The sequence below is a fragment of the Crinia signifera genome, chromosome 1 (assembly GCF_055691185.1).
Source record: "Crinia signifera chromosome 1, ASM5569118v1, whole genome shotgun sequence".
In the NCBI taxonomy this organism is placed as follows: domain Eukaryota; kingdom Metazoa; phylum Chordata; class Amphibia; order Anura; family Myobatrachidae; genus Crinia; species Crinia signifera.
In genome coordinates, this window is record NC_139217.1 from 44,952,514 (window position 1) to 45,024,602 (window position 72,089).

General features: G+C 48.3%; 1 protein-coding gene across 1 annotated transcript; it reads right to left on the minus strand.

Moving 5' to 3' along the window:
• Positions 1 to 23,481: 23,481 nt before the first annotated feature.
• On the minus strand, positions 23,482 to 59,973 carry THNSL2 (threonine synthase like 2). Its single transcript, XM_083155884.1, has 9 exons — positions 59,790 to 59,973; positions 54,826 to 55,056; positions 52,433 to 52,627; positions 51,474 to 51,626; positions 48,398 to 48,628; positions 45,063 to 45,208; positions 31,045 to 31,170; positions 26,505 to 26,656; positions 23,482 to 24,387 (listed from the first exon to the last, which is right to left on the minus strand). The coding sequence occupies exons 2-9, from the start codon at positions 55,046 to 55,048 to the stop codon at positions 24,171 to 24,173; spliced, it is 1,443 nt and encodes a 480-aa protein (XP_083012010.1). The 5' UTR covers positions 55,049 to 55,056; positions 59,790 to 59,973; the 3' UTR covers positions 23,482 to 24,170.
• Between the last annotated feature and the right edge of the window lie 12,116 nt (positions 59,974 to 72,089).

The following is a 72,089-nucleotide window of genomic DNA, read 5'->3' on the forward strand; positions in this document are numbered from 1 at the left end:
CAGACAATAGGGCCCTGCAAGTGTTTGTCATGATCCATCACTATTTTGTAGACTAGCTACACTATCGCTTCCTACAACATGGCCGTACCACAACAGCCGGGCATATTAGCCTGTGTCTGTCACTGTCTGCAGGCCGTTTAAGTGATCCATCAGGTCGGACACCCTGAAATTAGGCTGAAGATCATGGCCCATATTACACCAAATATATATAGTAGTCCATACTCAGAGAGCTTATATATCCAACTTACCAGGTCAGGGTACGTTTACCTAAAGAGGTGACGTTTCCCATAGTAACCAATCAGATTCTGTCTATAATGTTCTAGGATACAGTAAAGAAATGATAGACAGACAGAATCTGATTGGTTGCTAAGGACAACATCACCTCTTTTCATTTTTAGACGCTATAGTAAATTTACCCCTTAGAGGCTTAGACTCTTTGGGTGAAATTTATCAAATCTTGGAGAGCGATAAAAGCGGACCGAGGTAAAATACCAACCAATCAGCTTCTGTCATTCTTTAACACAGCCTGTAAAAGACCAATTAAAAGTTAATTGGTTAGTACTTATTTCTCTCCAAGCTGGACATGTGGAACATTCTAAACCAGGGGTAGCCAACTCCAGTCCTCGAGAGCTACCAACAGTTCCCGTTTTCCAGCTCACCTCACAGGCGCACAGGTGCACTCATTACTGACTGACACATTTTAAAAGATCCACGGGTGGAGCTAATTACTTCACTTGTAATTCTGCGAGGAGACGTGGAAAACATTAACTGTTGGTAGTTCTCGAGGACTGGAGTTGGCTACCCCTGTTCTAAACTAACACACGATGGGCCAGATGCACTAAGCTTCAAAAGTGATTGTTCCCAGTGGCGCAGGCAGGGGGGGGGGGGGGGGGGTTGAGTACCCAGAACACCCCCCCCCCCAGGAGTCTAAGGGACCTAGGCTGAAAGCTGAGGGTCCCCTATTTCCATGGCTACAAGAATTTTAAAAATCGTCCCTTGGGAACCGGAGATATCTGACTTCAAATCAGTGGTCCCCATCCAAGCCTGTTAATTGCTCTTCCCAGTCAGATATTTCAGTTTCTGTCTGACTTAGAGTTTTTCTGAGGGTATATTCCAGAAGCTGAGACTCTCCCCCTTTGAGGAACACTAGTAACTTGTCTCTACTGTTCCCAGAACCAGAGATATCAGCTTTCCAGCGGCTGGTTACTCTGGCGTAACTATAGCACCGCAGCCCCCACCACCGCGGGGGGTGGGGGGGAGGGCGCTGTGCATATGGGGGCGCCAGGGGGCTGCAGTGCTATAGTTACACCTCCCCCCAATCCCCCGCAGGCTTACCTATTTCGCTGGTCCCGGCGGCTCCGTTCTTCTGCTGAGGACCACCACAAAATGGCCGCCCCCATATAGCACATTGTTCTCTGAAACTGTCTGCTGTATGGGGGCGGCCATTTTGTGGTGGTCCTCAGCAGAAGAACGGAGCCGCCGGGACCAACGCGAAAGGTAAGGCTGCGGGGGATTGGGGGGGTTTGAATGGGCGGCGGGGGGGCACCCAAAACGTAGCTACGTCGCTGTGGTTACTGCTCCAGCTCCACACACCTGGTATGTACTTTTATATACTCGTTGGCAGATTGCTCTGCCTCCTGAACTCTGATCCCCTAGTCCCCAATACCATTTGGTAGGTGGGATTCTCTAGTTTTTAATTCCATTAAAATCTAAGAAATCTATTTCTGGGAACTAGAGATATCTGCAGTCAAGCAAGCTGTCCTCCCAACAGAAAATTATGAATAATAAGCCCACTCCACTATGCACCCCTCCTCTGCGTATTAAACATCCTCTACCACCCTGGAAGTTATGTATCAGGGCCCCTTCATTCAGCCCAATGCCCCCTTCTCCCACCCTATCTCCCACCATCTGTGCAGTAAAGTGGTAATTAGTGGAAATTACTGATCCAGGCCCTACATGCTGAGTGGTTGATATAATACCCCTACCACCCGTGGGACATCAAAGCTTCCCCCACCCCTACCGCTGGAGGATCGGAAGGGGCCCCAATACATTGCTACGCCCAGGGGTCTACACTGCTGTTGACGCCCCTGTATGTATGTATGTATATATATATATATATGTGTGTGTGTGTGTACATATATTTGTGTATATATATATATATATATATATATCTCCTATATATTTGGCTACATCTGTCACTCAAAGTGGGTGTCTGTGTCTATAACGCTCTGTTCCTGGACTTTCCTCTTAATGTGTGATTGCCTTCATCTGTGCTGAACACCTTTCTGAGAAATTAACCTGTTTAAAACAGGTGATGGCAATCATACATTAAGGGGAAGTCTAGAAACAGAGCATTGTGTCCCTCCTGGAGAGGGTCATGTTGGGAGGTATGTGACAGAGAACCAGCCCAGTGAGCCCACAGACAGTGCCAGACACCCACTGCCTTCCCATGTTGCCCAGCACTGCTACTCCACAGCCACCAGGTGAGCGCCCCCCTCCCGCGATTTGCGGCAAAACCTCCCCCCCCCGCGCGCCCCCACCCTCCCGCGATTCGCGGCAAAAACACCCGCTCCCCCGCGACCCCCCCTACCGCGATTCGCAGCAAAAACACCCCCCCTCCCGCGATTCGCTGCAAAAAGACCCCCCCCACGACCCCTCCCGCAATTCGCGGCATAACCACCACCCCGCGACCCCCCCCTCCCGCGAATCGCGGCAAACCCTCCCCCGTGACCCCCCCCGATTCGCGGAAAAAACACCCCCCCCGCGATCTCCCTCCCGCGATTCGCGGCAAAAAGAACCCCCCCCCCCCCGCGACCCCCCCTTGCACTATTGTCGGCACCCCCCCTGCGACCCCCCTCCCGCGATTCGCGGCACCCCCCCCAATTCGCAGCAGCCCCAGGATTAAATGGCACATGCAAAACACTGACATGGCTATGGTCGACAATGAAAAAGGTTGACATGAGTTTTTGAAGATTTATTTTAAATTTTTTTAATTTTTTCATATTCATTGTCATGTGTCAACATGGACACCAATGAAGTGGCACACTTATGTCAACATTTACATGTGTTGACCTTTCTGTGTTGATTTTTTCTTGTGGCGATTCGCGTCACACCCCCCGCAACCCCCCCTCCCGCGATTCGCGGCACCCCCCGTGACCCCCCACCTCCCGCAATTCGCGGCAACCCCCCACCGGAACCCCTGTGAACCCGCCCTCCCGCGATTCGCGGCACCCACCCCCGCGACCCCCCCTCCCGCAATTCGCGGCACCCCCCCGTGATTCGCGGCAGCTCCAGAATTAAATTGCACATGGAAAACACTGACATGGCTATGGTCGACAATGAAAAAGGTTGACATGAGTTTTTGAAGTTTTTTTGTCATTTTTTAAATATTTTCATATTCATTCTCATGTGTCGACATGGACACAAATGAAGTGCCACACTTATGTCAACATTTACATGTGTTGACCTTTCTGTGTTGATTTTTTTCTTGTGGCGATTCGCGTCACACCCCCCGCAACCCCCCCTCCGGCGATTCGCGGCACCCCCCCCCCGCGACCCCCCCCCCCTCCCGCAATTCGCGGCAACCCCCCACCGGAACCCCCATGAACCCCGCTCTCCCGCGATTCGCGGCACCCACCCCCCGCAAACCCCCCCTCCCGCAAATCGCGGCAACCCCCGCGATTCGCGGCAGCCCCAGGATTAAATGGCACATGCAAAACACTGGCACGGCTATGGTCGACAATGAAAAAGGTTGACATGAGTTTTTGAAGATTTATTTCATTTTTTTAATGTTTTCATATTCATTGTCATGTGTCAACATGGACACCAATGAAGTGGCACACTTATGTCAACATTTACATGTGTTGACCTTTCTGTGTTGATTTTTTCTTGTGGCGATTCGCGTCACACCCCCCCGCAACCCCCCCTCCCACGATTCGCGGCACCCCCCGTGACCCCCCACCTCAACCCCTGTGAACCCCACCCTCCCGCGATTCGCGGCACCCAACCCCGCGACCCCCCCCTCCCGCAATTCGCGGCACCCCCCGTGATTTGCGGCAGCTCCAGAATTAAATTGCACATGGAAAACACTGACATGGCTATGGTCGACAATGAAAAAGGTTGACATGAGTTTTTGAAGTTTTTTTTTTCATTTTTTGAATACTTTCATATTCATTCTCATGTGTCGACATGGACACCAATGAAGTGCCACACTTATGTCAACATTTACATGTGTTGACCTTTCTGTGTTGATTTTTTCTTTTAGCGATTTGCGTCACCCCCCCCCACCCCCACAACCCCCACTCCCGCGATTCACGGCACACACACCTCGCGATGCTCAGCACCCCACCCCGTGACCCCCCCTCCCGTGATTCACGGCACACCCCCGCGAACCCCCCTCCCATGATTCGCCGCAACCCCCGCCCCGTAACTCCCCTTCCCTCGATTCGCGGCACCCACCCACGCGACCCCCCCTCCCGCAATTCGCGGCACCCCCCCCCCCCCCCCGCGATTCGCGGCAGCTCCAGAATTAAATTGCACATGGAAAACACTGACATGGCTATGGTCGACAATGAAAAAGGTTGACATGAGTTTTTGAAGTTTTTTTTTCATTTTTTGAATGTTTTCATATTCATTCTCATGTGTCGACATGGACACCAATGAAGTGCCACACTTATGTCAACATTTACATGTGTTGACCTTTCTGTGTTGATTTTTTCTTGTGGCGATTCGCGTCCCACCCCCCCATCCCCCCGCAACCCCCACTCCCGCGATTCACGGCACACACACACCCCCCCGCGATTCTCGGCACCCCACCCGCGACCCCCCCTACCATGATTCGCCGCAACACCCGCCCCTGTAACTTCCCTCCCGCGATTTGCGGCAACCCACCCCGCGACCCCCCTCCCGCGATTCTCTGCAATCCCTCCCCTCAAGTGATTCGCAGCATCCACCCCCCCACAACCCCACCCTCCTGCAATTCGCGGCACCCCCCGCGACCCCCCCTCCTGCAATTCGCGGCACCCTCCACGACCCCCCCTCCTGCGATTCGCGGACACCTAAGTTGCAATACAGGGCATCTTTCATACAATTCTAACCATATTTCTCATATACAAACGTTCACAAATTAAGGGGGCGCAGCCCCTTACGACGGTGTGAAGAGCGCCCGTAGGGCGCGATGAATCACCTAGTATATATATATATACAGTCCCAGTAAACCGGCATTCACGGGGTAAACCAATAATCTTTGTCTGTTACCTTGCTCAGGTGCCTTCTCAAAGCAATACTCGGTCCAAGCCCAGCAGCATATACATACAGTGGTGGGGAGCGGCACTCGGAGACTTGTAATGAGCGTGAAAAAACTGTGGTTTATTTAAGCGACGTTTCGGGGCTAGCACCCCTTTCTCAAGCCACACACAAGTGATACAAGTGAAAACAGTGCATACATATATACTTACAAGACGCGGCAAACAACCATCAACTCCTCCCTCCCGGCGTTTCCTCCGGCCTCCGTCTCCATCCACGCCTTCGTAAGTAAGGTTTTATGGTATGTAATAATGTTTTAGTGTGTATATGAATGTTGGTTTGTTATTTGATGTTTTTTTGTACAGCCGCGTTCCCATGGCATCAGGATGCTGTCCTGATCGGGCGAACCACGGCCGGAGACTCCCGATACGTCACATCCGGGTGATGCACTTCCTGGAAACGGAATGAGCGTCCCCGGAAGGCGTGGATGGAGACGGAGGCCGGAGGAGACGCCGGGAGGGAGGAGTTGATGGTTGTTTGCTGCGTCTTGTAAGTATATATGTATGCACTGTTTTCACTTGTATCACTTGTGTGTGGCTTGAGAAAGGGGTGCTAGCCCCGAAACGTCGCTTAAATAAACCACAGTTTTTTCACACTCATTACAAGTCTCCGAGAGAATAGATATATTTTTATTATTATTATTATTATTATATATATACATTTGGTCTATCTATAATACTTTAACTGACCCGGCATATACTGGGTCACCTAAGTGTCCATCTCCGAGCTTTGCTCCGCCCCTCTGGAAACCCCCTTCTGAAAATCTTGCGTTTTCCCCTGGATCCTGATGGTGGAAGAGCCGCCCAAGTGATAGGCCGGGGGTGTAGGGACCACTGGAACAAACTGAAGAGTTTGTACTATGCTGTGACACCTGTATTCTGCAATACTGTAACCATCTTTGCCTATTGCCTTACCTGGAATGCTGTATAACATGCCACAAAATAAAGACCAAAGACTTTGGGGGAGATTCTCTAAACAAGGAATGCGGTAAAAACCCCGTTATCGGGGTTTTTACCGCATTTTGGGATGCTGTAAGCATCCCCCGCCGGGTTAACGCGGCGGGGGGCATTGCCAGAAAAATCTGGCGATGCCCCATAGAAGCCAATGGGCTTCTACCGCATCCCTCCGCCACCCCGCGCCGACCCCCCGCCGCCCCGCATCGCCCCCTCACCTGCGCTGTGCTGCCCGGACTTGTGACCTCCTCCCTGCACTGATCCTCTTCCGGGTGCAGGGAGGAGGAGAGCCCGGTGCAGCAGCAGCAGCGCCGGGTGTGTGAGGGAGGGGGGAGCCGCCGGGACCTGCTGGGACCCGGCGACTCCCACCGCAAAGGACAGCTCTTAACGCAAGAGCTGTCCTTTGCCTTAATTATCGCATATGTTACAACATATGCGATAATTAAGTATGCGATGGGTGGCGAAGGGGGGCGGAGATTCTTAGAGAATCTCCCCCTTTATCTTATCCAGTGTATGTGATGTGATTCCTTGTCTCTATGTAGACATTCTGGGACCGCAAGTGATAACATGCACCTGGTTATATAAGGCCCCTCTATTTTATCATATAAAGTCCATTACAATGAATGGATAGTGGTAATTCCTTTTATTATGCAAAATGAATACTAAGGGACGAATCGTTACAGTGTTCCTCCTCCTCTGCACATTATGGACAGCTGGCAGCTAAATACAGTACTCTTCCCACAACTAAAATGATCAGCTCAGCTGCGGCACATGGCCGCCAGGGACACCCACAATGCAACAGTGATATGTAGCACAATGATTAATGTGTAACAGGACAGCAGGGGACTCTGAGAGTGGCTGACTCACTCCATCATTGTGGAGTCAGTGCTGGATCTGCAGCCTTATGTACGACCACTTAGACAACTTATCATGACAATGGCTCTCAGTACAAATACTGTACGGCGTAACAACACTCAGGTGTCAATTACGTTCACTGCACTGTCTGGGACTAGTTACTGGCAATGGGAGCACCGCAGTCGGTGATTGACAGTACATTACTTTTTTGAAAGGTACATTGTTGAGATCGTAGGCACCTCATTTGAACCTGTGCAGAATATCCTACATGAATAGTTGGGCATGACAAAGCTATCGGCATGATGGGCTCACTGTGGACAACAAGCTCAATCTGTTTAAGCGAAATCCGAAGGAGTTTGCGCCATTACGTGACTGTTTATGAAACATGGATCCATCACTACATGCCAGAAATAAAGGAACAGTCAGAACAGTGGACTTTACTGGCAAACGTGCACCAAAGAAGGCGAAGATAGTTCCATCGGCTGGAAAGCTCATGGCGACCGTTTTTTCCGGGATTCGAAAGGCATAATCTTCATTGACTATTTGGAAAAGGGAAGAACGATGACAGGGCAGTATTATGCTGAAGTATTGGACAGATTTGACGATGTATTGAAGAGAATACGGTCCTACTTGGCAATGAAAAAAGTGCGGTTCCACCACAACATTGCGCCGGCACAATCATCCCACGTCGCCACAGCGAAATTGGTGGAATTGGGCTATGAATTGCTGCCGCATCCACCGTATTCTCCAGATTTGGCCGCCCGCGACGCCTTCCTGTTTCTAAACATGAAAAAAATGGCTCAGCGTAAAGAGATTTGCATCAAACAAGGAGGTCACCGCAAAAACTGAAGCCTATTTCAACAAATCCTGTTATTTGGAAGGCTTGAAAAGGTTGGAATATTAATGGGCCAAGTGTATCGAGCTAAAAGGGGACTAAGTTGAAAAATAAATCAACATTCCCCCCCACACACACACACACATTTTTTTTTTTCTAACACAGGTACTTATCAACTACCCCTCGTATTATCCTGGTAAGGTGATAAAGCACCAGCCAATCAGCTGTGTCTAAAAAAAGGACAGGAATTGATTGGCTGCTATGTTATCACCTTCCACTTTATCACCGCTTTACCAGGCTTAATACATCTGCCCCATTGTTTGCCAGGATAAAGGCCCAGTTTGCCTACATGGTAAATAGAGTAATATCTCTTCATACATTTCACCACAAGATGATGTTCCCTTTAGCCCAGGCGACCGATCCCACACAGGCACACACACACTGTCTATCACTTGCAATTAGGTGTCTTATTGTGTTATTTGTTGTCTAGTTAACAGTTCTGATTGTTTGTTAGTGAGGGAGGAAAGGTGATCCGTCACAGGCTGGCTGCTCCCTATCCTCCCGTCCCCTCCAGTGAAGATCCATTTGAGTAAATTCCTGTCCCACAGGCAGAGGTGGGCCTACGACATTGAGACAGTAGTTCGGGATCATCTTGGCCACTCTGCGAGTCCGTCACGGTGATAAATCAAAGACCAGTAGGAACTTTCCTTGACAAAATGTTGTTGAGAAAGACATTTGTGCAGTCATTCATAAACATCAGTAGCAAATTAGAAGACAGATGAGGTCATCAATCACGGCAACCACCCAACCAACACGGGGAAGTGGACAGCTATTTGGAAAGGTACAGCTGCAAGGTGATGACAGACGTGAGGCACTTCATCAGGCCAGTCTATCCAGCTAGAGGAGCGGGGGGGGGGGGGGGGGGGGGGGATGCAGCAGTGACATCACAGTAATCTACGGCTTTACTTGTGACTCTTCATTGTTACTTTTTGACCAGTCTTCAGGTTTCTTCTCTGCTTCTATAAATGTCCTCACAGGTTTTGTCCCTTTGTAATTTTGTACAACTTCCTCTGCGTTTATTTACCTAATTTGTAGGGCACTGTTGAGGGTATTTATTAAAACTCGGAGAGAGATACAATTGTGAGAGATAAAGTACTAGCCATGGTTGATGACTTCATGGCTGGGAGGAAGCAACCATGGTAAAACAGCTGGGAGTGGGTTGGGGGTGTGGTAAAGGAGGTTGTGGTGGGGGCGTGATGTGACAAAGGAGGTGGAGGTGGGGAATGGTTGCGCAATTGGGTAATTGTGGCCACGCCCCCTGCTATGCAATGCTGAGATTACCAGCATTGTACAGCAGGGGGCATGCTACGATAAAGCGATTCAGCATGAATGATATCATCTTCGGTACTTGTTTCCTAGCACGGCGCCCATTGCATACCGCATTTAGTGGTATGCGATGCGATGCGATATTCCTGTTAAATTAACAGAAGAGCTTGTACAATGAAATATCGCATGCCAGCAAATGGCATGCGATTTTTAATTGTACAAGCACCCTCATGGGTGCTTACAATGTTAAATGCACCCCCATTGTCAACGACACCCACACTATCAATGCCAACCTGAAGCGTGGCGACCGCAGCGGCTGTACACAAGCTCCGACCTTTTCATACCTCCACTATCCACGTCGGCGTGGAGTTGATTTAAGATAGTGTGGCGAGCGCAGTGAGCCACCGAGCCCTCACGTGGTGAGTGCAGCGAGCCCCGCGAGGGGCCGCAGAATACATGTAAAGTAATCCGTGTCCCCTCGCGGGGCTCGCTGCGCTCGCCACACTTCGACACTCCATGCCGACGTGGATAGTGGGGGTATGAAAAGGTCCGAGGGCTGCGCTCGCCATGCTTCCGGTTGGCGTTGATAGTGGGGGTGGCCTTGACAATGGGGGTGCATTTAACATTGTAAGCACCCATTAGGGTGCTTGTACAATTAAAAATCGAATCGCATGAAGCTATATTGCATGCAATGCGATTGCATAAGATGCACTTCGATCAAAATCGGGGGCGCCGTGCTAGGAAACAAGTACCTCATCTTCCACCCGTTCCGCCCACTACACCAGATAAGGGGGCTGATGGATGAGGATTGCAGTGGAACTTGGGAGGATTATGCACAACTCTGGGTGGTTGTGAACATCATCTGATTTTTAAACCCAGAGAGCAGGCAAGAAAAGTACTAGTCACTCAGCTTCTGTCTTACATTTTACAGCCTGCATTAAAGTGAAAATGCAGTAAAAACCCAGTTTGCTGATGCACTGAACATCACATATCGGGATTTCGCTGCCGAGGGTATTGGCAGCAAAAGCTGGTGTTAACCTATAGAAGCTTTAATCTCTGCGCATGCAGAGGGACTCCCAGGTTGATGAGATGATTAGCTAGTACTTTATTTCTCACAATGTTATCTCTCTCCATGCTTTGATAAATACCCCCCTCTCTGTATTTATTGTTGTGTTTAATGAAGATGAAATTAATATTGATGGGGGAAGCAGAGGCGTAACTCTGGGAGGCAATGGAGTAATCTGCAGCCGGGCTCCTGCTCCCAAAAGGGCACCTCTTCTCCTCAGCAAGTTTGAATCAGTTAATTGAAAGCCGTTAATATCGCTTCTTTGGCTTACTTCCCCTCCAGGCAGGACCACACATATACATACATACATACATACATACATACTCTACATACACACACGCATACTGTACATATATTTATATAAGGGGCTGTGGGGTACCAATATTTATTTTGCCTCCGGGAAACTGGGACGAACTTACGCTACTGGGGGGAAGTATTTAGACGATACACTGATCAAGACCAAAGGGCTGATCTATTAATGGGTGAAAACCTTATTGCATTCAGAAATGGGAATTTTTTGCTGATAGGCTTTTTTTGGGGTGGGTTATTTTATATATTGTGGCGGTAGTAACACCTGTTCAGAACGATATAAGAAGAAAGATGAGATTGAACAAAAAAATAATTATTCATTTGATTTTCCTTTTTTCCCTGGGGATCTGCAATAAATGGGACTATAGTTTTTGGGGTGCTGGGAGACAACTTATTATAATTTGTTACCCCAAGAATATACAGTATCTGCCGGGAGATAGTTGCGACGCGCATCTCACTATTGCCTGCCGCAGTGTACATAGGGTGCGATTTTGGCTAACCTTCTCAGCCAGGGATGGGGAACCTTTGGCCTTCTAGCTGTTGTTGAACTACACATCCCAGCATGCCCTGCTGCAGTTTTCCTATTTGGTCATGCTAAAACTGTTGCAGGGCATGCTGGGATGTTTAGTTCAACAACAGCTTGAGTGCCGAAGGTTCCTCATCCCTGTTCTAGGCGATTTGGATTTTGTAGTACAAATCACCTGGCCAAATTGCTCAGTGTGTACACAGCGTATTGATCACATCTGCTTTTGCTAGTAGACTCAGGGGTAAGGTGAGGGCTACCTGGAGAATGAGTGCAGTAAGCTGAGAATGATCAGCCATCATTAATCTCCTGAGTGCGGGATGTGAAAGCAGATAACTTTCCCCTTAGGCTTTAAATACCAGGAAGGGAACTTTATCCCCCAGGTAACTTCCCCCTAATGTGGATTATTTATTGTAAACTAAATGTCATTGTGCTGCAGTATGCTAGGAGCTCTGAATGGCCACACAAATCGCAGACAGGGATAGAGAGGTAAAGAGCAGCGCAGGACTGCATATAGAATGACAGGTCAGCATGCTATCATACCTCCCAACTGCTTTTCACAGGAACGTCAGTTTTTTGGGACGTTCCCGCATCCTGCCCGGGGCCGGCAGTGCCCCTCGGCAGGGGGCAGTTGGGAGTTCCCCCTGCCACTATCTCCCCTGCCTCCCAGGCTGCAGAAAAGATGCTGTGCGCATGTGCACAGTGTATATTCTCATACCTTCCAACTAAGGTATGCCGAGGAGGGACATCCTCCTAATTCTCTCTGCACAAGTTACATCTGCCCCACCTGCAATGCACTTAGGCCCTTATTCTGATTGAGACGGATGGCTCCGAGTGCGGACGGACGGCCGATGGTTGGTGTTTGCGCATGTGCAGAGGCGTATCTGCGCATGTGCGAACGCCGCACACATCCGAACACGGCGTAAGTTCCAGGCAGAAAACGTTTGTACGGAAAGGGGTGTGAAGGGCTGTTTGGGCTCATTACCATATGCGAATGCCCCGCGTTTCATGTACATATGGTAATGCGGCCATGACGCACGTGTTGGGGGCGGACAGCTGACATAGCCGGATGCCAGCTGCCCGCCCATATCCCTGCTTTCATAAGGAGAAATGTCTGAGTGGTCTGGAGCACTCGGTGCTGCCTGACCACTCGGTCCATCATTTGATGTTCAGCGACCATCGGAGGATATGGGAGGTTCCCACAGATGGGGGAGGTGTTCGCATGAAACATCCACTCGCAGTCCATTCGCTCGGCGTCTTACCGCATTCGGACGGTGTGAGCGATCCATACGGTAGGCAGGGCTAAGAACACTAGGGTGCCCATTCGAAATACGCATCCGTCCGATTCAATTAGAAATTCAAAGAGAAGGATTTGCCTTTGCGATTGAACCAGAATAAGGGCCTGTGTCTCCTTTGCTTTGAAGGGCTGTATCTCAGAGGTTCTCAAACGTTGTCCTCAAGACACCCCCAACCGCCCTGCCTTGCTTGGCTACAGGTGATTTAACTAGAACCTCAGCCAATTAGATTTAGCCATCTGAACTGAGCCATGTACTGTCGGGGTGCCTTGAGGACAGCGTTTGAGAACCGCTGCTGTATCTATATCAGAGCAGCCAGAGAACTATTGGAGGCCTCCTTAATAAGTGGACTAGTTTTATGTTCAGCTTGGAAGACAGCGTGTTCCCGGGAGTTGCGCCTTATTGTCTACATTTCTTAATGATGGAATTAGGAGCGCTCCAGGGATATTAGGAGTCTTTGAAGTCTTATAAATCTTCTTCTGACCTTATTTATTTCTATAGGACCAGCCTACTCCAAACTGCTTTACAGTTGGGAACCAACATTGGGGGTGATTCAGCTTCACTTGGCCCGCAGCGATTTGCAGAGGGGAGCGATGTTGCGGCTCTGCGCATGCATATCGGCGAATATACACAGATTGGGGCGGGCAGTGGGCAGCCTGGTGCATGGGGATGCTCAGCGTTTCCTAGGAGTGCCCAAAAAAATGGTGGGTGCACCAAAAAGAAAAACGCTGAGTGTCCCCATGCAAATGCAGGTGGGAGGAAGTCTGCAGGGGGCAGGTGCCTGATGTCACATGACGTCAGCGCTCGCTCTGTTCTCGGACATTTATGAGTCAAATAAAAGACAGTCTAAACTGACTTTTATTTGCAAACACCTAAAAAAATATTAGTTGTTCGGCGATCGAAAGATTTTTCAGCCGTACCCTCACATACGAATGGATATGTGAGCATACACATCAATTTGTATGCCGCCAAGTATATTCGTGGGGGGGCCTACCTAAATTAGGCCCATAGTAATAATGGTGCCCGTACAGGGTGTGATGGTCGCATGCATTTTGTACTTTTTAGTTCAAAATGCATCGCATGTAGTTCAAATCGCACCGTGTTTCTGTATGGCTTGCCAGTGGCATAACTAGATATATGTGGGCACCATAGCAAAAGTTTGTAAGGGCCCCTATTTATCACATACTGCTGAAAAATATACAGCACATGATACTGCATGACAGACAAAGTGAGCCCCTCTCAGCTCTGGGCCCCATAGCAGCTGCACCCACTGCACCTATGGTATCTACCCCAGTATATAACACATGTAACTGTGACAGGGAAGGTGGCCCCTCTCAGCTCTGGGCCCCATAGCAGCTGCACTCCCTGCACCTATGGTAATTACACCCCTGTATATAACACAGCGGCGTAACTATAGCACCGCAGCCCCTGCTACCGCGGGGGGCGCTGTGCATGTGGGGGCGCCGGGGGCTGCGGTGCTATAGTTACACCCCCCCCAATCCCCTGCAGACTTACCTATCTCGCTGGTCCCGGCGGCTCCGTTCTTCTGCTGAGGACCACCACAAAATGGCGCCCCCATATAGCACACAGTTCTCTGAAACTGTCTGCTGAATGGGGGTGGCCATTTTGTGGTGGTCCTCAGCAGAAGAACGGAGCCGCCGGGTACAGCGAGATAGGTAAGGCTGCTGGGGATTGGGGGGGGGGGGGTTTGCAGGGGCGGCGTGCTTGGCAGGGTGGCAGCGGTGGGGTGCTTGGCTTGGGGCGGGGGCGCCCCCCCTAACGGCGGTGGGGTGTAACTGTGACAGGAAAGGTGGCCCCTCTCAGCTCTGGGCCCCATAGCAGCTGCACTCCCTGCACCTATGGTAACTACACCCTGTATATAACACATGTAACTGTGACAGGGAAGGTGGCCCCTCTCTGCTCTGGGCCCCATAGCAGCTGCACCCACTGCACCTATGGTAGTTAAGTCCTTGTGGCTTGTGGGGTGAGGTGCGCGCCTGAGCGTCGCATGACGTAAAGTACAAAAAGTATGTGCAGCCAATCATATTAAATCGCACTCTGTTTTGGCGTATCGCATGCAATTTAAACTAGATGCGATGTGATCTAGTACAAAACGCACACCGCACATATCGCACCTTGTGGGCACCTTAAATATGTATCTATTACTGTACATAAGTGTGAAAAAAATGCTGCAAACGCTTTCAATAACAGAAATGTTAATAGATTATTTTTATCAATAAATAAACAGAAGGGAAATCTAAATTAAATTGATATTTAGTATGCCCCCCCTTTGCCTTCAAAACAGTATCACTTTTACTAAATCTCAGCATACTTCACACACCAGGAAGTCCACCACCAGACTCCTGTCAAACTAGCCAATGGGAGTCCGGGGGCGGCCATATTAGTGTGTGGAGCATGCTGATTCCCGGGCACCGCACAGAAATTACATACATGATCACATGTATGTCTATATGTGCTGTGGTCACCCCCCTGCACTTCATGGTTGGCATTGCCATGAACCAGTCTTCAAAATGGGGCAAAGACATGACGGGTCAAGGGTCTGCGTTCTTAGATGCAGACTAACTGGTTGGAGGTGAGTAAAGCTGGGTACACACAGATGGCACCACGAACAATGAGATGCCATCAGTGATTTCCCTGAACCTTAGGACACCCTGACAAAAGGGGCCCATTTAATTTGTGATCACATATACAATGCGATATGTAATCCTAAGGGACAAATGTAAGTAGGGGCAGAGGCATGGATAAGGGCTCCGAGACCATCACTGCAAACTGCTCAGCCTGGTGCAGGGAGGGGGAGTGTCCGCTCATGTGTTGTCAGCGCTGACACCACTGACCGAACTGCCCTCGCCAGCAGTGCGGTAAGTGGCCCATAGGCTGCAATGGGCTGTTATCATCTCAGAATGGTAGCCCTGGGAGCCGATGCGATGCTGCTGATATTGGTGCATCAGCCAGCATTGCATCCCCCATAGAAACTTATGGGGGATGCGGCAGCCGGCAAGGCAGGAGGGATTGCCGACTCCTGCTGCGGTCCCTCCGTCCTACATTCAGGAGATAATTAATATACGCGGCTAACCCCCGAGAACGTAAGTAGCCACAAATATTTAATGGTAAACGGGCCTTATAGTGCAAACACATCTGTGGGAGTGTGCATCGCATATCTCTTATATATTTGGCTACATCTGTCACTCAAAGTGTGTCTGACTCTCTAACGCTAGGTGGAGCCTCTGACTCACATGACTGACTCACATAAAAAAGAACCAGCCCAGTGAGTCCACAGAGCCAGACACCCTCTGTCTCCCCATGTTACCCAGCAAAGACACAGCTACTCACCAGACACACCAGGTGAGCGCCCCCCGCCGCCCCCCCTCCCGCGATTCGCGGCACCTACCCCCTCTCGCGATTCGCGCCACCCCCCCCCCCGCGACTCCCCCTCCCGCGATTCGCGGCACACACACCCCCCTCGCGATTCGCGCCACCCCCCCTCCCGCGATTTGCGGGGCCCCTTCCCCCCATGATTTGCCGCAACCCCAGCCCACACGACCCCCCCCCCCTCTGGCGATTCGGGGTACCCCGTGACCCCCCTCCTCCCGCGATTCGCGGCAGTCCCCCCCTTTCGCGATTCGCTGCAACCCCCGCGCCCATCCCCCCGCGACCCTCCCACGATTCCCGGCACCCCCCTCCTGTGATTCGCGGCAAACCCCCCGGCCCCGCGACCCCCACTCCAGTGATTCTCTGCAACCCCCACGCCCCCCTCCCGCAATTCGCAGCACCCACCCCCGCAACCCCCCCTCCCGCAATTCATGGCACCCCCCCACCGCGACTCCCCCTCCCGCGGACACCCCCCAGCCGCCGCGATTCACAGCAACCCCAGGATCAAATGGCACATGCAAAACACTGACACGGCTATGGTCGATGATGAAAAAGGTTGACATGAGTTTTTGAAGATTTATTTTTCATTTTAAGAATGTTTTCATATTCATTCTCATGTGTCGACATGATCACCAATGAAGTGCCACACTTATGTCAACATTTAATGTGTTGACCTTTCTGTGTTGATTTTTTCTTGTGGCGATTTGCGGCACCCCAGCGACCCCCTCCCGCGATTCGCGGTACCCCCCCCTGACCCCCCCATCTGTCATTGCGGCAACCCCCCGCCCCCGCGACCCCCCCTCCGACGATTCACTGCAACCCCCCTGGGCCCCCCCCTCCCACGATTCGCGGCACCCACACCCCCCGCGACCTTCCCTCCCGCAATTCACGGCATCCATACACGACCCCTCCTCCCGTGATTCGCGGACACCCCTCACCACCTCCCCCCCCTCCCCCGCGCGCGCGATTCACGGCAACCCCAGGATTAAATGGCACATGCAAAACACTGACACGGCTATGGTCGATGATGAAAAAGGTTGACATGAGTTTTTGAAGATTTATTTTTCATTTTAAGAATGTTTTCATATTCATTCTCATGTGTCGACATGGTCACCAATGAAGTGCCACACTTATGTCAACATTTAATGTGTTGACCTTTCTGTGTTGATTTTTTCTTGTGGCAATTTTTTTCAGTGACAACTATGTGCACGTCAACCTAGACATCATCAACCAATTCTTTGTATAATATATAACACCTGTTCTGTTTTACTGTAGGTGTTTTAAGTCAGATCTTTTACTGCTACTATTACTGTTTATGTAAATGCATTCTGAATGACAGCAACATCCTACCATCCTTCTACAAGAATATATAACCAACTAGGTGATTCATCACGCCCGTGCCCCCCCCCCCCCCTCCTGCAATTCGCGGACCCCCCGCGCACCCCCCCTCCCGCGATTCACACCCCCCCCCCCACGATTCACGTCACCCCCGTGCACCACCCCTCCCGCAATTCGCAACCCCCCTTGCGCGATTCACGCCCCTTTGCGGACCCCCCCACTCTACCCAGATTCGCGGACACTTGCGCCCCCTCCCTCCCTTGATTCACGGCACCCCCCCGTGCCCCTCCCGCAATTCACGGCACCCCTAAGCCCCTCTTTAGTCCCCCGTATGCCCACACACCCCTATCACTACCCAGCTTCCTGCTCTCCTGAACCATAACTTCCACCACTGGGGAGTTGCTGACGCTGTGTTGCCCACATACCCCTATCATGCCTCATAGCCCAGCCTCCTGCTCTCATGCACCCTAACTCCCACCCAGTAGGAGGAGACACTGACTCAGGGCCACCGTCCTGTACTGCCACGCTGGACCCTCACCCACTGGCGGAAGCTGCACAGTGTCCCCCACCCTCCTCTTTAGTCCCCCTTATGCCCACACACCCCTATCACTACCCAGCCTCCTGTTTTACTGTGTCGTGACCTCCATAGGTGGGGAGCAGCTGACTCAAAACACCCTACTATACTATTGCACACACACACACCTAAACAACATGCACACACAGCCCCACACCCACAAATGTCACTGTGCCCTCCACACTATCAATGTACATCTTACTCTGTAACCGCTTTTTAATTAAACAAAACAATACACACCCCCTTCCACATCATATGCTCTCTATTTAACACATTTCACCTATAACTCAAGTTGCAATACAGACATCTTACATACAATTCTAACCATCTTTCTCATATACAAATGTTCACAAATTAAGGGGGCGCAGCCCCTTACGACGGTGTGAAGAGCGCCCGTAGGGCGCGATGAATCACCTAGTATAACATAGTAGCCTTCTTTGTGGCTGCCCACTCTTGGAGAGGGTAGCCAGTTCAGTGAGGCCGGGGGGAGGTGGTCCTGCTGATGGGATGCGGGTGGGACAGCCAGTGCATCATCTGTGTGGGGGCGTGGTCAGCACGATCGTGTCCTCGTGGCCACATCCCCCACTGATGCCGGTATTTTAGGCATTGCACAGCAGGGGGCGGGGCTACAATGACACAATTTGCGTGAATTTGCGGGAATCTGCCTGCATTCCGAGGGGCCGGGGATCCGATTTCCAGGACCCTCCCAGCCATCCTGGGAGGGTAGGCAACCTGACATATCATTTTATATACAGTATATATATTAGATAGATAGATGGATAGATAGATATTCTAGTCTTCATTCAAAAAAGCCATTAGGGTTGTACATTTTATTTACAAGCTGTTCCCCTTTTGGGAATAAACCTATTTAATGTAAGAATGAAGGCAATGACTATGCTAGCTGAGCGACAAGACTTGTCTTATTGTGTCCCCTACTGGCCTCTAGAGGAACTGCACAGTGATGCAAAGGGTTATCATTTTCATAGAGATCATAAGGATTACTCTGTCAAGCCCCATACATACGGGGGAAATATATTGCTCAGTTTCTACTTTACATCAGCGACCAGAGATGGTCGCTGATGAAAAAGAAACTGCCGGGGGAGCCAGGCAGTGGTAATCAGCTGGTCGCAGGAGCATCTTCCTGCAACCAGCGATCACCACAGGGGCAAAAACGGGAGCGCTCACCCGGTGATATATCGCCGGTGCACACTCCCATCGTGGGCAATATGGTCGCCCCTGTGTGTACGCACCTTAAGAATTGCACGATGTGCCCGAGGAGGATGTTGCCGGCTTGGTATGTTACGTGCTTATTGTTGCTGGAAAGTACATTTTTATAGAAAGTGAGTGTCACACAATTACAGCATGTGTTGGGATGTACATTTGGGCATTGTCTGATGGGAACAGCTGAGCAGACCGGCACCTTCTGGTTAAATACTGGTGACCTCACCTCATCAGCTTTACATTTTGCCCATTTACAGAAAAATAAGATTTTGCCTTAGAGTAAAGGGGCATACACACGTAGAGATCTGTGCTAAGCTATTTTGCTAAGCTATTTTGCTAAGAAATTTCGCTGGTGTCAAGATCTCCCATGGGGAGCACATACACATGCAGAGATTTGGGTACTCTTTACCTAGCACGGTGCCCACGATTTTGATCGTGGGCATCGCAGGTAAAAAAATCGCGGGCACCTTTTCATACCCCCACTATCCACGTCGGCGTGGAGTTGAGAATAGAATAGTGTGGCGAGCGCAGCGAGCCACCGAGCCCGAAGCGTGGCGAGCGCAGCGAGCCCCACGAGGGGACGCGGATACCTTCACAGGTAAACGTGTCCCTTCGCGGGCTTCACAGGTATCCGCGTCCCCTCGCGGGGCTCGCTGCGCTCGCCATGCTTCGGGCTCGGTGGCTCGCTGCGCTCGCCACACTATTCTATTCTCAACTCCATGCCGACGTGGATAGTGGGGGTATGAAAAGGTCGTAGGACGAGCACCGCCGCCCCTCGTGGGCTCGCTGCGCTCGCCACGCTTCGGGTTCACGTTAATCGTGGGGTGGCGTTAACAATTGTGGGGGCCATTTCACACTTCAGGGTGCCTATTTGGCCTCTGTGGGCCATTTAACATTGTTTCCTATGGAAAAATCGGGTCAATTGAGGCATTAAACAGGAAAATCGGGTCAATTGAGACATTTAACATTGTTCCCTATGGGAAATCGTGGGCATCGCGTGGCACCCGATTTTTTAGTGCATTCAATGCCCGCGATGGGCGCCGTGCTAAGTAAAGAGTACCGAGATTTGTGCTAAGCGATTTTGATAAGCAATTTTGCTTAAGCAAAAAAAGTCAGGGTAATGGTTCAGAATGAGAGATTGTGATCAGTATCTCTCATTCTGTACACACAGAGAGATTTGCAGTCATTTGCTATGCAATCTGACTAGATTTTGACTTCATGCACTGACTTAGCAAGAGATATTTAATCTCTCGGAGCATACACACAGAGAGATCTGTGCTTACTTTCTAAGCAATCTAGTCAGATTGCTTAGAAAATAGCAAAAATGTGCTCCGTGTGTACACCCCTTAAGAGATATTTATTCAGGGGGAGATGATGCATTGCAGGTACACCAGCATTGCCCCAGGAGAAGAGTATACCTGTGCTCAGGAGTAGCCAATAATTAGGTGTCTCATGGGGATACGGTCGATTGGTCGACAGTCATTAGGTCGACACCACTAGGTCAACATGCTGAAAGTTCGACATGGGTCTAGGTCAACATGGGACAAGGTTGACATGGGCAAGGTCGACATGGGGTTTTTCACTTTTTTGAGCTGACATGTGCCGACAGGCGGTATTGCATGCCCTACCATCCACTAGGGCGTGGTGGGAGAATAAAATAGTGTGCCGAGCGTAGCAAGGCACCGTGCCCGAAGCATGGAGAGCGCAGCGAGCCATGCGAGGGGATGCGGTGCTACGTTTCAGTGTCCATGTCGACTGTGTCGACATTCGTGTAAAAAACTGTGAAAAACCCCATGTCGACCTTTTGTATGTCGACCTTGCCCATGTGGACCTAATGCTTGTGTCCACCTAATGACCTGTGGACCTTGACCCATATCGACCTTTCAGCATGTCGAACTTGTTCCCTGTCGACGCAATGACTGTTTACCAACATGCTGTAGACTTAATGATCCACACCCGTCCCATGCTATCAGGAGTCCTGTGCATTAATACTATCCAAGCAGATAAGATGCAGGCTATTTATCAATAACTATACTTGCAATGCATATGGGGCAGCCATTTCCGGAGAGGGTTCCAGAGGAGTCAAAATCTCGACCCTCAAAATACCGACCACCATTGACCGATGGTCAAAATACTGACATTTATTATGCCGACATGGTCAAAAAGTTGTCATTCCTTGTTGGTATTTTGACCATCGGCCAATGATGGACGATATTTTGACCATCAAGATTTTGACTGTAGGTAAATCATACTGAACCCTGAGGGAATTATGGTAAAAGGAGTCGACAAGTTCTATGCACAAGGTCGACATAGACCAGGAAATGTTGGGCATCCCCATGCAAATGCTCTCTGCCAGCCCCCACCACTTGTGCGAGTGCCTCCACGACTACACAATTCATTGAAGGCATCTGCAAAGCAGCCCCGCACATGTGGCAAAACCTCGGTCCCAGGGGCAAATACACCAAGGATGGATCAAACTAGAATCACCTCCATAGTATTTTTTATTTTTTATTAGAGGAGGTGCCATCGCCACGTCCACCAGCAGGCTGTTTGTATATCTAAACCTGGCATTACCCATGCAGACTCCATTTTGTGTTTTGTCAAATGCATTGCATGTTCTTTTAACTAATGTACTTTTAAGTGAATTATTATTCAAACACAAATCCTGCAGCATAATTGTATCTACATAGTTTCTGGAATGCATTTAGATAAAGGCTGGCTCTATCTGGTTGTTGTTGGTGAGAAGGAATTAGTATTACATTGTTAATTCACCATATAGCAGAGAGGCAGGACCTGCACCGCCCAAGGGAAAATGATTTCCTAACACCTGGGTAATGGTAATTTCTTACAGCAGAATAGAACTTTCTGCAGTCAGTCGCATGCTATCAACACACAAATGAAATCCATACATTCTACAATTAGGGAATAGAAGGATAATAGTTTCTTTACCCCTGGTAAATTTGTTGTGTAACCACAGTGTTTCACACTGGGCCTTCACTCTTTCTGACAAATTCCTTCTTAGATGGACAAAACCATGTGCACTGCGGGTGGGCAGATGTTACTTGTGCAGAGAGAATTAGATTTGGGTGGGGTTTTTCTTCAAAGTGAGATCTATATTGCAGTGTATAAATAAAGCAGTCAGTATTTTCCCTGCACAGAAACAAAATAACTCACCCAAATCTAATTCTCTCTGCACATGTTACATCTGCCCCCCTGCAGTGCACATGGTTTTGTCCATCTAAGAAGGATTTTGTCAGAAAGAATGAACTAGAATAAACCCCCATGTGCACTGCAGGGGAGCAGTTGTAACATGTGCAGAGAGAATTAGATTTGTGTAAGTTCCTATTTTTTTTTATTAATTAAAATTTCTGTAAAAATATCTAATACATTTTACGACACATTATGATTCTATTCTGATCCGCCAGCTGAGCAGCAGGACTGTGCATTCCTCACTATGAATGGGAATGGGGGTATATATGTATAAACACAAGTTGATGTAAGACTTCCTCACTTTATTTACAGCCTTGGAGATGATAGAGACCTGGTGACATCACAACCGGCAGCCCAGCGATACTCTACACACACAGCTGAGCCGCCACATGGCTGAGTCCCATGCTGGCCTCGATGACAGCTACATGCCAACTCTGATTGGCAGGGAGACTCCTGAAATAGCTGCACTCTCCCAGAAGAATCTAAGGGCAAAATTGTCCGAGTTTGTCTATAAGAATGGCTGGGAGACGGTGGAACTTTCTACAAATATCAAAATTTAACATTCGTGTTTCCTGATGGCGTATGGATTTGTGCTTTTCCACCCATACACTCCGTACATCGCAGAGTCTAATCCAGTCCATGTATGCAAAATACGGGTGAACACGGAAATCTTTCATTGATAGAAGTCCCAAACTGACTTGAACTTGGTGTGGAAACTGCACTGAGGATTTGTTTGGAAGGAGTTGGGTGTTGGCATTTGCAAGTTTTGGTTTGTGCTTATCGTCTTTTTCCTTATTTTGTGTTTGTAAAGTTTGTCTTTTTTTTTTTTTTGGTCTTGTCACTGTTTGTATGTGTGCAGGGTTGGACTGGCCAACTGGGATCCAGAGGAATCCCCCAATGGGCTCCACTGCTGAATGTGGGGGGGGGGGGGTGTGTGGGGGGAGAGGAGGTGCAGTGCTGGCAATGGCAACAGGGGAAGGAGGAGGGTTTTGGGAGAGGAGGTGCAGGCGCAGGAAGCGGAGGAGACACTGATGGGGTGGGAACACAAAAAAAACTTCAAGAGGGTGCAGGGGATTGTCTGCTGGGCCTTGGGGGGGGGGGGGATCCCATGCACCCTCCTATAGTTACACCTCTGGGTATAAGGTAACATATATATGGATTCCCCTGTGAGCTAGTTCAATCCGGCCTGGGGCAGTAATTGCTATGCTGGAATAAGCTGAATTGGTGCAATTGCGCACATATGGACATCCAGTCGTGCATCATCTCTCTGCCATATCTGCTGCATTAAACAGTTGATAAATAGCCATGTTATTGAAATCAAAGGTTCGGCAGTGTGGTGTAGCCACAAGTAAGTGTTGGGGATGGGGGGGCGGGGCATGTTGTCATTATTGCATCATCGTAGCTCCGCCCCTTCTATATATATATATATATATCAGGATTACCTGCATTATAAAGAAATGGGCTTAGTCATATTATCAGGATAACCAGAATCGCCATCACTCCCGGACCATTCACTTCATTGGCCGCCCTCTGGAAGACTTGACTTCCTTCCAGTTCTCTGAGCATTGCCGCATCTCACCAATGTACAACATCAATCTTTTTTTATTACTGTCAGACTCAGTGCGTCAACATTTTATTTATTTATGTTCCCTTTTTCCCGATGCTTCCTAGCTAGAACCTTCGGCCCTCCAGCTGTTGTTGAACTATATTTCCCAGCATGCCCTGCAACAGTTTTAGCATGGCCAAATCGCCAAACTGTAGCAGGGCATCCTGGGATGTGTAGTTAAACATCAGCTGGAGGGCCGAAGGTTCCCCATCCGTGGTCTAGATAGACAGTCAATAGGTCAACACCAAAAGGTTGACATGGTCAAACGGTCGACATAAAAAAGGTGGACACATGACTCTCTATGTAGACACTGCTAATCTATCAACCGGAACCAGTAATATATATGCAGAAGAGACAGCAGCAATTCATAGCTGTCTGCCCTTTTGCAGCCTTCGCTGCTCAATAGATGCAATCTTCTCCCGCAGCACTTTCTCCCAGTCATCGCGTTTCATTAGTGGTATGGAACGCGTCTCCTTCTTCATCAGGGCTGCAATCTCCTTTGGGATTTCTGGGGTAAGGTTGGCTCTGAGAATGACGTCTTGAAACTTAGCTGCTGACGCCGGCGCCAAACAACACCTGGGCCTGTGGAGGAGAGGGATATAAATGCTAGATGCCACCCAGCCTGGTGCTGCTCCTCTGCATGGGCAAAGCTGTAGTGACTACTTGGTCACATGTCCAATCACTCCCGCACATGTAACCGTCCCCTCTCTCCCCCATCCTCAGCCCTGCCTCTTATCTCTCACCTGTGTTTGCCGACCTGCTCCAGTGCTATGTAAGAAGTTCAATGATAGTTCCTAATCATTTTAATTGTAAGTCTGTAATAATGGTTTCAATTCCAAAATGGAGAATGTTGTGATAACGTTAGCTGTGCGAGTGCTCACGTGGTCACTTGTAGCTTTAACAGCTGAGGCCAGGAGATGCTTTAGAGCAGGGGTGGCCAAACCTGTCCTACCAACGGTGCATGTTTTCCAGGCAACCTGTGGATCTATAGTAATGGGCCCCATACATCAGCAATTAATTGTGACAATTTTCAGATATGGAGATGATTGCCACAATTCATTTTAGATGTGTGGGCTCCCCCTTTTGGCAATCCCAATCAAAATCGCCAATCGATTGCTTAATCAGATTTTGAAACATGCTTAATAATCTGGTATTATCTGCAGATCTTTTTTATATGTGTGGGCATTCCCAATTCGTCTTCTTCATCTATTTACATTATGAACAGCTGAAATGACAATCGATTGGGGCAATTTCCAGATATGAAGATGCAATCTTTAGATGGAAAAATCTGCCGATCACTGAAATAAATCTGTAATGTGTGGGCAAAGTCAGATAGATTGTAAAATCCATTTATCTGGCCAAAAAATCCCTGTATCTGGAAATCCATAAATTGTGATTGCTGATGTATGGGGCCCATAAGAATGAATGCAGCAGGTTTTAAAATGTGACAGTTAGTAATGACTACAGCTGTGCACCAGCTAGGGAGCCTGGGAAATGTGACAGTTAGTATTGACTACAGCTGTGCACCAGCTAGGGAGCCTGGGAAATGTGACAGTTAGTATTGACTACAGCTGTGCACCAGCTAGGGAGTCTGGGAATGTGACAGTTAGTAATGACTACAGCTGTGCACCAGCTAGGGAGCCTGGGAAATGTGACAGTTAGTATTGACTACAGCTGTGCACCAGCTAGGTGGTCTGGAAAACATGGACCGTTGGTAGATCTCGAGGACCGGTTTGGACACCCCTGTTCTAGAGGCTTGTCAATGCCATGTAGATGCTCCCGTCTCAGACTCCTGCAGCGCGCGCCTTTGGTGAGATTTTAACTCAATGAGACACTTGCATAGGTACTGGCAGCCAGGGGGCATTCCGGGGTGGATACCTGATGTTTCATAGGAGTGCCCACAAAAACAGTGGACACGCCCATAGAAATGCTGGATGGGCGGCTCACATGACATCAGCGTCCGTCATGGGCTGCCATTCTGCTGCGAACAGAGGAGAAGTCATTCGTTGGCAAGCGTACACACCCGCTCGCGAGTGTAGAGAGGGGATTTGGGTGGCGGGGGTGAGCGTTCAACAGGCCACGTTAACTTGCTCGCTTGGCTCCAAATATATGCAGCCTAGTGAGCAGATCTGAATCAGGCCCTTAGTGCTGTGATTTGCATCATGATGGCTCCTTCTTCTGCTCGACAATTTGTTGATTATTCCACAGGGGGTGGGGGTTATGATAATACAATTTTTCAAGCACCCATTTTTTGCAATTCAAACAGTCTGGTTTAAATGTTTCAATTAATTGTCTTTTATTATTATTATTATTAATAATAATAAAAAATGGTCTACATTGAATGTCGAACGATGTTAATGTGCTTATTTTAAAGTGTCTCTCCATTGGATCTGCTACTAGCGCCAGGGCTGTTGAGTCTGACTTAGACGGTGGACCTGAAAGGGTTAAAGAACTGTCCCTAGAAATTTTTGCTCCTCTTTTTTAAAACTGCCAAAAGCTAAATTGTGATTCCTCGTTTCCTTTATGCAGAATGCAATCCTAACTTTCTGTTCTAGCCTATTTCTCGATGACCCCAACAAATCCCCACGTGCAGCCTCCCTGCTCTGTACATTGCACACAATATTCCACAATAACAGGCCAGGGAAATACTAATAGAAAAGGAATCCCATTGAATTTAAATATTTAATATAAATTCCTACCTCTTGTTGCCAGAGTCAAATTGTTTGTAATGATAGAAGGTGGCAACAGCGGAATGCGGGCACAGGAGGTAGCGGTTCTCCTGCCAGCAGCGCCTGATGGTCTTCAGGATGTCATCGTCCGTGACTGAGCAGGAGGTCATTGCGCCCAACAGCTGGAAACAATGACAGTTGAAGACAATAACGCACAAGTACAGGGCACGTAACCATAGCTGCATCAGAAGACGTCACTGACAGAAGTGTCAGGGTGGCAGAAAACCGCGGGATATGGCGCCATCAAAGATGGTTTAGGTGAGAGAAGGTAAAGCACATGAGGGAAGAGGGCCCTACTCGTGAGAGCTTACATTCTAAAGGGGATAAGGCAGGCATGTCCAAACTATGGCCCTCCAGAAACTACAAGTCCCATCATGCCTTGCCACAGTTTTGCCATTAGGGAATGCTAAAACTATGGCAAGGCATGCTGGGATGTGTAGTTTCACAACAGCTGGAGGGCCACAGTTTGAACATGCCTGGGGTAAGGGGAAAGTTTACTAGAGCTTCTAAACATAAGTATAGGTGTTGTTGCCCATATCAACCAATCAGATTCTTTCTATCATTAGAAAATCATAGACACAATCTGATTGGTTTCTGTGGGGACCATCACCTCTTTTCATTTTTAGATGCTTTAGTAAATGTACACCTTATAGTCACATTTGGAGACTGTGAACATGGTATATTGTGACATATTATTGTCATGCCTTATGGCACGGTGTACTGTACTGTGATACCATATGCTTCCACTGTTCATCCAATGCCCCTATATACAGTTCAGTGACATCACATATAGGCCTGATACAGGTCCGCTGGCTATGCAGCGTACTTTCGCTGCTTAGCGAGTGGGTAAACCCCACCTGCCGGACAAGCTAACGACCGCCCACAAGATCCCCCTCAGATCTCTCTGCCCAAACTCACTGAAAATGTGATCTTTATTAAAGAGAAAGATGATATACAGCAAATGGGCAAACACAGGATTACTAGAGGGGGGTTTCCAAATGTAACCTGTGGAACATTGGAGATCGTGCGGGAGTCTGGGGGAGCGCTAGAAGAGCCTAGTACCGACCCTGGACATATATGTATTGTATATCTAGGTAACACACTAAACATCTCCTCTGTGTACTTTACAACAGTACCTAGCCTGTGTGTAGGGGGGAATTTATTTTTTATTCTAGATGATATATAGTATCCTGGAATGCTAGTTTTGTTTTTCTAAGCCACTTTTATTGCTATGTGTTGTAGGGGGTGGGGACTGAGCCAGTGGATTCCAATTATTGGGAATTGGGAACTCATGCATTGTTAGAGTACTTAAGTAGTCATTGCATACAGCTGTGGCCGGATAGGCTGTGGGCCGATTTTATCTGTGGGCCTAGATTGAAGTGGGCCGTTATTAAAGTGGGAAAACTGATTCATAACTACAGCGTTATACCAGCGTTAAACCAAAGTGAAACTGAAGGACAAAACAACAACGGAGAAAACCAAAGTCTGCTTTGAGTGTGTTAAATTCATTCACACAACATACTACTCCTGGCTACTTAATCTGGCAATTCAACCATAACATCAGCATTTTACATCTGTAAACAACTTTTACTATCACTGTTAAAGCTTGTACTTGCACTGTCAGTTTTGAAAATGACCAGCTGTACCTCTAATGACCTCACCTCTCCTGCTCTTCCATTGATAGTAGGTGTCCTCTTTCTCTATATATCCTCTCTGGGGGCGGGATGCTATATAGCAGAAATGCGGTAAAAACCCCGTTTTCGGGGTTTCTACCGCATTTCTATATGCTATATGGCGCCTCCGCAGTGTCAGCGCTGCGGAGGGAATCGCCAGCTAAAGCTGGCGAATCCCTGCAGAAGCCTATGGGCTTCTTACCGCAGCGCTGTTTGAGGGATCCGTCACGGATCCCTCCCAGCGTGCCCTGCGGCCGGCGCCGGGGTCTGCGCATGCGCAGATGGACTCCCGGGTCACAGACCCGGAAGTCCAGCGCCGGCACCGCATCGCAAGGGACAGCTCTTACCGCAAGAGCTGTCCCTTGCATGAATAACGGCATATGTTATAGCATATGCCGTTATTAAAAATGCGATGTCCGGCGAAGGGGGGCCGCGGATGTTATAACATCCCGCCCAGAGTGAGCTTATGTGCTCACTCGACTTCCACTATCACATCTATGCTGATAACACTGAAATCTACCTCTCCTCTCCTGATCGCTCTCCCTCTATCCTCACTCATATCTCCAACTGTCTCTCTGCTGTCTACTCTTGGATGACTCAGCGCTTCTTTAGACTTAAAATATCAAAGACTAAGCTGTCATCTTCCCACCCTCCTGCATAAAACCTGCCCATCTCTCATCCTAACCTGTTTATGCTCACTTCTTCCCCTTCTGTGTCACCCCTGTCTGTCTAACCCTCCCCTTTTAGAATGTAAGCTCTCACGAGCAGGGCCCTCTCTCCTCATGTGCCTTTCTTAGAATATATAAACCTCTGCCACCCTGATGATTGCTTCAGTGTCCTGTCCCCTGATGCAACTATCCATATTAACCATGTACTTGTCCTAAACTGTCTTGTAATGTAATTTGTTATGTGTTTTTGATTATAACTATGCTCTGTAAAGCGCTGCGGAATATGTATGCGCTATATAAGAAACTGTTAATAAATAAATAAATAAATATGTACACAATGGTACTTTCATACCCTGGGGAGTATAGGGAATATAGTATTAATAATTACCACTATAGATGGTCTATAGTATATGAATATAACCTGTGGAAGCAGTGGCATAACTAGAAATTTTGCTCCCCCAAGCCAAATAAAATTTCTGGCGCCCCCTCTCTCCCCCTCACCACTCCATCCCCCCCTGTCCCCCCATCACCTCTGTCTCCTTGTCCCCTCTTCTCCTGTCTATCCCCTGTCCTCCCTGCACCCCTGTATTTTACGCAAATATATATAGAAAACATTATATAAAACACTTTATGTAAATTGCTGCCATTATTTACCTAACTTCATTGGGCAGGCCGCAGACAACAGGACGGGGCTGGTGGCAGGTAGCTGAGAGGCAGTGGGGCGGGCAGAAGAGGTAAAGTGCCGCGCTAGTCTCCCTGCCCGTATCATTCATATATATATGCTGTATAGAGCGGCAGGGGGGGGGGCGGTGGACGCTGTCACAGCCGCCGGCGCAGTGGAGTACCTGGCACAGGCACGAAGGCTGCAACTTCACTGAGACAGCGTCCACCGGGGAGCAGCCAGCGTCCACACACAGTGTAAGGACAGCGGGGCGGGCTTTGTGGAAGCCGGGGGATTGCCAGGCAGGAAGAAAGGGAGAGGAGCTCTCTGGCTGGCTGTGTGAGGATACTCATTGACCCGCCCGTGGTGCGCCCCATGGGCAGGTCATGGGGCAGGTCAATGAGCGTCCTCACACAGACAGCCAGAGACGAAGAAAATGTAAGTTTAAGTATTCGGTGCTGCAGCTGAAAGAACAGCTGAAAGAAATGCTGGCTACGGCTCCGTGACCCTGCGCCCTGGGGGCGCCGGCTCCCCCCCCCCCGCGCCATCACCGGGGCTGCAGAGCCGTAGCTACGCCACTGTGTGGAAGACAGAACAGCACTTGGTAAGCAGACAATCTCCCACCTCATAGTTAGACACCTGTCTCTTCTTCCTGGCAGCTGCCCTCTGGTCCAGTGCACTGATTGAGGACTCAGATCTACACTCACACACAGCAAACTTGGAAGAAGAAGCTGCTACACCAAGCATGTGCTGCAGCTCTGCTCTGTCCCTTGCAGTGGCAGCCCTAATAATCCTATTACAGTATATACTATGGCTAGTCTGGCCATAATGTGAGCCACTGGCCAAGACGAGAAGGCTTTGCGGGAAACCAAAAATCCCCGGTACTTGTGAGTTATCTGGGCGCCCGATTTTTTGATTGTATGCCTTAAGTTAAGGCATACAATCAGATGCGATGCGATGCGATATCGCATCGCATCGCATCGCATGCGACCATCGGATGCGATGACCCGATTTTTCCATAGGAATCAATGTTAAAATGATTCCTATGGAAAAAGGGGTCCTTTTCATACCCCTACTATCCAAGTGGGCATGGAGTTGGATATAAACCTGTGGCGAGCGTAGCGAGCCACCGAGCCCGAAGCGTGGCGAGCGTAGCGAGCCCCGCGAGGGGACGGTATTCTGTGTCCCCTCGCGGGGCTCGCTACGCTCGCCACGCTTCGGGCTCGGTGGCTCGCTACGCTCGCCACAGGTTTATATCCAACTCCATGCCCACTTGGATAGTAGGGGTATGAAAAGAACCCCTTTTTCCCATTGAATTCCATGTTAAAATGGACTCAGTCCATTTTAACATTGATTCCTATGGAAAAATCGGGTCATCGCATCGCATCGCATCGCATCCGATGGTCGCATGCGATGCGATGCGATGTGCCCGATCCGACCCGATTTAGAAATCGGGCGCCCAGATAACTCACAAGTACCAAATCCCCATATTGGGGTGTGCGACGTACCTTTTGGTGCAGCTCCTGTGGTAATTTGATCCTCTTCTTCACATTAAATTCTTCCATCATCTGTGTAATCCTCCCGCTGTCCCCTCCCGATAGCAGCCACAGGATCCTCTCCATGTTGTAGGGTTCCTGTGATCAGACATGGGAGAAGAATTAAGGAGAATGGCCGAAGTGTGATGTTTAACTAGGGATGGCCATCATTGCCATTGCTATCAATGGTTGCCATGAGCTTTTAAAAAATTTTTTTTGGGGGGGGCAACGTTGACAAATCAGCATGTTAGTGTAGCGCACACCCTCACATGGTTCACGTCGCTCGCCATGATTCAGGTCATGTTCCCAAACATCTATGTGGATGGAAAACATGAAAAAAGTCCCAAAAATTGTGTCCTATGTCGACCATTGTCACGATGATCCTTTTCTTATGTCAACCTTTGTCAACGTATTTACTATTTATTTGTTAACAGTTTCTTACATAGCGGAGCATATTCCATTGCACTTTACAACCTCTGCAGGTGGGGCAGATGTAACATGTGCAGCGAGAGTTAAGGCCCATACACATGGGGCGACTGAAGCCCTGTGCTGAGTGAGGTGCTTCAGCAAAGAGCATACAGTACATATCGCTGACACACACGTGATGCACCGGTGACGTGTGCTGAGAGATCTGTGCTGAAGTACACTGATGATCTGACTAGATTGTGACTGCATGCAGTCAGGCGATGATGACCATGCATTGCCGTCGCTGCACGGCATACACACGGAGCGATCTAGTCAGATCCCTTAAAAATAGGTCTACGATAGCTCCCTGTGTATGGGCCTTTACATTTGGGTGGTGTGCGTTCACACTACAATCTAAATTGCAGTGTAAAAATAAAGCAGCCAGTATTTACCCTGCACAGAACCAATCTTACTCACCCAAATCTAACTCTCTCTGCACATGTTGAATTTGCCCCACCTGCATGGTTTTTGCCCATTTGAGAAAAAAATTAGCTTTGCCATCAGGTCTGAATTAGACCCTACATTGGGATTGCATTGTGGGATTTCAGAGGATAACCAAAGACTTCCTCAAAATATCACATTTGGAATCAAATATCGGGGGTTACTCAGAACTGATTGCACGACTCAGAACTTATTGCACGGACGGGTGATTATCGTTTGACAGCGATAAAATGCAGAGTATTCTTTCATCGCTGGTCGTATGCTAGGTGATTGACAGGAAGCTGGTGTTTGGCAGGAGTGCCCTGCTTTTAGGGGAAGGCATGTGATTTCAGTCTCCATCAGCTGGTTTCTATCGCACTGACCACGTAGGTCCTGGGCTACGCACAGACTGCGCGCACACTGGGAAAATCAATCGATGTTGAGCAGTTGTAAATTAATTTGCAGCTAATCGCAAGGCTGATTTATTTTCTCAAGCTTTTTACAGGAATGCACGGGGGTGGGGTTACCTGATCGCAGGGCTCAACAAATTAGTAGCCTTGGGATCAGGTCTATGGGATCCCCCATTGTTGGTGGCAGCACTCGTACATATTGTAGTGAGTGTGAAATAGTATTATGGGGAATTTGTATCCTTTTTAGAGAGTGCGTGTTTTTTTAATCATGTGTCTCTGTCTTGTTTAACCCCTTCCCGACATTTGACGTACATTTACGTCATGGTCGGGAAGCACTTCCCGACACATGGCGTAAATGTACGTCATGGATTTAAACTGTCACCGCGTCTATAGACGCGGTGACAGTTTCAACATGTCTGCTGTCCCTGACAGCAGACATGTCCGTGCATGCCCAGGGGGGGCTGCGATGCCGCCCCCCCGTCGGCGATCGCTGTGATTGGCTGTTCAGTGTGAACAGCCATTCACAGCGTTTTCCTGTGTCACCGGCGAATAACGTTCGCCGGTGACACGGGATCAGAGGTGATTGGTGCTGTAAAGTACAGCACCAATCACCGCGGGGTGTAAGGGTGACACTGGTGTCACCCCACCTCACCCCGCCCGCCCCCAAAGGCCGTGATTGGTCCGTCGGACCGACGGACCAATCACAGCCAAGGAGGGGGATTTAAACTAACGGTGACTGCACTGCAGACGCCATTCCGGTCTGGAATAGCGTGCAGTGCGGTCACCGTGCCCACCTGCCGCCATATACTGACCAGAACCTTGCTCCATACTTACCTGATCGCTGCTTCATCACTGCTTGATCACTGCTTGATCTGTGCTGGATGCTTCCTGGATCCTGTTGCTACTTGTGCCTTCCTGTGCTGTGAAATTGTGCTGCTGCAGTGTAATAGCTAGATAGAGAGATAGATAGAGAGAGATAGAGAGATAGAGAGAGATAGAGAGAGATAGAGAGAGAGATAGTGTCAGAGAGTGCTATATTTTGTGCTGCTGCAGTGTGATATAGTTATAGATAGAGAGAGAGAGATAGAGAGATAGAGAGAGATAGAGAGAGAGAGAGATAGATAGAGAGGCCTAGTGACAGAGTGCTATATTTTGTGCTGCTGCAGTGTGATAGTTATAGAGAGATAGAGAGAGATAGAGAGAGAGAGATAGAGAGAGATAGTGACAGATTGTGCTATATATTTTTTATATAACTGACTGCTGCCCCCTCCTTTTGTGCTGATCAGTATAAATTAACTGATCAGCAACTTTTTGGGGGTGCAGGTTTTTTTTTATATATAGATATACCTGTCAGTGCTGCTGCTGCAGTGTCATAGAGTGATAGATAGTGAGAGATAGAGAGATAGAGAGAGATAGTGACAGAGAGTGATAGAGAGTGCTAAATTTTGTGTCTGCTGCCCCCGCCTTTTGTGCTGATCACTATATCTGAGGTGATCAGCAACTTTTTTGGGGGTACAGAGGTTTTTTTTTTTTTATATATATATACCTGTCAGTTGCACTGTCAGTTGCACCAAAGGTTGTGCACCTGCTGCACCTCACTGGTAATCAGTGTCGCATCACTGATCACCTTTTTTTTTTGTGTGTGTGCTGTGGGGTCTTTTTTTAATTTTTTTTTTACACACACTGTGATTTTGTGAGTGTCCTGTGGCCGCTGTGCGCTGATCAGTGACGTACATCACTGATCATCTTTTTCGGCACAGGGTTGATCTATTTTTTTTTTTTTTTTTGATCAAATTCCTGTTGCCTTTGAGCGCTGTTCAGTGACAGACGTTACTGACCAACATCTGTGCTCAATTTTTGGCGCAGGACCTTTTTTTTTTTTTTTTTTACCCCTTCAATTTTTTATTTTTAACCCCTTCATTTTTTTTTTTTTTTTATTGGTATAAAGTATTTTTTTTTTTCTGCACTACATACACACTACACACTACATACCCCCCGGGTTGAAATAAAGTTTGTACCCCCCCCTACACTATACACGTGTTGAAACATTTCACTACCAGTAACACAAAAATAAAAATGGCCTCCCAAATGTCCTCCCAAATGTCCTCCCAGTCATCCAGGAGAATGTATTCAGTGGAGGAGGCATATGCCATGCTTGCCTCTGACTCAGACACAGCCAGTGATGCAAGCGGGGAATTTGAAGGATTCGTCTTAAGCTCCTCTTCCTCCTCTGGTGATGAGGGACCCCCTCAAAGACGCCCCCGTAGAGCAGCTGAGACCCCCCCCCCAACAATTGATCTCGTATGGACCCCACCACCAGACAATTTTGAGCCCCAGGTTCCTGAGTTTTTGGCCATGCCAGGAATCCAATTTGATTCCACAGGTCTCAGAGAAATTGACTTTTTCAAATTATTTTTCTCTGATGATTTTATAAATTTAATGGTGGACCAAACTAATTTATATGCCCAGCAGTTTATTGCTCAAAACCCCACGTCATCATTTGCTAGGTGGACCCCTGTAGATGCAGTAGAGATGATGACGTTTTGGGGTCTGGTGTTTCATATGGGCATAGTAAAAAAGCCAGAAATTAGGCAATATTGGAGTACAGATGTTCTGTACAGTACTCCATTTTACCGTATGGCCATGACCCGGACTCGATTTGAGACAATTCTTAAATTTATACATTACACCGATAATGCACAGTGCCCACCCAGAGATGATCCCACCTTTGACCGGCTATTCAAAGTCAGGCCGGTCATTGATCATTTCAGTGCCAAATTTGAAGAGGTGTACATCCCTGAAAAATTTATTTGTATCGACGAGTCCCTTATACATTTTAAAGGAAGGGTTAAATTCCGCCAGTACCTTCCCAGTAAGAGGGCAAGGTATGGCATAAAAATGTATAAACTGTGTGAAAGCACCTCAGGGTACACCCACAGGTTTAGGGTTTATGAAGGGAAGGATTCAAGAATTGAACCGCCAGAATGCCCCCCCTCCCTCGTAGGTGTTAGTGGGAAAATTGTCTGGGATTTAGTGCACCCCTTCCTGGATAAAGGTTATCACCTCTATGTGGATAACTTTTACACTAGCATCCCCCTGTTTAAGGCCCTTGGTTCAAGAGGTACAGCAGCTTGCGGTACTGTGCGCAAGAACCAAAGAGGCCTCCCAAAAACGCACATTGCCCAAGTAATGAGAAGGGGTGAAAGCAGGGGAATATGCAACGAAAATATGTTGTTGGTCAAATATAAGGACAAGAGGGATGTCCTTATACTGACAACAATTCACGGAGACAGTACCACCTCCGTCCCTGTACGAGGTACCAGTACCCACACCTCCAAACCTAATTGTATCCTGGATTACAATAGGTACATGGGCGGAGTGGATCTTTCAGATCAGGTACTGAAGCCGTACAGTGCCCTGCGGAAAACAAAAATCTGGTACAAGAAGGTGGCCGTGTATATCATCCAGATGGCACTGTATAACGCTTACGTGCTATTCCGTTCTACCGGCCAGAGGGGGACATTTATGCACTTTCAAGAGGAAGTCATAAAGGGCCTAATATTTGGGAACCAGCAGGCAGAGGGCCCCAGTACTTCTAGTACTGGCCCCCGTATTGTACCAGGGCAGCATTTTCCTGATGAAATCCCCTCCACTGGAAAAAAGGGCAGGACACAAAAAAGGTGCAAAGTTTGCTATAAAAAGGGAATAAGAAAGCAAACTATTTTCCAGTGTGACACTTGCCCCGACAAACCCGGCCTATGTATAAAGGAGTGTTTTAAAATATACCACACATCTATGGAATATTAGGTTCATAATTTCACCGTGCTTCGGGGGTCTTGCTAATGCCACATAGCACCCACCATTCATTCCACCAGAATCTGAGCCGCAAAATCCAAAAATCACTCCTTCCCTTCTGAGTCCTGCCATGCACCCAACTGGTATTTTTTGGTCACATGTGAGGCATTGCCGTACTTGGGAGATATTGGGGCACAGATTTTGGGGTGCTTTTTCTCCTTCATTCCTTGTGAAAATGAAAAATTTTGAGCCAGAACTGCATTTTTGTGTAAAAAAATTTAATTTTTCATGTTCACTGCCCAGTTTTATCAAAATTGGTGAAACCCCTGGGGGTTTGAAATGTACACTATACCCCTAGATGAATTCCCTGAGGGGTGTAGTTTGCAAAATGGGGTCACTTGTGGGGGGGTTCCACTGTATTGGTGCTTTGGGGGTCTTGCTAATGCGACATAGCACCCACCATCATTCCACCAGAATTTGTGCTGCAAACTCCAAATATCACTCCTTCCCTTCTGAGTCCTGCCACTTTTTGGTCACACATGAGGCATTGCCGTACTCAGGAGAAATTGGGGCACAGATTTTGGGGTGCTTTGTCTCCTTCATTCCTTCTGAAAATGAAAAATTTTGAGCCAGAACTGCATTTTTGTGTAAAAAAATGTAATTTTTCATTTTCACTGCCCACTTGTATCAAAATTGGTGAAACCCCTGGGGGTTTGAAATGTACACTATACCCCTAGATGAATTCCCTGAGGGGTGTACTTTGCAAAATGGGGTGACTTGTGGGGGGGTTCCACTGTATTGGTGCAACATAGCACCCACCATTCATTCCACCAAAATCTGTGCTGCAAAATCCAAAAATCACTCCTTCCCTTCTGAGTCCTGCCATGCACCCAACTGGTATTTTTTGTTCACATGTGAGGCATTGCCGTACTCGGGAGAAATTGGGGCACAGATTTTGGGGTGCTTTTTCTCCTTCATACCTTCTGAAAATGAAAAATTTTGAGCCAGAACTGAATTTTTGTGTAAAAAAATGTAATTTTTCATTTTCACTGCCCACTTGTATCAAAATTGGTGAAACCCCTGGGGGTTTGAAATGTACACTATACCCCTAGATGAATTCCCTGAGGGGTGTAGTTTGCAAAATGGGGTCACTTGTGGGGGGGTTCCACTGTATTGGTGCTTGGGGGGTCTTGCTAATGCGACATAGCACCCACCAAAATTCCACCAGAATCTGAGCTGCAAAATCCAAAAATCACTCCTTCCCTTCTGAGTCCTGCCATGCACCCAACTGGTATTTTTTGGTCACATGTGAGGCATTGCCGTACTCGGGAGAAATTGGGGCACAGATTTTGGGGTGCTTTTTCTCCTTCATACCTTCTGAAAATGAAAAATTTTGAGCCAGAACTGCATTTTTGTGTAAAAAAATGTAATTTTCCATGTTCACTGCCCACTTGTATCAAAATTGGTGAAACCCCTGGGGGTTTGAAATGTACACTATACCCCTAGATGAATTCCCTGAGGGGTGTAGTTTGCAAAATGGGGTCACTTGTGGGGGGGTTCCACTGTCTTGGTGCTTGGGGGGTCTTGCTAATGCGACATAGCACCCACCAAAATTCCACCAGAATCTGAGCTGCAAAATCCAAAAATCTCTCCTTCCCTTCTGAGTCCTGCCATGCACCCAACTGGTATTTTTTGGTCACATGTGAGGCATTGCCGTACTCGGGAGAAATTGGGGCACAGATTTTGGGGTGCTTTTTCTCCTTCATACCTTCTGAAAATGAAAAATTTTGAGCCAGAACTGCATTTTTGTGTAAAAAAATGTAATTTTTCATTTTCACTGCCCACTTGTATCAAAATTGGTGAAACCCCTGGGGGTTTGAAATGTACACTATACCCCTAGATAAATTCCCTGAGGGGTGTACTTTGCAAAATGGGGTGACTTGTGGGGGGGTTCCACTGTATTGGTGCAACATAGCACCCACCATTCATTCCACCAAAATCTGTGCTGCAAAATCCAAAAATCACTCCTTCCCTTCTGAGTCCTGCCATGCACCCAACTGGTATTTTTTGTTCACATGTGAGGCATTGCCGTACTCGGGAGAAATTGGGGCACAGATTTTGGGGTGCTTTTTCTCCTTCATACCTTCTGAAAATGAAAAATTTTGAGCCAGAACTGAATTTTTGTGTAAAAAAATGTAATTTTTCATTTTCACTGCCCACTTGTATCAAAATTGGTGAAACCCCTGGGGGTTTGAAATGTACACTATACCCCTAGATGAATTCCCTGAGGGGTGTAGTTTGCAAAATGGGGTCACTTGTGGGGGGGTTCCACTGTATTGGTGCTTGGGGGGTCTTGCTAATGCGACATAGCACCCACCAAAATTCCACCAGAATCTGAGCTGCAAAATCCAAAAATCACTCCTTCCCTTCTGAGTCCTGCCATGCACCCAACTGGTATTTTTTGTTCACATGTGAGGCATTGCCGTACTCGGGAGAAATTGGGGCACAGATTTTGGGGTGCTTTTTCTCCTTCATACCTTCTGAAAATGAAAAATTTTGAGCCAGAACTGCATTTTTGTGTAAAAAAATGTAATTTTTCATTTTCACTGCCCACTTGTATCAAAATTGGTGAAACCCCTGGGGGTTTGAAATGTACACTATACCCCTAGATGAATTCCCTGAGGGGTGTACTTTGCAAAATGGGGTGACTTGTGGGGGGGTTCCACTGTATTGGTGCAACATAGCACCCACCATTCATTCCACCAAAATCTGTGCTGCAAAATCCAAAAATCACTCCTTCCCTTCTGAGTCCTGCCATGCACCCAACTGGTATTTTTTGTTCACATGTGAGGCATTGCCGTACTCGGGAGAAATTGGGGCACAGATTTTGGGGTGCTTTTTCTCCTTCATACCTTCTGAAAATGAAAAATTTTGAGCCAGAACTGAATTTTTGTGTAAAAAAATGTAATTTTTCATTTTCACTGCCCACTTGTATCAAAATTGGTGAAACCCCTGGGGGTTTGAAATGTACACTATACCCCTAGATGAATTCCCTGAGGGGTGTAGTTTGCAAAATGGGGTCACTTGTGGGGGGGTTCCACTGTATTGGTGCTTGGGGGGTCTTGCTAATGCGACATAGCACCCACCAAAATTCCACCAGAATCTGAGCTGCAAAATCCAAAAATCACTCCTTCCCTTCTGAGTCCTGCCATGCACCCAACTGGTATTTTTTGTTCACATGTGAGGCATTGCCGTACTCGGGAGAAATTGGGGCACAGATTTTGGGGTGCTTTTTCTCCTTCATACCTTCTGAAAATGAAAAATTTTGAGCCAGAACTGCATTTTTGTGTAAAAAAATGTAATTTTTCATTTTCACTGCCCACTTGTATCAAAATTGGTGAAACCCCTGGGGGTTTGAAATGTACACTATACCCCTAGATGAATTCCCTGAGGGGTGTACTTTGCAAAATGGGGTGACTTGTGGGGGGGTTCCACTGTATTGGTGCAACATAAAACCCACCATTCATTCCACCAAAATCTGTGCTGCAAAATCCAAAAATCACTCCTTCCCTTCTGAGTCCTGCCATGCACCCAACTGGTATTTTTTGTTCACATGTGAGGCATTGCCGTACTCGGGAGAAATTGGGGCACAGATTTTGGGGTGCTTTTTCTCCTTCATACCTTCTGAAAATGAAAAATTTTGAGCCAGAACTGCATTTTTGTGTAAAAAAATGTAATTTTTCATTTTCACTGCCCACTTGTATCAAAATTGGTGAAACCCCTGGGGGTTTGAAATGTACACTATACCCCTAGATGAATTCCCTGAGGGGTGTAGTTTGCAAAATGGGGTCACTTGTGGGGGGGTTCCACTGTATTGGTGCTTGGGGGGTCTTGCTAATGCGACATAGCACCCACCAAAATTCCACCAGAATCTGAGCTGCAAAATCCAAAAATCACTCCTTCCCTTCTGAGTCCTGCCATGCACCCAACTGGTATTTTTTGTTCACATGTGAGGCATTGCCGTACTCGGGAGAAATTGGGGCACAGATTTTGGGGTGCTTTTTCTCCTTCATACCTTCTGAAAATGAAAAATTTTGAGCCAGAACTGCATTTTTGTGTAAAAAAATGTAATTTTTCATTTTCACTGCCCACTTGTATCAAAATTGGTGAAACCCCTGGGGGTTTGAAATGTACACTATACCCCTAGATGAATTCCCTGAGGGGTGTAGTTTGCAAAATGGGGTCACTTGTGGGGGGTTCCACTGTATTGGTGCTTGGGGGGTCTTGCTAATGCGACATAGCACCCACCAAAATTCCACCAGAATCTGAGCTGCAAAATCCAAAAATCACTCCTTCCCTTCTGAGTCCTGCCATGCACCCAACTGGTATTTTTTGGTCACATGTGAGGCATTGCGGTACTCGGGAAAAATTGGGGCACAGATTTTGGGGTGCTTTGTCTCCTTCATTCCTTGTGAAAATGAAAAATTTTGAGCCAGAACTGCATTTTTGTGTAAAAAATGTAATTTTTCATTTTCACTGCCCAGTTGTACCACAATTGGTGAAACCCCTGGGGGTTTGAAATGTACACTATACCCCTAGATGAATTCCCTGAGGGGTGTAGTTTGCAAAATGGGGTAACTTGTGGGGGGGTTCCTAAATTTTAGCATCTTATGGTGCCTAGAAACCTACATGGTGCCTAAAAAATAATCTCATAAAAAGGAGGCTCCAAAATCAAGTAGGTGCTCCTTCTATTATGAAGCCTGTGGTTTGGTCAACGTGCACACTAGGGCCACATATAGGATATTTTTGAAAACAAAAGAATTGGGGGAATCAATTTTTAGTCACATTTCTCTAGTAAAATGTACTGTGTTCCTTAGAAAAATGTATTAAAATTGCAAATCTGCAAAAAAAATGAAATTTTGAAATTTCACCTACACTTTGTTTTAATTCCTGTGAAACACCTAAAGGGTTAACAAACTTCCAAAATGCTGTTTTGAATACTGTGAGGGGTGCAGTTTTTGAAATGGCATCATTTATGGGGGTGTCTCACATACAAGTCCCTCAAAGTCACATCAGAACTGAACTGGTCCCTAAAAAAATCAGTGTTTGAAATTTTCTTGAAAATTTGAGAATTTGCTATTCATATTGTAAGCCTCCTAGTGTCCAAAAAAATTAAAAGGAAGTTGAAATAATGATGGAAACATAAAGTAGACATATGGTCTATGTTAGTTATTAACTATTTTGAGTGGTATGATTATTTGTCTCACAAGCAGAAAATTTAACATTTTGCAAATCGCTAAATTTTCCATTTTTTCACGACATTTTGGTATTTTTCACAAAAAAACACAGACTGTATCGACCCAAATTTACCACTAATTTGAAGTACAATGTGTCACGAAAAAACAATCTCAAAATCACTGGGATAAGTAAAAGCAAAAAAAAGTTATCCCCACTTAAGTGAGACATGTCAGATTTGAAAAAAATGGCTCTGTCAGGAACGCAAAAACTAGCTCTGTCAGGAAGGGGTTAAAGCTTAAAATGTATTAAAATGTAAAGCGGAGATGTTTTCCCTAGCAACCAATACGTCTATCATTTTCCAGCATGCAAAATAAAAATGATACACAGAATCTGATGGGTTGCTATGGGCAACACCACAGTTTTTAACTTTCAGAATTTTTATTGAATGTATCCCTACAGTAGCAATCGTTTCGGCAAATACAGATTGTACTGCACCAGGATTCCACTAGAGGTCAGCACTAGCCTGGTCTTTAAAGCACGCTGCTGCAGGTGGTGAAACAATCACTGTGACCTTGCTCATCAATAAGATTGCCAAATTCTAATGGCTAAAGATCAGAACACATACCTAGTTCCACATGTGTTCAGGTGGAAGCATTTCATACTAGAGATGGGCAAAACGGGTCACTAATGAGAGCTGGGATCCAGCAGATCAGTGTGTGAAAAGATCCGGATCTTTTACAGCGATCGACGATTCACTTTGAAAGAAGGGGTTATTTTTATAATAACGTAGCATAATTTGTTTTACAATCATTTTTTGCCTTTTTTTTTTAACTTTTTTTTTTAAAACAGTGAGCTGAACAAATGAGAACATGAACATGAAAACACTGATCGATGGCTGGGTGCAGAATCGCCATCGATGTCAACCATCGATGGCGTCTGCACCGATGGCCATCCCTAGCAGCAGCAGCCTTGTTATTCTTTTTTTCACTTGCAGTCGCAGCACTGTACTCAGTCTCCAGAGTTAGTACATCTCAGCTGCCACAGGTGGCAGTGCTGAGCTCAGGGAAATGCAGTGTAATAAAAAATGAAACTGAAAGTAAAAGAACGACGGTTCACCTTTTTGGGATCGGCGGCTCCCTCAGTCTTTTAAGGGATCCGTCCAAAAGATCCACTTCGTTCGCGAGCGACCCATCTCTATTTCATACATGATACATATTATTAGAGATGTGCGGCGGCCACTTTTTCGGGTTTGGTTTTGGATCTGGATCTCCCTTTGTGTTTTGGATCTGGATTGGTTTTGGCAAAACCACCCTTGTGGGTTTTGGTTTTGGTTTGGATCTGGATTTTTATGAAAAAATGCTAAAAATGTCTAAAATAACAGAATTTGGGCCTGTTTTTGCCCCTAAAGTATTATTAACCTCAATAACATTAGTTTCCACTCATTTCTAGTCAATTTTGATCACTTCACAGCTTACAAAATTGTTTTCACTTACTGTAGTTGGGCCAAAAGGGTATACCGAGGTAGCTGGATGACTAAGCTAAGCGACAGCAGTCGGCATAACATACATGTGGACCTTACACTTCCAACCTGGCAGAGCGGCACTGCAGGGGCAGACAGGGTGGCAGTTTAATAAACTATCCCAAAAAAAGAGAAATGCTCCAAACAGCAAATACAAAGAGGTATCGGCCTTGTCATGACTGGTGGTAGCAGCTTCAGCACTACCACTATTTCCTCCTCCATCATCCTCCAAAAATGTGTTTTTATTTTATTTATTACTTTTATTTCTTTTTCTTACTTTACACTGGACACAGCCTGTCACACTGGACACAGCCTGTCACACTGGACACAGCCCCTTGGACACTGGACACTGCCCCTGGACACAGCCCCTGGACACTGCCCCTGGACACTGCCCCTGGACACTGGACACAGCCTGTCACCCTGGACACAGCCCCTGGACAATGGACACAGCCTCTGGACCCAGCTCCTGTACACTGGACACAGCCATCACACTGGACACAGCCGTCACACTGGACACAGCCTCTGGACACCGCCCCTGGACACAGCTCCTGTACACTGGACAATGGATATATGTCACGCTGGACACTGGATATATGCCGTCACACAATGGTTAGATGTCACACTGGCCACTGGATATATGTCGTCACACTGGACACAGGATATATGTCGTCACACTGGACACTGGATATATGTCACGCTGGACACAGGATATATGTCGTCACACTGGACACTGGATATATGTCACGCTGGACACAGGATATATGCCGGCACACATTACATGTCACACTGGACACAGGATATATGTTGTGACTTGTGACACTGGACACAGGATATATGTCGTCACACTGGACACAGGATATATTTCGTCACACTGGACACAGGATATGTCGTCACACAGGACACAGGATATATGTTGTGAGTGACTCGTGACACTGGACAATGGATAAGATATAGGCCGTCACACTGGACACAGCCCCTTGTATTACTGTAGCCCCTGTACACAGTGTACTACTCAGCAGCACTGCAGCCCCTGCGTGTGAGCACTGCAGCACTGAGTTAGTTAAATCACAAAAAACACAGGGTTCAGGGCTAATCAAATCACAACACAGGGCTTAGGGCTAAATAAATCACAACAGGGCACGGGCCACAGGACAGCCCCTGGACAGTGGACACTGCAGCCCCTGCGTGTGAGCACTGCAGCACCTAGTTAGTTAAATCACACTACAGGGCTCAGGCCTATAAACAGTCAATGACTCTCAAGTCTACAACACAGGGCAGTGAGGGCACAGGGCAGGTCACGGAGCACAGCACAGGGCAGTGAGGGCACAGGGCAGATCACAGAGCACAGCACAGGGCAGGTCACGGAGCACAGCACAGGGCAGTGAGGGCACAGGGCAGGTCACGGAGCACAGCACAGGGCAGTGAGGGCACAGGGCAGGTCACGGAGCACAGCACAGGGCAGTGAGGGCACAGGGCAGGTCACGGAGCACAGCACAGGGCAGTGAGGGCACAGAGCAGGTCACGGAGCACAGCACGGAGCACATGGCACGGAGCACAGCACAGGGCAGTGAGGGCACAGGGCAGGTCACGGAGCACAGCACAGCACGGAGCACATGGCACAGAGCACACAGAGCTTCCCAACCACCCTCTTCCCTCTCCAAGATTGGAGTGAAGATGGCGGGGCGCGCGTGCGTCTTTTATAAGATCCCGCTCCCGCGAGAATCCGACAGCGCGATGATGACGTTCGGCCTCGTTATTGGTCCGGAATTCAGGCGGGAACTCCCGAGCCGGCTCGGATCTGGCCCGGATCCCCGATATTCGGATCTGTCGGATCTCGGGGATCCGGACCCACTCATCTCTACATATTATCAGGTACACAACAGTAAGAGCTGTTCTGTATGACCACTGGACTGCCAGATCTAGCACATGAGCCGCGAGACGCCGCAGGGGGGCGCTAGGAGTGATAGGATTGGATGCATTTTCATGGGGAAATGAAAAGCCCATAGGCATCTATTGGGTAGCGCCACCCAACGATAGCGTTACCCACGGAGTCCTAGCTAGCTTGGAGTCACAATTACAAAAACTGCCTCATTTGAAAGGTTAGTACATCCTACGGTATGCTACAATCGTGCGATTTCCGTTACCTGAATGTCCATTGCAGAAGCAAAAGTCACCTCCGCGTCCCTTAAGGAGAAGTCCCCATTTTGAACCGTGCGATGGATGATGTCATTTTTGTTCACACTTGCGACCAGCTGGATTGGCAGCCCCATCTTCTGTGCGATACACCCCGCTGGGGGTGATAGGGGGGTGGGAAGAGATCATATATGACTACAGCGTTTTCCCAAGTCACATACACATCCAATGAGATCACTGCTAATATTATAGAATTGTGTTAATAGTTTCACCCACAATACCTGTAGTGTATGGTACAGTATATGTATATTTATATATTTACCAGGCATCTGAGTGAGAAAAGTTCAAATGTGAAAATATGCCACTCCACAACTCCTTCCAGTAGGAAGATACAGGCCACTGAGCACTAGCGCCATCTGCAGGTGGCAGCAGTTCCTGCACGGAAGCTCTGGAAAATGCTTCCAACAGTTTGCTGAATACTAGCCACATCCATAGGCGAATCTAGGGGGTGGTCCGGGGGTGCACAGGACCACCCATTAGTCCATTTTGTAGCTGAGGGATTGGGCTTTCCAACGAGCCGAGCCCCGTGTCTCTAGCCCCCTGGGAACCAGAGATACGACCAGGCAAATTTGGAACATTTTCCCTATAGGATAACATGGGACCCGCTAATTCCGACCCCCACCCAGTTCAACGGCTGCCAGTTCCCCCTTCCGCATCACTGAAGCTCGAGGTTGATCTCAGTCAAACCCAAATTGCTGGGCCTTCAATATGATACCGGGCTGGATCCATATGGGTTAATTGGTTCCAGGGATATTGAGGTTAAACCGTTTTTTTTTTTCATTTCTTAAATGTAATTTCATGACTGTTTATGTTCTTTGAGGGCAGATTTCTCTGTAACCAAACAGCCCAGTTTCATGGGACCAAAATCATTCGAAGCCAACTCAAAAGTTCTTCAATATGATACTGGTCTCATGTAAATGGGTCAGTTGGTTCTGAAGATATAGCTGGTTGGTTAAAGGGGGGTAGGCAGAGGGAAGTGGTTGTCTCTCCCCCTCACATCAGAAAATGCAGGGACTAACTAGGCTGGTGTATAAGGTGTTAGCCTGGGAATGTCCCTGCATGATCCTGGGACCATATTCCCGGGTAAATCCCTGAATTTTCTGTTGTGAAAGGGGTATTATTTCAAACAGCCGTGACCTGCAGTGCTCTGAATACAGCCGGGCAGCCCCCTGCTCTCTGCCCAGCTGTCAATGACTGTCACCCATGCAGCTTCCACTCCAATTCTTCTCCCCGCTTTCACCTCAGCCCGCCCCCCCTTTTAATCATGTGGTGCCGGCGCCCGGCGTGCTCCCCCGACATCACGCACAACAACAGCGCGCACAATATTTCAAATGTCCACTCGGATAGAGGGGACACCAGGAGGGGAGTGGGAGCGTGCTCTGCGCTGCGCTCTGCTCCTCTCCCCATAGAAGCAGCTGCACTGCTCTCCATCTCTCCCTGCAGCAGCAGTGAGGGCTCATATAAAAATTTACAGTAAGTGGCACTTTTGGGGGCATTGCTTAAGGGACGCTACAAGTAGCGGTATGTGGGGGCATTATGCATAATTTGTGGCTTAATGTGTAAGGGGCATTATGGTGTGCAAAATCATGTGTAAGGGGCATTATGTGTGCAGCATCATGTGTAAGGGGCATTATGTGTGCAGCATCATGTGTAATGGGTACTATGGTGCGCGGCATCATGTGTAATGGGTACTATGGTGTGTGGCATCATGTGTAATGGGTACTATGGTGTGTGGCATCATGGGTAATGGGTACTATGGTGTGTGGCATCATGTGTAATGGGTACTATGGTGTGTGGCATCATGTGTAATGGGTACTATGGTGCACGGCAGCATGTGTAATGGGTACTATGGTGTGCAGCATCATGTGTAATGGGTACTATGGTGTGCGGCATCATGTGTAATGGGTACTGTGGAGTGCAGCATAATGTGTAAGGGACATTATGTGTGCAGCATCATGTGTAAGGGACATTATGTGTGCAGCATCATGTGTAATGGGTACTATGGTGTGCGGCATCATGTGTAATGGGTACTATAGTGTGCGGCATCGTGTGTAATGGGTACTATGGTGCGCGGCATCATGTGTAATGGGTACTATGGTGCCATCAAGCAAGAACCCCCTAGCAATGAGCACGTAGGTAAGCAGCACTTATGTGGCAAATATGTAATGGGCATAACGGTTTGTTATATAATATGTAATGGGCATCATGATGTGTGGCACAATGTGTAATGGGCATTATGGTGTGTGGCTTTATGTGTAACTGGCATTACGGCATGTGGCTTTATGTGTAATGGGTATTACAGAGTTTGCTAAAATGTGTTATGGGCATTACTGTGTATGGTCTAAAGTGTAACACCACACCCCTTTTTGTGATGCCATGCCTCCTTCCCACGAGGCCACGCCCCTTTTTGACGCGCGGCTGCGCCGCGCTAAGGTCCCCCTACTATTATGTCTAGATTTGGGACCACCCATTACCATAATTCTAGATTCGCCTATGGCCACATCTAACCTCTATTAATAGCTGGGCCTGTTAGTTAACATATGATGGAACCCGAGTTTCCTGATGTATACCAGCTCCATAAGGGATTATAAATAACCTGCTATAGGGGGTTATTTATGAAAGCTTGGAGTGAGAAGAAATGAGAGAGATCAAGTACCAAATAATTGCTTCTAATTTATTAAACAAAGCCTGCAAAATGTAGGACAGAAGCGGTTTGTTTGGTACTTTATTTCTTACAATTTTATCTCTCTCCGAGATAAATATCCCCCAAAATGATTTTTTACACACAGTTCATGCATACCTCCCAACTTTTCAGTGCTATCCGACGGGAGGAATGCAAGCTCCTTAGGGGGTGTGGCCTCATGATCAGGGGTGTGGCCTAGTAGTGCTGCACTCCTGTGAGGCCACATCCCACTTTTGCCACTGTGGGAGCATGGCCAGTGCTTTGAGAGCCGCTGTCTATGCCTCCTGTCCCTCTCGCCTGTGAATAGATGCTGTACGCATGCTAAGCAGAGCAGTGGGTAGTGGGGGGACTCCCAATTGACCCCTCCCCATCATCGGGCAACTCCCCCACACACACAACACACACACTCCTGCGCAAATCTGGACAGTTGGGAGGTATGGTTTATGTTTTCTTTATATATATATATATATATATATATATACATACACACAGTTTTATCATTATATAATCACTTCAGTAAGCGTTTGTCCCTTAGGACAGTGTAGATATAGACTATGTTACTATGGGGCAGGTTGGAGCTATAGTATTTTAAGTGCTTCTTACCTGTTATATTCCCTGCTCCACCTGTTGGTACAACTATTTCCACTGGGGGCAGCGCTTCTCCGGCTGTGATCTGAGCGCATTGGAAGTAGGCATGGCAGAAATGGGCAATCTGTACCATCACTCGTGCCCAGTTGACGGAGTTGGTGCTCATTATATTATACTGTCGCACAAAGTCTGTGTCTTCAAATAGCTTTTTTATGGGTAAATCAAGCTCATCTGATGTTCCGTCAACTGTGAAAAGAAAGAGCTGTAGTGGTTATCTACCGACCCAACTGCCCCCACCGCCACTCCCTGCCAGCTATTCCTAACCATTCATTGGTAACTTTGCTGCCTGGCTTCCCCACTTCCTCTCCTCTGACCTCCCCTCCATCGTCCTTGGTGACTTTAACCTGTTCGCATTACTAACCCAGTATCTACTAATCTTACACTATCCACCTCCTTTGGCCTTTTCTCAGTGGACCCCCTTCTCCACCTCCTCTCACCAACTCCAACATCCCTTGACCTGGTCTTCACTCACCAGTGTGATCCTTCTAACTTATCCAAGTCTCCCTTACCCCCTCTGACCACCATCAACTCTCTCGTCTCCTCCTCCCCACCCCACACCCAGACCCATCTTCACCAGATGCAATCTCAGTACCCAATATTCTGTCTTCACTCGAAACTCTCCTTTCTTTACTATTCACCATGACCTGCCCCAACCAGGCAGCCTCCTTCTATAGCTCCACCCTCAATGCCGCTCACTTGATTCTGTTGCCCCTATCTCCTATGTCCCCTCCGTTCTTAACTCTAACCCTGGCACTCCAAAATGACCCGGTTTCTGTGACCCGGTTTTTGCAAAAAGGCTTATGCACTGCTGAGCGGCTCTTCCTTGTCAACAATCACAGTCTCCGCATTCCCTCTCATTGTGCATCCTACAGCACTCACTCTCCCCTCTCAGTGTCGCTCCTCCGTACACCCCCACAATGTGTAACTCAGCCCTACTATGTGTATCACAGTCCTACTATGGGCCTAATTCAGGTTGGCTAGAAAAAAAAAACTCTCTAATGGACAAAACCATGGCCCTTATTCTAAATCGGACGGTACGGCCCGCGTGCGGCCGTACCGCCGATGTTTTTAGTCTGCACATGCGCAGAGGGCAATCTGCGCATGTGCAGCCCCATTCGCCGCAGACGTATTTCGTCCGCCGCAAAGGGGGCGTATAGGGGCGTGAGGGGCTTCATACCCTCATTTCCCTATGTATACGCCCCGCGTTTCATGGGCGTTCCCATGCAAACGCGGGGCGTATGCATGCTAATGAGGGTATGACGCCACTGATGGGGGCGGAAAGCTGACGTCGCCGGATGTCAGCTCTCAGCCCCCATACAAGCTATCACACGGACGATTGTCCGTGTGGTCTCAGCTTGCGGGAGCTGCTGTGGCGTGCGGCCCTGCCTTCGATGGTCGACGACCATCGAATGCAGGGGGCAGCTCCCACCATGGTGGGGGCGTACGCCCCACCATTTTTATGCGGATCGCCAGCCGTCCGTGTACGGACGGCCGTGGCGATCCGTCTCGTGGGCGGGGATTGGTTTGTGCGGCCGGAGCACTGTGTGCGGCTCCGGCCGCACCAACCAGAATAAGGGCCCATGTGCACTGCAGGTGGGGCAGATGCAACATGTGCAGAGAGAGTTAGATTTGGGTGCGGTGTGTTCAAACTGATAGGTAGATGTATGAAGCAGCGATAAGGGAGGAGAAGTGATAAAGTGCCTGGTACTTTATCACCGGCCAATCAGCTCCTGACTGTTAAGTTTCAGGCTTGGTTTAAAACGAGACAGTCAGGAGCTGATTGGCTGGTGATAAAGTACCAGGCACTTTGTCACTTCTCCCTTATCTCTGCTTCGTACATCTACCCCTGAATTTTAAATAGCAGTGTCAAAATAAAGCAACCAGTATATTATATGCACAGAAACAAAATAACTCACCCAAATCTAACTCTCTCACATGTAACATCAGCCCCACCTGCTGTGCACATGGTTTTGTCCATTAAAGAAGGAGTTTGCTTTTTGTAAACCAACCTGAATTACCCCCTATGTATAACACAGGCCTATTATGTGTAGCAGAGGCGTACTATATGTAACACAAGTGTGATAGAGACCTACTATGTGTAATACAGGCCTGCTGTTTGTATCATAAAACTACTATGGGGTTGTCAAATACAGTAGTGTGATTTTGCCCCGCATCTAATTGCTGGTACCAGAACTATTCAATTAGCGGAGTGTAGTCCCGGCAGTCCCACCCGCAAATCCCCAGAGTCGGAATGAAAAGTCTGTGTAAAACAACCACAATCTGGTTGCTCATGGGAAAATCCCCACTGACTCTGCGTCAAGAGCAGTTTCCGTGTGCAGGTCACAATTGCTTGGTAAGGGAAAAAGACTATTAATTAAATAGCTTTTGCCCACGCTTTGCCCACGACAATTAGTCACAGGGTAAACCCTGTGGCTAATTGTGTAATGTGCCACAGGCATGCAGGCGTACTATGTGTAACACGCCCTACTATGGGTAATACAGGCCTGCTACAGTATGTGTGGCAGGATTACCTACTTTTACAGTCTCTTCTTTGGAGAAGCCCGGAAAGGAAAATGTCAGCAGAACTGCGGGGGAGGGGCCTGATATCAGCATCATCAAGCCCTGCCCCCAGTCCTGCAAATAGCGGGATTCGCGGGTTTCCAAAAAGCTGTGAAGTGGGTGGGCCTGGTGGAATCCGGGAGGTTTTCCTACCTTTCCGGGGGGGGGGGGGGGGGGGGGGCTCGGAGGGGGAGGATTTCAAGGACCCTCCCGGCCAATCCAAGAGGGTAGGCAACCCTGATGTGCGGCACAGACCTTCTACGTTTAACATAGGCCCTGCTATGTAATACCGGCCCATACTTAAATTAGAATGAATAATGTTGGAAGAGAATTACAAAATAGTATTTATTTGTGTTGTCCTCCGGATCAACACGATCAGAATTTTCGGACCTTTTTTAACCCTTACTATGTAACTATGAAATAAAGAAACCCACATGTGCTTTGTATAGTGCTATATATAGTAACTACGTACCAGAGAATACATGGACATTGTCTTCAATGACTGTCGTCATCTGCCGCTCCTGGATTTCCGTACACCGCCCGTGTGGTAATAAAACAATGATGTCAATGTTCGGAAATCCACGTACACTCTCAATAGCGGAACTTCCGGTGTCTCCAGAAGTTGCTGAAATGATAAATAGCAGATACCATGATACCTACAAACATATGAGCACATTGGTCCTAATTTAGTAGCATTAGCAAATTACCATAATCACTAATTGCGATTTCCAGCAATCTGCACATACGCGTTCCCATCAATGCTCGTGCGCTGCAGTCGCATTGCGGAGAAAAATTTGATGACAGTCTAAGGAACGAGGGTGCGAAGACTGGGGTGGCAAAAGGGCGGTAGGGACTCGGCATTTGCGGGGCTGCAGGTGACTGGCTGCAAGCTGAAAGGCAGGTAGAGAATGCTGTACTCTGATTGGTCAATAGCTCCAGCGTTCCACCAACCAGCATGATGACAGCCATTGACTGTGGGACTGCAGGCTGGGAAGCAGGCAAAGGATGCTTCTTGGCCACTCTGTGTAATTCACAATCAGTGTAGCCAGGAGGCGTACTCAGAAAGCTCCTGAGGCACTGGCCTGGGAGGCCAATGTCCCCTGGCCCAGCCTGCACCTGTTCAACAAAGACCCCTTAAATCTAGGGACCCTCGGGCAGCTGCCCAGTGAGCCCATTTGGTAAGATGGCCCTGCCATCGTACTGGTCTCAGTATTGGATTTGATCCAATATGGAGTCAACATATATTGGCCATCACCGAGTATTACAAGTAGGAAGTGCTTATAACTCCAGTTAATGTTTCTTAACGGGTTGGTTTAGCATCTATCGTGCCCAACATCCAAATTGCTGTATTTATTTTAATCAATGGCATAGGAAAATTCCCCGGACAGCACTACAATAACAAAAAAGCAGCGAGATATATCGGTGACATACCGACCAGGATGTTCACATGCCTGTTATTCTTCTTTAAAAAGTAGGCCAAGAACTGTCCCACGCAGGACATGGACAGGTCTTTGAATGCATGAGTTGCCCCATGCCACATCTCCAGAACGTTCAGACCACTCTCCAGCCTGGCCACCGGGACAACCTCTTCATGTCTGAAGCGGAGGAAGGCTTTCTCAATCAGATCTGGGGAAGAACAGATGCATTTGCTGCATAAATATACTGGTAATAGATTCGCACATTTAATCCTCTGGCACAGTGGGGCCCTTTGTGCTTCAGGGCCCCATAGCTGGCACATGGACAGTTATGACTATAGTTATGCCCTTTTCCATAAGTGGTGGGCAATGTGCCTGAGTCAGTGCTGCGTGTTATGCCGATATACTGTACACAGAGTTGAGCGATTCCTATAACAGCAGATTTGCCATATATGCCCTCCAGTGTCCCTGTAACCTGGTTTATGTTGGTAAGACCACACGAATGCTGAAAGAAAGGCTCAATCAGCACCGTTCATTCATTAAGAGCACGAGTCCTGACATCATACAGAGGGAATTGAAAAACTTACCTATAGCGAGACACTTTCTTGAGAAATCTGAGAAATCCCATAATGTCAAGGATCTAAAATGCACCATCTTGGACCACATCCCCCCCACTTAAACGTGGAGGAGACAGGAAAAGGATGTTCCTGCAAAGGGAACTTTCCTGGATCTTTAGACTCAACTGTCAGACCCCACTGGGCTTGAATGAGGATTGTAAAATGGGATGTTTTCTCTAATTAGCGTTCTTGTTATTCACGGTTTTCACATTTTTTTTCATTGTATATTTTGCTGACACTTTGCATTTAATTCCATGCTACAACACCGCCGTGTGCTGTCGAGCATGGGACCATTGCTGGATACCGACCGTCATGTGCCGCCGTGTGCCTTATTTTCTTTGTCCATACTGTTTAGGGTGTTTTGACAGCCTCCATCTAATACCCGTGCAGTGACACCGCCGTGTGTACCTGACGGGTCATGTTGCACTGTACTCTTGGCTAGCCACATCACCAGTGTATAACTGTGATTTTAATGTTATTATTTGTTTGTAAGCTGTTGACACCTCCGTGTGTTGTCGTTTTATTCATAAGCCCTACATGTGATATAATCAGCCAGGAGCATTTGCCTGTACTGGTTTGTGGCTTCATGCATTGCTGTGCGCCATTCCGTGGTCACTGCTGTCAGTAAACCCTATCATGTCTGGTGTGGGCTGACTTCCAGTCAGTTTGCTTAACACATCACCCTAATGCCAACCATTAATTTGTTATGATTTGTTTTGTTATTTTGTCAGTCACCATGCTCCCCTCTCTTACACCCCACCTTTTATTCCTGTGATGTAGCACTGAGCTGCAGGCAAGCACCGCTACTGTACTGACAGTGGCAGATGCCGCCGTGCACAAACAGCCTGTCATGGAGTTCCCGGCCAGTCAAGCCTCCTGCTTGATGACGCTTAGGGAATCCCACTGACACACCACTAAGCCGCTCCTCCTCCTGTCACTCAACATTGCAGACGTCACACTTTCGTGGTGGCGGAGGTCAAACGGTGCCTCATTTACATGTCATTTTGGCGCAATTCCTTGCTTTATATACCGATATATCCCAGCACTGGCACTTCACCCCTGATGAAAACTACCTGTGAGCAGTTGAAACAGCTGTTGAGTTAAACAGCTGTCACTGTCTTCAACAATGCGTATGCATTACATTTTTCTTCATATTCCGCTGTGTGCCGTCTCCATTCCTTCACGTCGTGGGTGGTAAGTGCTTTATATATAAATATATATATATATATATATTTATTTATATCAAATGTAAAGCCTGTGTTTGTCCCTCTGTACCTTACTCTGTAGGAGCCCTGACAGGCTCAGCGCTGGCTCTAATTAAAAACCTTCCCATGATGAGGCCACTGCTGCTGCTGTCCTCCATGGGCCTGAGAAGCATATTATGAGCTCCACCAAGCAGAGCACAGCACAAGCCTCTCAGCCTCTGACCACTTGTGCAAAGTCTCATGAGTCAACTCCCAGCAATGCACTGCACACTTGTGCTGTCAGTGTGCCTTGGCTCCCAATGCTCAGCACCATTAATCATTGTCACATTGGCAGATAGGTGAAGCTATAGCACTACCCCACTCCCATGCACAAAACCTTTAGCTAAAAAAAATACATGTTACCCACAGGGGTAGAGGTACTGACCCCCTGTGCCCCCCCCCCCCCCCCCCTTCCCCTCCTCCTCCCCTTCCTTAATCCAGACAGTAAGGTTGTTTAAAAAGTTTCATTTGGCATATTTGGTCTGGCTGACATTCAGGAAAGCCGCAGCAGTCGGCCTGTAAGCCAATTGCCTACATACTTTACGTACCATTGAGATCCTTCCTGGGAATAGCCTCGGGAGGTATGTACAAAGAACAGACTTCTTTCACCAAGTCTCTGTAAGAGAGTGAGCTCCATAGTTGCAGGGTTTCTCTGTCTAACTTTGGAACACGTTCCGGCATAAACAGCCCCCCATCTGGTGCAAACCCGGAAAACAGCACTCCTTCAAAATCTACCCCAGACAACCCTCCGCGTGTACTTGTGTACTTCATGCCGGCACCTGTAGGGGGAGGAAGACTCAGAGTTTGAGGTGAAATATGAATGCATGAGAACCGGGAAACAATTATCACATGGTATCCTAGACCTAGAACACAGAATATAGAAAGTGACAGCAGATAAGAACCATTTGGCCCATTGGTCTGCCCCATCTGGGGCCAATTAAGTGCTTTATTCATATGGGAGCCCTTGAGTTGGTATATCATTACAGTGGCGATTAATAGTAAGATTTTTATTTTTAAGCAAAGCCCCATCCACTGCATGCAAAGAGGGCCCTGGTATTCACAAAGGGGCATTGCCCCACGTTCTTGTCCATGAGAAACCCCTCTTGCATCAGAGCCCAATAGATCTCTCGGTGGCCGTATGTTAGGAGCCAGGGATCATACATGCTGCACGTATGATCTCCGACTTGGGAATGGGGATCACAAGTGATACGTCACATGCAGAAGAACCACATGCAATACATTGGAAGGTCCAGGGTGGTTTATGGAGATCAGATGCCAATACACTACTCCAAGAAGTTTTACAATATCGTTATTCCCCACGGTATTCAAATCTGCCAATATCATCAAAGATGGAATGTTCAGCAGGTACCGGGTGTGATCACTGAACGGTAGCATTCATTTGTGAGCTCTGATATTGGCGGTTGAGCCAGTGGCGGAACTACCATTGGTCCACCAGGGGCCCATTGCTGTCCAGATTAGCAATAACTTCTTGGGTTGGGGTAGAGGAGTTGGCCCAAATGATATTTTTGCGTAATATAATGTGCGTTCACCAGGACGGTATTAACCTGCTCACTAGTCTTCAAGTAAATGCAGCCTAGCAAACAGGTCTGAATAACCCCAGTTTGTATGTAGCTTTAGGGAATAAGACTTTGGACGGGATGTGCTAACATCCACCGGCCCTTACCGCCCCCCTCCACCAGATACCGCAGCGATACTAATCGCATATGCTCTAACATATGCAATTAGTATCGGAAAGGGCAGCGCTTGCAGTGAGAGCTGTCCATTGCAAAGCAGCCGACGGAGGGTGAGCGGGTCCCCAGTGGCTCCTCCAACCTGGCTGCTGCTGCGGGGTGGGCTCCGCCTCCTCCTCCCTGCACCAGGAAGGGGATGTACAGTGCAGGGAGGAGGAAGTCACTGGTCCGGGCTGCGCTGCCTGGACACAGGTAAGGAGGGGTTGGCAGGGGTCTGTGTGTGGAGCTGGGGGTCCATGTGGGATGGTGGCGAGACACGGTAGGAAGCCCGTAGGCTTCTATGGGGTAGCTGGTAATACCCCCTGAAGTGAAAACCCGGTGAGCGCAGTTTTTACTGCATTTTTTCCTTTAGTGCATCCCGCCCGTTGCCCTTTGCTTCATATACAGATTTAAAACAAAAAACCCTGCCACATCTCCCTTTGCCCATTTCATAAACCTACCCTTTGCTTTTACTTGGCTGGTAAATACAATAGCGGTTTATGAGCGGTTTATGATTTACTCCTACTACTCCTGTCAGAAAGTCTGTATGCACACAATGATTTTATAGCCCTTAAACAAACACGTTTTATCAAAGTTTGGAGAGCGATCAAGTGCTAACCAATCAGCTTCTGCCTTTTTACAGACTTTGGGGGTTATTCTGGTTGAGTCGGGTGGCTCCGAATGCGGACGGACGGCCGATGGTTGATGTTTGCGCATGTGCAGAGGCGTATCTGCCCATGTGCGAATACCACGCACGTCCGAATACGGCGTGAATTCTGTACAGAAAACGATCGGTCGGAGCAATCCGAACAGGGGGTGGAAAGGGGTGTGAAGGGCTGTTTGGGCTCATTACTATATGCGTACGTGTGGTACACCGGAAAGGTCGACCAGTAGCAACCCTCTGTATTACCTTGATGTTGGAGCTGGATAGACGTCTTCTTTCTTTTTGCTGCGGCTGAGGCAATAACCAGGCTAGGGGTACACTTCAAGGGTATTTATTAACAACGAGTATCAATACTCGGAGGTAGATAGCCAACTCGCTTATCACTGATACAGACACTTGTAAATAACTATACTTGGCCTAAACACAGTTTAACTTTCTGCTTCAAGTTTACTTTCGAATGTGACACGGCAGCTCCGCGTCCTGGAGAGTGGGAGCACAGATCCCGCACACCATCAACTAGGTCGGGGGGAAGTAGTGCTCTCTCTCTGCAGTGCAAATAGGCCTACGTGGACCCGGGCCCTTACCATATGCATACGCAACATACACTGAGTATAATGTTTACAAGGCACAACAGGTGTATAACACGTAATACGACGTGGAACAATGCACAACAACACTATCCCCGAAAGGTTTGGGGAGATAAGTTCCTGAATAATATCCCAGGGTAGTAGGTTAATACAGTCAGTCAACAGTTAATTCCGGCAATACGAACTTGAGTCACTAGATGGCAGTGTCCTCCTTAAATAAGGTGCTGATCCAGTGATGTCTTTAATATGTAAAAGCAGCTTCACTCTGACACGGGGAAAGGGGAACAATTCCTCCCTGCCTAGAGGGACTGAGCTGGGGCCCCTGCGTACTGTGGGGAAATGGAGCACTGTAGGAGAGTCCTACACATTGGCAGGCAAGGTGGGCATCAGGTAGGACACTGTACGGCAGTGGCTGGTAGTGCCTGGGGGGGTCTGGTCAGATGCGATACCTGGCTGCTGGAGCAAGATGCAGGCTCCTGCCCGTAGCGATGGGACTTCCCCGATGTCTGCCCGGTTGGTTGCTGGATCCTTCCTCTGCAGGGGGGCACGCTAGTGTGGGCGCTGCAGTTGCAGCGTTGCCACACTCAGTCGCGCCGCACTCGCCCTGCTGCGCCTCTTCGCCGGCTGTCCCCGCTGTCCATCACCGCCGCTGGAGAGGGTGAAAGCCGGGTCTTCTCCTCTGCTACACTGCGGGTCAGCGCTTCCGTTTCCCGGCCAGGCTGTGCTGTAGCCTCCGGTGAAGCACTCTGCGCCCCGCTCTGTCTCTCTCCCCGGGGCGTGCGGTAGGGTGCCGGGACACTGGAGACTCACGTGTCTCCCTCACTTCTCTGCGCCTCCCACTTCAAGCGCCGTCCGTCACCGCCCGGCTGCCTTGCGCTCCGTCCCGCTCAGCACCACGCGCTGCAGGATACTTCTCCCCTCCTCTCTGAGGTTCGTCCCGCCTCTCTCGTTTCGCGCTCCGGCCCCCTCTCCCAATCCCAAGGGAGTTTGCATCAGGGGGGTGTCGCTGCGGGTCACGCTGCAGGCGCCTGATCAACGCCACCAATGACAGGCTCTCTCTCTACTCTGCCCGGTAAGTCTGTTGCCTGGCAACGTTTTTGTATTGGGGCAATAGGGTGATGTAGGGGCTCTCTACGGGCACTGCAGTTGGAATTGGGGGACACTTCCCAATTCTGGGGTGTCACATACGCCCCACGTTTCATGGGCGTTCCCTTAAAAACACTTGGTGTACGTATGGTAATGCGGCCGTGACGCACGTGTGGGGGGCGGACATATGACATAGCCGGATGCCAGCTGCCCGCCCATATCCCTGCTTTTGCATGGAGAAATGCCCGAGTGGTCTGGAGCACTCGGTGCTGCCTGACCACTCGGTCCTGCATTCGATGGTCGGGGACCATCGAATGATGAGGTAGGTTCCCAGAGATGGAGGAGGTGTCCACATGAAAAATCCACTCGTGGTCCGTTCGGCCGGCATCTTACCGCATTCGGACGGTGTGAGTGATCCATACGGAAGGCGGGGCTAAGAACACTCGGTTCCTGTCCGAAAATGCGCATCCGACCAAATCAACCAGAATAAGGCCCTGTGTTTTAAAAGTGACAGAAATAGATTGGTTGGTAGTTTATCTATCCTGACTTTATCTCTCCCCAAACCTTAATACATCTCCCCCACTACTAAATTAAACAACAGATTTCTGGTGGCAAAACAATGGTCTGTGTGGGGGAAAACTGTGGGACACAGAACAGGAGTCTGCAAAGATGATTCAGCTGTAATACACTAGGGCAATATTGCATACAATCCTTCAATTTCTACCGCATCTGTGCGATAAATCAAAGGATTGTATGCACATCGAATGTGTCCCCGGCCCTGATGCGATGACCGGGCCTGCCGGTAGCATGTTGTGTCGAAAAATATTGAATGCACATATTTATTGCATTGCATGTAGTTTTTAACCACATGCGATCGCTCGCAATGCAATCAGCGGGCGTTGGTGTACCGGAGTGGGCGGTAGGAGGGCTGGTTATGGGCGTCGGTGTAGCAGAGTGGGCGGCAGGAGGGCTGGCGGACAGCGGTAGTCATAGGCGGGTGGCTGAATCTGAAAAACTTCTCAAAACACTGGGCGGCCCTCTGAAGGTGAGGCCTCTGATTGGCTGAGAGCTCTCAGCCAATTACAGTTCCGCCCTGGGTTTTGAAATTCTTTTTTTCAAATTCTGCCGCATAACACTGATTACCACCGCCTGCCAGCCCTCCTGCCTGCCAGCTCTGCAACACCGACGCTGCCAACCCTCTTCCAGCACGTAAATGACATGCGACAGGTGGCAAGCGACATCGGGTGCTGGAAAAAAAAACACATAAGATGCAATGGGACATCGGATCGCATAAGTGCACCATAACACTCATCACAATCAGAAATATATACTAGCCTTGGAGAGAGAGAGAGAGAGAGATAAAGTAAAGGTACTTTATTTCCATCCACTTTACCTCTCTCCAAGGATTAGTACATAGACCCCACAGTGTAAAGTTCATCTTGTACCTTGTGAGTCTTTGCAGAAGCTTCCTGAGCTGGTCCCACTTGGGGGCAGGAACTTTCTGTTTTTATGTTTGCCCTGCTGCAGCTGTCAGATCACTTCTCTGCACTATAAATGCAGGGATGAGGTTTATGTGGAAGCTTTATATAAAGTCCCAGCCGGGTCGCACACACACTTCTTCTTCCTCTGACGCTGGGGTGCCTTTTGCCCCCAGTATCACATGACTGGGATGTCTTAAAGGAACAGCTGACGTAGCATAAATTCCCAGTGCAAACTCCTTTCAGAACAAAGTACATGTGTGTTTCTGTGCCGCACAGTCATTTAGTAACTGCAAAAGGGGGAATAAAGCAAAGCATAGAAACCATTATTGTTAAAAGCTGTCACAGGCAAACAGTGGTGACCAATTTATTTTCGTTAGACTAAATATAGCAGGTTATTTGTTTTACTCTGCTGGTATCATTCCCATACTTGGTGGCACCCCCCCTCTCCCAGAGCCCGAACCCAGGGCTGGATTAAGGTGGGGCTCAGTACCCCTGGGCCCCCCTCTATCTAGGGCCCCCCTGTGGTCGGCATGCTTTAAAAAAAAAAAGGTCTTGTGCATGGGAGTGGGGTTGTGCTGCAGCTTCACCTATCTACCAATGTGACAATGATTAATGGTGCTGAGCATCGGGAGCCAAGGCGCACTGACTGCACAAGTGTGCAGTGCATTACTGGGAGTTGACTAAGTCCCATGAGACTTTGCGCAAGAGGTCAGAGGCTGAGAGGCTTGTGCTGAGCGCTGATTGGTGGAGCTCATCACATGCTTCTTAGGCCCATTGAGGACAGCAGCAGCCTTGTCGTGGGAGGGTTTTTTAATCAGAGGCGACGCTGAGACTGTGAGATCTCCTACAGAGTAAGGAACAGAGGGACAAGCACAGGCTTTTCATGTGGTATATAGGTCACATCAGGGGTGAGGCTAGACTCCAAAAATTCAGATTATTTTACAATTGGATTTCCCTTTGACTAGTGGCAGCTGCTGCCCCTGGGCTACAGCATCAACCACACATTGCAGTCAGCGCATATAAACCATATAAATGTTGTATGTGATAAACCAAGCAATGTTGTATGTGATATACAGAAGTGCTGGGTGCAGAACACGGGGATCACTGCTGTATTTAATTGACCTGCTTCAGCCCAGGACACAGCAGTCACTTTATCTCTATAATGTATAAACCTGCCCCCATATTCCCATTCGCTAATTTCTTCAGCATACACAATGCTTTATCCATACCTCCCAACTTTCATTGGCGACTCAGCGGGACCTTTTTGGGTCATAGCCTTATGGCGAGGGGCTTGGCCTTCAAATCACATCACTCACGCGAGGCCACAGAGGGGTGATCAAGGAGAAAGCTTCATAGAAAAAAAGGGAATGAGGGAAAAACAGAGTAGTGCGGGAGAGAGGGGTGTGAACCCGAGTGAGAGATAGAATATCAGGGAAGGAGAGAGAAAGAGGGGAGCAAGAGAGAGTGAGCATCAGGGAGGGTAAAGTTGAAGAGACAGGGTGTAGTATCAGGGAGAGGTAGGGAGGGTGGGGGAAAGTAAAGAAAGAGAGAGGGAAGGCACTGGGAACGCGGTGGGGAGAAAAGAGATAGAGGAGAACGAGACTACATCCAGCAATAGAGTGTGCGCTGTGTGGTCCACACACAGCGCAGCGAGTGGTTTTAACGCCCCCCCCCCCCCCCCAACAGCGAATGGATGTTTTGCTTAAATCTATTCACAGCCATGGGTGCAGGGACCAAATCATTTGATGTTCACCGAACCAGCTAATGATTTGGAATGTAGACGCAAAACAAAGGCACTCTCAGGTGCCTTTAGTTCTGCATGTTCCCTGTACGGGAATAGGGTAGGCAGCTGACATCCGTGCCACTGCCTAATTTCCATGGGAACACCCACCCGCACAGCACCCGGTCATGAAGGTAAATACATTTTCAAGTACTCTCCTCCTCACTGCAACAACAGCTTGCTCCTATTTCTGCATTCACTGCTCCTGAGATGGCGGTATCACACCTAAACCTAACTCTCCAAACAGCCCTGGATGAAGTGGCTCCAGTTACCCACCACACTCCACGTAGGCCTAGATGCCAACCGTGGCACTCTGAATTAACGAGACACCTACAAAATCTCTCACGCAAAGCTAAGCGTAAATGGCGTAAATCTCACAGGATTTCTGGATGGATTTCTTTACATATAAGACTATCTACCAGTCCTATAGTTAAGGTCTATACACACTGGGTGACTATGGACAGCGATGATGACACACTAAGCAGGTTTCCCCCTGCCCGGCGCCGACTTGGGGGGGGAGGACGGCATTGCATAGCGCAGAGCTATGCAAAGCCATCCTGAAAGCCGCTCATCTGCTGGTATAACCAGCAGATAAGCAGCTTTCCCAGCGATGTTGCAGGAGCAAGCCGTAGCACTCAACGCTCAACGCCGGGTCATACACACTGGGCGGCTTTGAGCTGAAAGCCGCTCAAACCTGTTGTTTTGAGCGACTTTCAGCTCAAAGTCGCCCAGTGTGTATAGGCCTTTATGCCCTGGAAACTGCCAAACAAACATATTTCCAAACTCTCAAATCTGTAACCTCTCTTTCTCTACTGGTGTCTTTCCTTCATTGTTCAAACACGCAGTTATTACTCCGATTCTGAAAAACATAATTCTGATCCAAGCGCTCTCTCAAACTACCGTCCCATTTCTCAACTTCCATGCACCTCCAAACTACTTGAAAGACTTGCCTACACTCGCCTCACATGCTTTCTGAACTCGCACAACTTAATGGACCCGCTTCAGTCAGGCTTTCGTACCCAACACTCCACAGAGACAGCACTGACTAAAGTTGTGAATGATCTGGTCACTGCTAAGTCTAAAGGCCACTATTCAATACTAATTCTTCTCTCTGCTGCTTTTGACACTGTTGACCACACACTTCTCATACAAACACTACAATCCCTTGGTCTTAAAGATGCAGCCCTCTCTTGGTTCTTATCCTACCTATTTAACCACTCCTTTAGTGTTCGTTTCTCTGATTCTACCTCCTCTTTGCTACCTCTTTTGGTTGGAGTACCTCAGGGTTCAGTTTTAGGTTCTCTGCTTTTCTTGATCTATACCTCATCTCTTGGCAAACTAATCAGCTCCTTTGGATTTTCAGTATCATCTGTATGTGGATGATACTCAGCTCTACCTATCCCCCCCGGACCTGTCCCCATCTGTATTGAGCCGTGTCTCTGAATGCCTTTCTGCTGTTTCATCCTGGATGTCATCTCGCCACCTCGCCACCTCAAACTTAATATCTCAAAAACAGAATTAATTATATTTCCGCCTATAAATAGTAGTTACCAACCTGATATCTCTATCGCTGTTGAGAAGATGACAATCACTCCTACCTCTCAAGCTCGCTGCCTAGGTGTTATCCTTGACTGTGAACTTTCCTTTGTACCCCACATTCAATCTGTCTCAAAATCATGCCACATGCACCTAAAAAACATATTTAAAATTCACCCTTACCTTACACAAGACACTGCAAAAACTCTAATCCATGCTCTCACGCATTGTGTGTGTGCCCCTTGTCCCCCTCCCCATTGAATGCATTTTGATCTGTGTAGTTAGCGGTGCTTACCAGCAGCTCTCCCCACTCCGGAGTCCGTCCATTCACCAGCGCGGTGCTAACAATCCAGGCAGCTCGCGCACTTGCCGGCCAGGCTGATCAGCAGTGCTCTCACTCAGACACTGCGATCTCCCCGCAAGGCAGGAGATTGGCGCCAGTCCGTGTCTGTACCTGCGAACCGGCTAAACACACTGGGCGATCCGACTGCAGTCGACACCCGGTGTGAGCCGTGAGCAGGACAGAAGCTGATCCTGTACAGCCACAAGTATAGTCCTAATAAGATATATGTATGGACTTGCTTACTGCCCGATAGTGTAATATATCACACATTATAAATAAAAGGGGATTCCAGCCTGACTTCCTACTTGAGCAATTATTAAACACAGTGTATACCGAGTAGATCCAGGGATTCATTACGATATATTTATTACAAGCCCACAGTGGAAATTTACCGTACGTACCTGTAATCTCTGAAATCTACAATAATTACCAGAAACACACTCAAGTAAAACACAAGGCTACTTGATCATACTTAATAAAGTTTATTGAAGACAAATACGACATAGGGGCCCCACTTTGTGAGGATAGAGATATCCTTTTTAATTCACATGTCCGTGTCATTACCTTGTTTGTTGTGTGTCTTTTATTTCGCTACATTTTTTATTAGCAATTGAATAAAAGTTACTTTTTACCCAGTAATTCTATTGGTGCATCACACAGTGACATTTCTTTTGTGTATTTCTTTAAAATGTATCTAACCGATGTCCAGTGATAGCACACCCCTCAGGTTATATTAATACCCAGTACCCATATTATAGGAGGGGGTCTCTTCACCATATACATTCCTAACTCCACGGTGCGACTGGCTTCTCCATATCCTGTTCTCGTCAAAGCCATAAACCATACTACACCAACATACATCTCTTCTCTTATCTCAAAATATCATCGAACACGACCTCTATGCTCCTCCCAAGATCTGCGTCTCTCATCGACACTCATTACTCGCTCCCATTCCCGACTGCAGGACTTTCTTCGGGCTGCACCCACTCTGTGGAGCGCCCTCCCAAGCACAATAAGACTCTCCTCCAGTCTCCGAACCTATAAGCGTTCCCTAAGAACTCATCTCTTCAGGCAAGCTTATCAAATTCCAGAACCACACATAACCTTGCATTCTGGTGGAATCAATGCAATAAAGAATACAGTATCTATCCTTATGTATCAATGCCTATTTCCCTATAGACTGTAAGCTTGCGAGCAGGGCCCTCCTTTTGACCGTCTTTAAATACCCTGTTTGTTGTATCACTGTCTCCTTTGTAAAGCGCAACGGAATATGCTGCGCTATATAAGAAACTGTTAATAAATGTGTGGCAGCTGGGGCATTTTTTTTTTAAATTAGGGATGGGCTTCCCTAGTTTGTGTTAGGGACACGGGAGATCTCGCCAACCCTAACTCCGTTGTCACCTCTTGGAGTTGGCGGATGCGTGCTAAGCTAACCTTCACCAATAATAGCCGCGTTCGTGGGAGCCCGTTAGTCAGGCTCCCACCCCGATGCCACCTGGTCTTACTAGTGACAACGCAGCCGCCAAGGCCCGAGGTAAACAAGGGGAAAGCTAACTAACAACAAGAGGCGAGAACTACCCTGCCCTACGGAGGAGGGTGCCAGTGGATAACACACAAAGCTGGAACCCCCTAGGCAAACGCTGTTGGCAGCGGGTGAAACAATACACAGTAGCCAAACTGACAGGTGTAACAATACACAAGGTGCTGACACAATAAGAACTGCTGACGGGTGTAACAATACACAGTATGCTGACACAATAAGAATCTGCTGACGGGCGTAACAATACACAGTATGCTGACACAATAAGAATCTGCTGACGGGTGTAACAATACACAGTATGATGACACAATAAGGAAATAGTAGTACTGAGACCAAGAGTGGGAATCTCCCAACTTATCTGGAAACAGGAGGATCTGCAGGCAGGAGCAGGACAAGAATCCTGGAAGCAGCTGGGACCAGGTCACTGGAACGAGAGCCAACGCTGGGTAGGAGCCTGGAACCGGGAACACTCGAGACACCAGGTCAAGAACTATAGCCGGCGTCTGAGTGTCCCGGCCAGGCAGTTTAAATAGCGCGCCAAGCGCTATCCAGACGCTGCGTGCGGCGTGGTATCCACCCCTTCCTCCCTGCGGCCGCCAGGCGTCCCCCGTCGCCTTGGCAACCGCTGCGGCAGGGGAGGAAGGGGTTGCACCCGGGCTGCCTGACGCCCGTCACCGTCCGCCGGAAGCTCCCGGCTGGTGACGCGACGGCGTCGTGGTAACCCAGCAACCGCTGGGACGGAACTAGTGGAGACTGCCGGGCGAGCGGAGGCGCTGCCCGTGCAGCTCCTAACAGTACCCCCCCCTTGAGGAGGGGTCACCGAACCCTTAGACCCAGGTTTGAACGGGAAGGTCTTAAAGAACTCTGCTTTGAGCCTGGGCGCATGTAAAAACCGCTCAGGTACCCAAGACCTCTCCTCTTCTCCGAACCCCTTCCAATGGACCAAAAATTTAAGTTGACCCCGAACAATCTTGGAATCTAATATCTGCTGTACTATGAATTCCTTATGCCCTTGAACGAGGACTGGTTTACGGTTCAGAGCAGGCCCTGATTGGGGAACCATCGAGGCTGGTTTGAGAAGAGAACAATGAAAGACATTATTAATTCGCAGTGCTCTGGGAAGCTGCAACCTAAATGCCACCGGGTTGACCTGAGCCGTGATCAGAAATGGACCGATAAACCTGGGTCCTAGTTTTGGGCATCTCTGACGAAGCTTGATGTGGCGAGTAGACAACCACACTCTTTGCCCCACTCGGAAAAAACATGGTCTCCTATGCTTGTCAAAAAAAATCTTAGAACGTGCAGAAGACTGTCTCAGAGCTAAATGAACCTTTTGCCATGACTTCTTAAGGAGGGACACCGTGGACACAGGCGACCGAGAGGAATCCCTAGGAACAAAGAAGGAGTTGCATTTGGGATGGAACCCGAAATTACACAGAAAAGGCGAGCTCTTGGAAGCCACATGATAGGAGTTGTTATAAGCAAACTCGGCCAAAGGTACCAGCTCAGCCCAATTGCTCTGACATTTGGAGACAAAGCAGCGTAAATATTGTTCCAGGGCCTGATTGACCCTTTCGGTCTGTCCGTTGGACTGTGGGTGATACCCGGAAGAAAGACTGACCTGTATTCCTAACCCAGAACAAAAACTTCTCCAGAACCTGGCCACAAACTGAGACCCCCTGTCCGAAACTATATCCAAGGGAAGGCCGTGAAGTCTGAAAATATGAGAGATAAAGAGCTGTGCCAATTCTTTGGCAGTGGGAAGCTTACGCAAGGGTATAAAATGTGCCATTTTGCTAAAGCAGTCGACCGTGACCCAAATGGTGGTAAAACGAGTCGATGAAGGAAGGTCGACAATGAAGTCCATAGAAATATGGGACCAAGGCCTTTCTGGAATAGACAATGGCAGGAGTGTACCCACTGGTGATGATCTGGAAGACTTATGTCGAGCACAAACAAGACAAGAAGAAATGAAATGAGTAACATCTTGTTTTATGGTGGGCCACCAAACTGCTCTGGACAAGTGCTCAAGGGTCTTGGTAACGCCAGGATGTCCCGTGACCCTACTGGAACGAAAGTCCTTGAGGACCAATTTTCTAAGATGTTTGGGGACAAACAGGCGATTATGTGGAGTTTCCTGAGGGGCTGAAGGCTGAGAAGCCAGAACCCGGGAGGCCAAGTCCTGAGTCAGACCTGCAAAAATGACAGAAGACGGGACAATGGGTGCATCCTCCAGTTCAGCACTCTGACAAGTCTGGAAACTGCGAGATAACGCATCAGCTTTGACATTTTTGGGGCCGGGTCTGAATGTAATGATGAACTGAAACCTGGTAAAGAACAATGCCCACCGAGCTTGTCGTGGGTTAAGCCGTTTAGCCGACTCGATGTAGGCTAAATTTTTGTGGTCAGTGATCACGGTGATGATGTGTTTGGCCCCTTCAAGCCAATGACGCCACTCCTCGAAAGCCCACTTAATGGCCAACAATTCACGATTCCCGACATCATAGTTCCTTTCGGCTGTGGAGAACTTGCGGGAGAAGAAGGCGCAAGGATGAATCTTCTGATCATGAAGGTCCTTCTGGGAAAGGACCGCTCCAGCCCCTACATCCGAGGCGTCAACCTCCACAAGAAAAGGAATTCTGGGGTCCGGGTGATGTAAGACGGGAGCCGAACAAAAGGCTTTCTTTAACTTATGAAAGGATTCGATGGCCTGTGGGGACCAAACTTCCGGATTGGCTCCTTTGCGAGTCAACTCTACAATGGGGGCGACAATGTCAGAAAACGAACGGATGAATCTCCGATTAATAATTAGAGAATCCTAAAAATCTCTGGATAGCCTTAAGGTTGGTAGGACGAGCCCAGGCCATGATGGCCTGAACCTTACTGGGGTCCATGGAAAAACCCTTGGGAGAGATGACATAACCCAGAAATGAGACTTGAGAGATTTCGAATTCGCACTTTTCGAGTTTGGCGTATAGTTGATTCTCACGCAATTTCTGAAGGATCAAGCGGACGTGTTGCCGATGTTCAGGAAGTGACTTGGAAAAAATCAAAATGTCGTCTAAGTAAACCACAGCAAATACCCCCAGGTAGGGCCGGAGAACCTCATTGATAAAATCCTGAAAGACTGCAGGAGCATTGGCCAAGCCAAACGGCATTACAAGGTACTCGTAGTGGCCTGAATGCGTATTAAAGGCAGTCTTCCACTCATCACCTTTTCTAATCCTGATGAGGTTATATGCTCCTCTAAGGTCGATCTTGGAAAAAACTACCGCCTCCCGGATTTGGTTGAACAAGACAGAGATGAGTGGTAACGGATAGGAATTTTTTATGGTAATTTTGTTCAAGGCCCGAAAGTCTATACAGGGACGTAAAGATCCATCTTTTTTTTCAACAAAAAAAAACCCTGCGCCTACGGGAGACTTAGAAGGACGAATAAATCCTTTTTCAAGACTCTCATTTATGTATGAATCCATGGCCTGGGATTCAGGTGCGGAGAGGGCATAAAGGCGTCCCTTGGGCAATCTGGCATTGGGGACTAGGTCTATGGCACAATCGAAGGGACGGTGAGGGGGCAACGTATCTGCTTCTTTCTTGGAAAACACATCGGCAAAGTCTCTGTAGGGTAAAGGTATGGGAGACAAAACAGGAAGAACAAGACGAAGAGGAAGGGAGAGACAATGGTCAGAACAGGAGGGGCCCCAACGTGTGATTTCTCCTGTGGTCCAATCAATACTGGGATTGTGCTTCCTAAGCCATGGTAACCCCAGGACGAGTGGCGTGAGAGGACAGTGAAACAAAAAAAAGGAAATCTCTTCCGAATGAAGAGCCCCCACCGAAAGCTGAAGAGAAGGAGTGCATGCGGTAACACTGCCGTTGGAGAGTGACTGACCATCAAGGCCACAAACCGACAAAGAATTGACCAAGGGAATGGGCTCGAGCCCCAACGAATGAAGCAGACTCTTGTCAATAAAATTGCCGGCTGCGCCGCAATCAACAAAGGCAGTGGTATCGACGGTACAGTTATTACAGGAGACAGAAACCTGAATAATTATCGAGTCTAGGGGAGAAAAACAAGATAGGCCCAAGTGAGTTTCCCCAACCACAATTAGACCCTGTCTTTTCCCGCCTTCAACGGGCAGACAACCGCACGGTGACCCTGGCCTCCACAATACAGGCAGAGACCCTTCAGCCTCCTGCGATTTTTTTCTGCAGCTGACAAACGCGTAGCCCCAATCTGCATGGGTTCGTCACCAGTACTCTCCGAGGTTTCCCCTAGTGAAGATGAGGGAAATATCCCGGACTCCCTCTCCCTCTGGCGTTCCTGGAACCTCCGATCTACCTTGATGGCTAATTCCATAATTTCATCAAGGGAGGTCGGGGTAGGGTAGTGAACCAATGCATCTTTCAACGTTTCAGAAAGACCAATTCTAAACTGGCTGCGGAGTGCTGGGTCATTCCAACCAGAATCAATGGCCCACCTCCTAAATTGGGTACAATAAGCCTCTGCGTTACCCTGACCCTGCCGTAGTGCCCTCAGGTTGGCTTCGGCTGAGGCCGCACGGTCCGGGTCATCGTAAAGTAACCCCATGGCAGAAAAAAAAGCATTCACAGAGGTAAGGGCCTCAGACCCTGCGGGAAGGCCGAAAGCCCAGGTCTGTGGGTCCCCCTGTAACAAGGAGATAACCATTCCCACCCGCTGGGATTCCAAGCCGGAGGAGGCCGGGCGGAGTTTAAAGTAAAGCTTGCAAGATTCCCTAAAGTTAAAAAACTGGGAACGCTCCCCGGAAAACCGGTCCGGGAGACTCAACTTGGGTTCGGGGTTTCTGGATGAGGATAAGACCCCTTGCACCCGTTCCTCTTGTGAGTTCACCCGGAGAGTCAATTTCTGGAGCTCTTGTGTCAGAGTATGCATCTGTCCCGCCAAAGCGTGACTAGCGGCCTGCTGGGCCGGATCCATGACAGCTGACTGAAAGCTAGGTGAAGTATGGGCCGGCTATAATGTTAGGGACACGGGAGATCTCGCCAACCCTAACTCCGTTGTCACCTCTTGGAGTTGGCGGATGCGTGCTAAGCTAACCTTCACCAATATTAGCCGCGTTCGTGGGAGCCCGTTAGTCAGGCTCCCACCCCGATGCCACCTGGTCTTACTAGTGACAACGCAGCCGCCAAGGCCCGAGGTAAACAAGGGGAAAGCTAACTAACAACAAGAGGCGAGAACTACCCTGCCCTACGGAGGAGGGTGCCAGTGGATAACACACAAAGCTGGAACCCCCTAGGCAAACGCTGTTGGCAGTGGGTGAAACAATACACAGTAGCTAAACTGACAGGTGTAACAATACACAAGGTGCTGACACAATAAGAACTGCTGACGGGTGTAACAATACACAGTATGCTGACACAATAAGAATCTGCTGACGGGCGTAACAATACACAGTATGCTGACACAATAAGAATCTGCTGACGGGTGTAACAATACACAGTATGATGACACAAAAAGGAAATAGTAGTACTGAGACCAAGAGTGGGAATCTCCCAACTTATCTGGAAACAGGAGGATCTGCAGGCAGAAGCAGGACAAGAATCCTGGAAGCAGCTGGGACCAGGTCACTGGAACGAGAGCCAACGCTGGGTAGGAGCCTGGAACCGGGAACACTCTAGACACCAGGTCAAGAACTATAGCCGGCGTCTGAGTGTCCCGGCCAGGCAGTTTAAATAGCGCACCAAGCGCTATCCAGACGCTGCGTGCGGCGTGGTATCCACCCCTTCCTCCCTGCGGCCGCCAGGCGTCCCCCGTCGCCTTGGCAACCGCTGCGGCAGGGGAGGAAGGGGTTGCACCCGGGCTGCCTGACGCCCGTCACCGTCCGCCGGAAGCTCCCGGCTGGTGACGCGACGGCGTCGTGGTAACCCAGCAACCGCTGGGACGGAACTAGTGGAGACTGCCGGGCGAGCGGAGGCGCTGCCCGTGCAGCTCCTAACAGTTTGGATCTATAGTATTGTTATTTTCCAGCTTAAGTTGCATTATATAGCAAACTTCCATGAGATTTCTACACCTTTAAGTTTAATGAAGTTCAATATAGGTGCAATTCCTCTGTTTGTGCTCCTTGCAGTAGTTCTTCTTCTTCTTCTCTTGTATTGTAGAATGGATTTTCTGTGACCTCTTTGAGCTAATTTCCTGCTGTTCTGTAGTTGCTTCTCTCTGTGCTGGAACGGAGCCAAGGGGTGCCTCAGCGTTGGAGTAGTGTTAAGTTTCCCAGTGCGCCTGAGGCCCTTTTTTAGGAGGGAGATTGCTAGACTAATGAGGGAGAGAAGGAGATTGCTGCTATGTTAAGGAGTCTCCTGCAGAATGCAGGTGGGGAGGTAACTATGGTGTAACAGTGTAATGTGGGCTAGGTGAAATGAGGGAGATTGCTAGACTAATGAGGGAGAGAGGGAGATTGCTTCTATGTCAGAAAGTCTCCTGCAGAATGCAGGAGGGTAGGCAGCTATGATGTAACAGTGTAATGTGGGCAAGGTGACATGAGGGAGATTGCTAGACTAATGAGGGAGAGAAGGAGATTGCTGCTATGTTAGGGAGTCTCCTGCAGAATGCAGGAGGGTAGGCAACTATGATGTAACAGTGTAATGTGGGCTAGGTGAAATGAGGGAGATTGCTAGACTAATGAGGGATAGAGGGAGATTGCTGCTATGTCAGAGAGTCTCCTGCAGAATGCAGGAGGGTAGGCAACTATGATGTAACAGTGTAATGTGGGCTAGGTGACATGAGGGAGATTGCTAGACTAATGAAGGAGAGAGGGAGATTGCTGCTATTTCTGGGAGTCTCCTACAGAATGCAGGAGGGGAGGTAACTATGATGTAACAGTGTAATGTGGGCTAGGTGAAATGAGGGAGATTGCTAGACTAATGAGGGAGAGAGGGAGATTGCTGCTATTTCAGGGAGTCTCCTACAGAATGCAGGAGGGGAGGTAACTATAGTGTAACAGTGTAATGTGGGCTAGGTGACATGAGGGAGATTGCTAGACTAATGAGGGAGAGAGGGAGATTGCTGCTATGTCAGAAAGTATC

Bases quoted from the DNA above. Each gene is read 5' to 3' on its own strand.
- THNSL2 (XM_083155884.1), bottom strand. From the start codon at position 55,048: ATGAAGTACACAAGTACACGCGGAGGGTTGTCTGGGGTAGATTTTGAA. The intron at 31,171-45,062 runs GTAACGGAAATC...GTCTGATCACAG, and splicing joins CTTCTGCAATGGACATTCAG to GAACCCTACAACATGGAGAG. The intron at 24,388-26,504 runs GTAGGAATTTAT...TCTCCTCCACAG, and splicing joins TTTGACTCTGGCAACAAGAG to GCCCAGGTGTTGTTTGGCGC.